General features: G+C 43.1%; 3 protein-coding genes across 13 annotated transcripts in view; 1 reads left to right on the forward strand and 2 right to left on the reverse strand.

Annotated features, from left to right (window-relative positions):
- The window catches only part of MRPS31 (mitochondrial ribosomal protein S31), a 20,337-nt gene extending 5,725 nt beyond the window's left edge, over window positions 1-14,612 (reverse strand). The window contains exons 1-5 of the mRNA XM_052670866.1: window positions 14,419-14,612; window positions 12,432-12,704; window positions 11,597-11,755; window positions 6,430-6,570; window positions 2,608-2,681 (exon numbers count right to left, since the gene is read on the reverse strand). Coding sequence (XP_052526826.1) covers window positions 2,608-2,681; window positions 6,430-6,570; window positions 11,597-11,755; window positions 12,432-12,704; window positions 14,419-14,612 — 841 coding nt within the window. The remainder of the gene's footprint in view (window positions 1-2,607; window positions 2,682-6,429; window positions 6,571-11,596; window positions 11,756-12,431; window positions 12,705-14,418) is intronic.
- A 4,384-nt stretch (window positions 14,613-18,996) lies between these two features.
- Window positions 18,997-34,974, forward strand: SLC25A15 (solute carrier family 25 member 15). 2 transcript variants are annotated; one of them, XM_052670879.1, is made up of 8 exons: window positions 18,997-19,140; window positions 19,597-19,704; window positions 21,582-21,711; window positions 25,248-25,506; window positions 32,172-32,309; window positions 32,623-32,792; window positions 33,762-33,920; window positions 34,802-34,974. In XM_052670879.1, the coding sequence occupies exons 3-8, from the start codon at window positions 21,657-21,659 to the stop codon at window positions 34,924-34,926; spliced, it is 906 nt and encodes a 301-aa protein (XP_052526839.1). In that variant the 5' UTR covers window positions 18,997-19,140; window positions 19,597-19,704; window positions 21,582-21,656; the 3' UTR covers window positions 34,927-34,974. The 2 variants fall into 2 exon arrangements, with proteins under 2 accessions (XP_052526839.1, XP_052526840.1); XM_052670880.1 differs by lacking the exon at window positions 18,997-19,140 and adding an exon at window positions 19,147-19,296.
- A 3,158-nt stretch (window positions 34,975-38,132) lies between these two features.
- LOC128074765 (phosphatidylinositol 3,4,5-trisphosphate 3-phosphatase TPTE2-like) lies at window positions 38,133-55,365 on the reverse strand. Of its 10 annotated transcripts, none has more exons than XM_052670851.1 (19): window positions 55,208-55,365; window positions 54,492-54,557; window positions 52,214-52,291; window positions 50,717-50,764; window positions 49,899-50,060; window positions 49,513-49,632; window positions 47,683-47,782; window positions 46,831-46,894; window positions 46,307-46,371; window positions 45,731-45,791; window positions 45,430-45,511; window positions 45,260-45,348; window positions 43,990-44,051; window positions 43,030-43,110; window positions 42,153-42,258; window positions 41,455-41,552; window positions 41,036-41,131; window positions 40,510-40,580; window positions 38,133-38,397 (listed from the first exon to the last, which is right to left on the reverse strand). In XM_052670851.1, the coding sequence occupies exons 1-19, from the start codon at window positions 55,348-55,350 to the stop codon at window positions 38,295-38,297; spliced, it is 1,695 nt and encodes a 564-aa protein (XP_052526811.1). In that variant the 5' UTR covers window positions 55,351-55,365; the 3' UTR covers window positions 38,133-38,294. The 10 variants fall into 10 exon arrangements, with proteins under 10 accessions (XP_052526811.1, XP_052526810.1, XP_052526813.1 ...); XM_052670850.1 differs by having other exon boundaries at window positions 54,492-54,560; XM_052670853.1 differs by having other exon boundaries at window positions 55,231-55,298.
- Window positions 55,366-56,070: the final 705 nt, after the last annotated feature.

A 56,070-nucleotide genomic window follows, 5' to 3' on the forward strand; every position in this document is an offset into this window, starting at 1 on the left:
CATGAACTGGTTCTTCCTCCTGTGGTTATCAATTCACCCTGAACTTCCTGGGACAGAAATTTTGGTGTGAATTCAAATGTTACACTTGACGTAGATTATGGTCAACCAGCTACTATATTACTACTCATAATTTTGAAACTAAGATACAATTTAATCTTTGGCTCAATGACTTACAATTCGAATTTAAAAGAGTCTCCCCCACCTTTTTAGGAAATAAAAGTGCAAACAGCATTTTATTCTGTGATTTACATGCTGAAAAGTGTTTTTAATTTTGCATTAAATCAGAAGATACTTTTTCAAATTATATAATTATATATCTGCAAATTTTCCTGCTAAGAACTATATTCCCCAGCTGCCCACCTTGATCTGAGGGTTAGAGGTAGTAAGAAGCAGATAAAAGACAACACATAAAAATAGTGCTGTAAGTATTATCCACATCTTAAAGAATGCCTTCTAATTATGCCTTCTAATTATGTGCTAACACATCTTCTAATAGAAGTCATATTTTCAAGCTTACAATAAAGATTACATATTTTCACCTCTGTGCAACTGTAAATAATGCTGATATTCTATGCTCTGATTTTTTTTTCCCAATTTGCTTTAAGGTTAATGGTTGTGTTTCAAAATAAATACTCAATACTTCACACAGGACTTGCTTCTCTGTCACCTATAAATAATAATTTAACTCATGATCTCCACCAGCATGAGCCAAGAAAGTGAAAATGCAAGCCAATGGAACAAGATATCAAGTAGCACCTTGGTATTTCCTAAGGCTTAGACTTTTAATTTTTGATTTATGATCATTAAGCTTAGTCAGTAAACCATTTCACAAGCCTTCTCTCTTAGAAGGTACTACAAATTTTCTCAAGGCAACCTGGAATCAAAGAAGAAAATGCCATCTAAGCTGAAAGAACCTTATTTCTTTATATCTGATACAAATGTGGTAACGCCCACTTGCTGTCTTACACCACTTTTGGCAAAACTTATACATCCTAATTTCATATTTGGTGTGACTACCATTTTTGCCACCACGTCTCTACTGTGCCATCCAAGAAATACGTAACTAAAAGCTGATCGTTTCACCTCAAGTGTTGCAACTCAAACATTCAACAAAACTTGAACATCCTTTTGGTTAAGATAGCTTAACCAAACAAAAAAAAACCATCTTGCAGCATGCACTGTGGCTACACACAAAAAACTGATGGACTTTGAAGCCAACTGCCTTAAAAATAGCAAATTCAATTCTATTTTAAAAAGCACCTTTCATAATTCAACATAGAGATAGCTGCATTCAGAAAGCTCACAGTTGCTTGAATCTATGCAAAGAGCACTGTCTGACATTTGACTGGAGAAAATAAACTCACTATTTTATCCCTGGAGTTTCAAGTGTTTAAAAAAAAAAAAAAAAAAAAAGTAGAAAACTACTACTGGTCTTGAAACAAAAAGAAATCAGTACCATTTTCTAAGTTGCCAGAGAGGAATCATCTTTCTTCTACAGATGCTACCTTTATGTAGAGTTTTAAGTCATTACACTGCAATATCCCATTTTTCCAAAGCAGCTCAGGAGAGCTTAGTGATATCAGTACACTAAGGATTAGTGCTAGGAATGGAGTTTCACTGTTCAGAAAGCAAAAGCAAGTGAGACTACTTTAAATGGCTTGCCCATATTCACACACCCTCAGTCTGTAGTAAAGCTAAGTCATAATTCAATACTAGTCTTCTTGTGTGAAATTCATCCTGTTTACATTGAAACTGAGGCTCTTCTTCAGTTTCTTCATTGAAACTGAGCAGAACTGTGCCCTTCAGTGAATACAGAGGTGGATCATATCTGATCATATCCATTCCTCTCCATTCCTCCACTTTTTGAGTTTAACTTGGTGTGTATTTTTAATGTACACACATGAAGAATGAGCTACAGCAGGTAAAGCAAAGCATCTGTCAGGCACTACAGGATCTTTCAACACAAAGCAGCAGATGAAAGAAGCCCCCAGAGGAACAAAACATTCTATATAAACTATAAGACTATAGTTTGTTTCCACTGTGCTCTGGCCTAGCTATCTGTAGAGCAAACTTTGTGCTCTGAGATCACAGCTTTGAGTTTCTGTGTCATTAAATGAATGCAAGACGTCTTTGAAATAAACAAATCCACCAGCAGAATCCACAAAACCATTCTCCCAAGTGGTTTAGTACTGTCAAAAGGAGCCCAATCTAGTGACAAAAAGTCCGTTTTAGCCATCAAATCATAGAACCACAGAATGGCTTGGGTTAGAAGGGACCCTGAGGATCATCACGTTCCAACTCCCCTACCAAGGGCCACCAACCTCCAGATCTGGTACTGAACTCTGGAGGTCTGGTACTAAACCAGGCTGCCCAAGTTCAGTAACAGGCCATTCCAACTAGTACAGAAAATACTAACCCATGATACAGCATGCTAAAAAGTAGAGTAATGTTAAAATTATTATTTTTCTTTTTACAGATCCAAAAGCAGGAAGTGAACAGGTCAGAGTCTCCTTCACAACACCGAATCCTAGATATTCTAAAAATTCACAACTTGGCTCCACTGGGTGCTTTTTTTTTTTTTTTTTTAATCACTGAATTTCCACTAACCTGTTTTCAGCGCTTTTTCCGTTTCTGCAGAAGCCTTGGTGAATATATTAAGCCTTTTTCCTGCTTTAAGACTTCTATAAACAAAAAAGAAAAGTGATATTTGGTATTTCACAACACTTCACAATATTGCCAGATAAAAAAAATGTAAAAGCACAAAATATTCTCATGAACTAACAGATCTCTGGAGAAAAAAAATGAGATAGTGACTCTCACAAAATCCTCAGGCTTTTAACAGAGTGTTTATGACTGAATTATTACTCTGTAACAGAGCTTCCCAAAACACTTTGGCGTAAAAGAATGAGCATAAATCAAATATTATATTTGCAATCATTTTTTACTGAAATATTTAGGAATTGAATGCAGTTCAACAGTATCAAACTACAGTACTCAGTAACTTCACAAAGTTGTAACTAAAAAGAGAATTTGGTGATTGTTTTTTTTTTAATGTAAATATTATTACACAATTTGGGAAGAGAAAAGGTAACAGTTTAAACAAACAATTCCTGCTTTCTGACATAAATAGCCTTTTTGGAACATCACACAGCCACCTCCTGTGCCATATGGCAAACATATAAAGCATATCTGTATGATATATTTTAAACAGCATCACCCTGGTGCTCTCCCTTCTGAGCATGAAAATATTTTATTCCATCTATTTTTAAACAGGTAAGAGCCTATGCTAAAAAAAAATATATAAGTTCCAAGAGCTCAATGACCAATCCAAATAAATTTTCATATAAACAGAAACTAAGGAAAACCAATGCCTTTACTGTAGAGCACACTGAACCTTAGGACAAATGATTCTGTTGATCACGCAGCTGTCCTCGGTTTCGTAGGCTCCCACCGAAATCTAACAGTTCCCACATAACGTTAATATGTATCCACAGCTGCCCTGGCAACATCTGCTTTTCTTGACCTTAGAATTTCACCTCTTTGGTTTTACTGCAGATTTCTAATGCCAACAACTACTTCTGCAAACCTGCTCTTGTCATATCACATTTTACTGATGTAACCACCCTGGATCCACTTCAGCACGGAGCAATCTAATTACAAAGCCTTAAAAGAATGTTGATTTAGGATTATATTTTCCTACCTGTGTGTTAACTCCCCAAAACATTGGCTGAAGACAGAAGAATGACTTGGAAGAACAAGATGACTAGTTCAAATTACTAGTTCAAATTACTACAAAGCAAATCAGCCATGTCACTTAAATCTCCTAACCCAGTAAGTCTATTCTTCCTAATCCATTCTTTGCATATTATCAAACAACAAGTACACCTGTTAGACATTCAGGGATGCAGAAGGAAACCTACGACTGAAACTGGAGACAGTTACAGATACGTTAAAAATTATTTCAAGGTATTGTTCCTCAAGTTTTAAAGCACGTAAAATTTCATCACACAAAGAAGGCGAGAAGGGCTTCTCACATACCCTGCCGAGAAGGACCTGGGGTTCCTGATGGATGAAAAAACGAACATGAGCCAGCAGTGAGCTCTTGCAGCTTGGAAAGCAAATGTTATCCTGGGCTCTATCAGAAGAGGGGTGGCCAGCAGGGACGGGGAGGTGATTGTCCCCCTCTACTCTGCCCTCATGAGGTCCCATCTGGAGTACTGTGTCCAGGTCTGGGCACCCAATACAAGACAGATAGGGAGCTGTTGGAGAGGGTCCAGAGGAGGGCCCAAGATGATCAGAGGGTGGGAGCACCTCCCCTGCAAAGACAGGCTGAGGGAGCTGAGCTTTGTTCAGCCTGCAGAAGAGAAGGCTGCAGGGTGACCTCATTGCAGCCTGCCAGTACTTAAAAAGGATCCTACAAACAAGAGGGGAGTCAACTCTTTGAAAGGGTAGATAACAGCAGGACGAGGGGAAATGGTTTTAAGTTGAGGGAGGGAAGATTTAGGTTGGAGTCAGAGGGAAATTCTTTTTTACAGAGAGTAGTGAGATGCTGGAACAGGCTGCCCAGAGAGGCTGTGGATGCCCCGTCCCTGGAGGTGTTCAAGGCCAGATTGGATGAGGCCCTGGGCAGCCTGGAGGTTGGTGGCCCTGCATGTGGCACGGGGATTGGATGATCCTTGAGGTCCCTCCCAACATGGGCTGTTCTGTGTGATTCTGTGATACCATAAGTTTAGTAAACATTCTTCAAATTTGCTTTACTTACTGTATATTAATAAATAAAAAAAACATACACCATGTGAGCACGTAATAGCTCAGGTTTTTGGTATATTCTTATAGCTCACATTATTTCCATTCTTAAACTTTGAAAAACTTCTAATCCAACACCTTAAGACAAGTATTCCATCCAATTACCTAAGAATCATAGCCTAATAACAAAATCACTATCATCTGACTACCAACTCATCCGATAATTACCCCCAGATTAAAGATATCTTTTAAGCTATTATTCAGCAAGTGATAACGAAGGTTGTTTCCTCACTCTGTAGGCTGACAGCTCGTAGCTGAATGAAAATTCCAAGAGAAAAACAGCAGAGCTGTGAAGGGCTTGGTCTAGAACCTCATTCCACTTCTCTTCAGCTCCCAACACAAGAACTCTTGCACTTTTACATGCTTTTTATCAAGTAAGGCAAACACTGCTTGCCGGTCTTAAAACAAGTCCCAAGAGATAATTCCCTAACCTTAATGGCTTGGCACCTCAAGAAAATAGAAGTTACATAGGAACATTTCAACTAGCATGCCAAGTTATTCTCATGACTGGCTATAGAATCTTCTCCGAGGTTTTTGCATTATCTACATGGCTTAGTGCTTACGTTCCGCTTTGTTCCTTGTGGAAGTCAGAACTCTGTTTACAAAATACTCAAATAGATGTCTCAGCCAAAGAGGGCAGAACAATGTACACCTACTCAGCTACAACTTTATGCTCATGTTCTTAGTTCTCCATGTTTTTTCTCCAGCATTATCCACCTTTGCTCCCTTCCAATATCTGAAAGGTGCTTACAGCGAGAGCGGGGCTGGTCTGTTTTCAAGGGGAAATGGCCTCAAGTTGTGCCAGGGTAAGCTTAGGTTGGATATCAGAAACACTTCTTCACAGAAAGGGCTGTTAAGCACTGGAATAGGCTGCCCAGGGAGGTGGTTGAGTCACCATCCCTGGATGTGTTTAAAAAACATTTGGATGTGGTGCTCAGGGACATGATTTAGCAGAAGGTTGTTAGAGTTAGGGTAGGATGGTCAGGTTGTGGTTGGACTCAATGATCTTTAAGGTCTTTCCCCACCTGAGTGATTCCATGATTCTATGATTCTAAACACAAATGAATTCCTCAACTTCCAGATCTCCAAGAAAGTGAGGTTAATTTGCAAGGCCATGACTAAAGAAGTTAATCTTACTAAAAACAGAACTGCCACAGAAAGAATATGCTGAAAAGAAATGCAATCATGAGTTACGATGGGAAAATAAAAAAGAATGCAGGCACGGACTGAGAGATAGACTGGCCAGGTAAAAGAGCAGCAAGAGCTTACAGAGTAACCTGAAATCATCATGTAAATTGAGAAGTTCACTCTATAGACAATTACCATGTCATGGGCAATAAAGAAATTATCCACAGAATGACTTGCCAGTTGCAACATGGTAGTAAACACTGAAAACAAACAAAACAACAGCAACAACAAAAAAAAAAACACAGCTCTAAAAAAATATCTTTAAAACACAAACAGCTCATATCCAATCTGAACCTTCCTTCCTTGAGCTTAAAACCACTCCCCATTGTCCTGTCATTGCCTACCTGAGTAAAAAGTTGATTCCCCTATGTTACCCATTAGTAATTTTTCACACGTTCCTCCTCTGAGAGATGGAAAGTAACACTACAAAAGTACCTTCCGGAGTCAAAGGAGAGAGATCTTCCAGGCTTGATTCTTTGACCATCTTCATCCATCTCCAAGGAGATGCGACTGGATATCCTCACACCCCTCTGAGCTGGGGATTGCCTCTTAACCGCCATTTCCGAAATAACATTGCTGAAATTAAAAATGTAAACATGAAAACTTCAACAAACTGACAGGGAAAAGAAGCTTATCACATTTATTAAGCAGAAAGTCTACTCTCCATTGGTTTAAAAGCCTCTGTAAGACAGAGCTAATACATTCCTCACAAAATGCACCTATTTTTAAGTCATCCTAATATCGAGCATTACTTTTTAAACCATCTACATATAGAATGTAAGAACTGAAAGCGGTATTTTAGCCTACAATTAATACTTTCTTGGAAATTATCTCATTTCCAACTACAAGAAAACTACCATTTCATAATCTGCATATCTGTTTTCACAGAGTGTACTAGGTACATTTTGCTCAAGTACATGAGAACGTTCTCAAGATACAAGGAATCTGCTGAAGCAGGGAGGTAAAAAAAAAAACTGGAGAGGAATCAACTCTGCCCAGGGACAGAGCTGCGCTGTTACACACTGAAAGGAAGCTTGCTTTCACACATCAGCTGACATGGGTCAATCATGCCACCCTAATAAGTAGGTCACCTTTCCTGATCCACTGCAATCTGCTGCATTGCATAATCACATTACAGCACTTGCAAACCTCATCTTCCTTTGTAATCCTGCAGCCAAGATCATATACGAAGAACAAGCACTCTTATCTTTGCCAGTGCAGTTTGTAGTTTATAGTGAACATAAAGGCTAAAACATGCAACATACCTGCCCCTATCAAATAAGTCCCTTAACTGCTATGGCTGTTGGTTGGGAAAGACCAAGGAGATCATTCCTCACAGCTATCCCTTTCTCCCAACTGCTTCCAATAACGTGCAGGCAGCCAAAATTGCAGTGCTCAAGTTTTAATACATAAAGCCTAAGTACAAAAAATACTGCTCATTCACTGCCCCTTGCTGGTTTTGTTACCTTAAGTTAAAAGAGATTTTATTAACAAGAAATACTTTTAGGAAATTATAAAATCTAACTGCCACAGCAACGCAGTGGGATTTTATCTTCAGTCTCAGGTGAGGTTTTAAATTTTAGACCAAGAGTAGCATAGCACTTCAAGTACCTACTCTTAAGGCATCAGGCAAAAAAGGGTTGAAATCTTCTTTTTCTTTAAGGTTAAAGTGAACTATCTCAGGTTACCTGTGTATCTCACACTACAAATTGTTCTGTGAAATGCCTAGAGGTATCAGTGGGCTAGAGACCCAACACACTTCTGAGGGTCAAGCAAATATAGTTCCTAAGGTCACACACGGCCGAGGCCAACTGCTCAGTTTGGCTGTGGTATTCCCCATGCTACAGGGGGGATGAGGCATCCTCCAAGAAGCTCTCCTCGTGACAGAGGTTGATTTAGTGGCATTTTTGCACAGTGGCTCATACTTCCTTCTGCACAGACTATGCCACCAAACTATTTAGCACATGCAGTCAACGATCTCATGTTTCTGATCAGAAAGTCCTAATGTCACCCCTTTGCTGGTACATGAACATTACTGGCTGCAGTGCTCGTCACTCCGTAACTAATGATGCCCCTTTATTCCCTAAAAATAAATCTACAAAGATGTTTTTAATCACTGCCTATAATGAAAAACGTCAGATAACAAATTCATACTCCAACCCGAGTATGTACAGTGGTTAGATATTACATGATAAAACCTCACGTTCCAGCATGAGGTTAAGAATCTAAATTCCCAGTTACCTCTGCCTTCCAGAGATGAGAAGAAATTGAGCTTTTATAATCAACACAGATTCTCCATCTTTCCTGACTGCCATTAATTATAACACCAAAAACAAAGACTCAGGAAGCTTAACATCTGTTTTAGCCTTAAGTTCCAATTACTTATTTTCTTTAACCAGAACAGGAGCTGAAATTTCAACTTGTATTGCCACTGGTTTTATTTTGGTACAGTGCTGTTGTAATTTCCATTGAGTGAAACTTCATTCCACACCAAGAAAAATAAATTCCTGTATCATTAATATTTTCCCCTTCTTGTGAACACGCTGTCCTCACACGTTTACACAACAAGACAACGAGAGCTGTGTAACACTGACCTCTGGAGGTTAGGACACACACAAACCAAAAGATCCAGAAAATACACATCTCATACCCTCAAAAATCTCAATTGTCTCCCAGTTTTTCCACAACTGGGCATTATGTGGTTCCTTCCAGTACCTAAACATCCTACAAACAGGAGGGGAGTCAACTCTTAACAAAGGTAGATAACAGCAGGACGAGGGGAAATGGTTTTAAGTTGAGGGAGGGAAGATTTAGATTGGATGTCAGGGGGAAGTTTTTTTATACAGAGAGTGGTGAGGTGCTGGCACAGGCTGCCCAGAGAGGTTGTGGATGCCCCATCCCTGGAGGTGTTCAAGGCCAGGTTGGATGGGGCCCTGGGCAGCCTGGTCTGGTATTAAATGGGGAGGTTGGTGGCCCTGCCTGTGGCAGGAGGGCTGGAACTTGATGATCCTTGAGGTCCCTTCCAACCCAAGCTATTCAATGGCTCTATGACATCACTTGTGAAGGTATCTCATCTTAAAAATTGTTTTAAATAAAAGAGGAATTTTTTTATTTTTTTATTTTTTAATTTGTCAGTATGCTGAATGCAAAACCTTATCCTTTGATTCAGACATGATTATTTGATATTGATTTTTATTTGGGAAAAACAAAGAAACACTTTCTGATACACTAAAAGGACTCCAGTGTTGTATGTGGATTGAGGCACTTTTGCGGAATGAACTCCTGCCCAAGAGGCATGAATGAAATCAACTGGACCTTTCAAATCAACCTTTTTAAAACTGACCAGATAGCTAAAAGTAACAAATGAGTCTCAGATTCTAACCACAAAAGGTTAGAATCAGTCATGACAATCAGCAAGTTACTGATCTTTCTACACAACTCATCTACTGCTGGTTTCAGACTGTTAGCTAACTATAAACAGAACCTTTCGTGTTTCCATGTGGAAAAAAAGTAATTCACCAAGCTGCCATCACGAGTAGAAGAAACTGCCAACCCAAAGCATAGCAAGCTCATCATGACCTTCCTAACCAACTAAAAACGCCCTATCCACATTTTTCTAACCTGAACAATTTATCCACAGGCACACTGAAGGGTAAATGTACGATCACATCTTAACGTATCCATCAACTACACAGAACAATGCAGGAACTTTGGCTGTTAAATGCTCGTAGAATTTAAACTCTCTTTCAGCAGGAGAAAAAGAAAAAAAAAAGAAAAGTCTCTCTGCTTAGACTGCAGCTTCCTTAGACACCTTCTTTTTTCCACAGCAGTCACAGCTGGTATGTGCTTCAGGACAAGCATAGCGACTGGTGAGGACAGAGAGCCATTGTTGCCAGTAGGCAAAACAACCAAATTTAGAGTGCATGCCTCAATAAATAGGCACAGGTGCACTTGAGGTTAACCACTGCATTTATTAGCTTGGTCAGTAATAGCATGACCCTCCAACATCTTATCAGGAATTAATACTCTAATTACATTTAAATTGGTAAACTCACAGCCTAAGCCACTATTAATACATTTCTCTATCCTGCTCGTCTAAAATCCCTTGCAATAGAAATGGAATGACCCCACTGGTTATTATCAGTTTAACAAATACATTCTTTACACAAAACATTCCTCATTTATTCTTCATAATTAGGAAATGTCTCAGCTTTTTGTAACACTGCCCAGAAAACAAGCCAAAAAAAGAGCAGAAACACACTGATTTTACTTAAAACACTCAGATTTCTGATCTCATTTTGGCTCCAAAAGCCCATGGAGATAACTTCTATCAAATTCTCAAGATTGCTTTCACTCAGCCTCAGGAGAGGTCGTGAAAACATCATACACACAACTTTTGGAGGTGCTTGTATACATTACCCAAAACCAATACGTCCACCTATACAACATGGACTTCAAACACTTGAAGAGAATTCCATTCTGCTCTCCACAACTAGCAATCTAGGTAGAAAATCCTGAATTCAGGCTGAAAGGAAATCTTGCCAAGTTTCTGCCCTTTCCTTCCGTAACCTCTAGAGTACACATTTTGTTTATCAAAGTTGTTCACTGAGCACTGTGCTTTCCAAATACACAACCTATTTGCAAACAGTTGTCGCATTCTCCCTTAGTTCTCCCTCACTAAAAAGGCAGCCATCTGTGGCAAACATTGTTAGTTTCTTGGGTGCTGTTTGCAGTCCAGTGAGAAACACACGAAGTACAAACAAATCTTTTACAGATCCCTATAGCAACCTACAAATAATAGTACAAGGGCCAAACTTGAATCCTGGTTTGGGATAAATTCATTTCCCCAGAATAAATTCAAACTAAAACGATCAGCTCGTATCCCACCCTGCAAAAAGCCATAAAGATTTCATATTCCTCTTTTGCTGAAGATCCAGTTTTCTGTTTAGTTCAACATTTCACCCGGATTTAATGCCTCATTTTCTGAGCAGTTGTATGAATACAAGCCAAACAGATAAAAAAAGACAACAGAAAGCCTATTTAGCTGTCATCCCAAAGAAGTGTAATACACACACAACCATTCAAGTTTCCAAACAAATGTTTCTCATCTGTTTGAAAGCCACACTGGAAACGGACCAGAGCCAAGTGATGAGTTTCTTGGGTTGACTGGAAAGTTTGGAAAGGAAGGGTGGGGCTATAAATAGAGCTGCACTAGTACAGTCCAGTTCTTCAAACCTGTCATGAAAACTCACTGGTCCAGACAGAATGTCTGAAACGTCCACAAGTCCCTCCATTGTGTGAAAATTTCGGAAGCTGAAAAAAAAAAGCCCACTGGCTTTGCTAACCTATCCAAGAAAATAATGATCCTGGGCAGGAAAACAATTCCGTTTCTGCAAAAACATTTTAGAATGAGGATGCCAAAACTTAGGAGGTTTGGTATAACCAGACCAATGATATCTCCATTACTCATTAATTCCATGGATAATAGGTCCAAATTTATCTCCTAGGGCCATCTCTCCAAAAGAGAATCTAGTAACCTTCACGATGACACTGCAAAATTAGAATTTCAAGTATTATTGAAAATAACATTCAGTATACGGACCGTATGTTAATAGTTCCTCCCCTTCTCTGTTTATCTGTGGTCTCTTCATGTCTTCTAAGTTGTGCAAGTAATTCTGATTCTGCCTGTTCCTTGCTGCGTGGGAAAGAAGATGCAACGGCAGATGCAGCCTGCACCAGTTCTGGATTTAAAGGTTTGCTTCTGTAAGAGATACAATAGGGAAATATATATTTAAAAAAAAAAAAAAAAAAAAGCCATAATATATTAAAACTGTCATTTCTGTATCGTCATTTTATATCTTCCCATCTCAGGGATCACCGCTGCAAATAATCCCAAAGGGGCCGTAGGTAAACAGAGGGAAGGTCTGATTTGTCTTACATTTCATTGATCTACTGCCAAATGAGACTGACAGGCTGCTCTTCTCAGCCTGGGGAAAACGGCAGCTATGCCAACTGTCCGAAGTTAAATGCTGATGACCACAAGCAGCACTGACCTGCAGTGGGGGGGTTATTGTGGAGGGGTTCCATGCACAAAATCATGTTGCTCTCCTTATTTTGTTCTTCCTTTTTCCTCATCACATTTTATCTAAACAATATTTCCTTCCTCCCTCCCATTAAAGAAACTTTCCACAGACAAATTCTAGTGCTTTCAAGAGCCTCAGCACAGAAGAAGGCAGGATACTGTAAGAAGCACACATCTTTTGTCCAGATTCTCTCATGTGATTTACTGAAACCCACATTTGTATACCACATTCTCTTACAAGATTCTTTTCCATATTTGGTAACAGCATTTGACACTTTATTTTGTCCTAGAAAATGATTTTTAAAAAAATGGTGGGGGAAAAAAACCTGTTCAAAGTGCACACGTTATACTTTACCGCTGAACGTCTTCTGCAGTATTCTGAAATGTGCCACTTTCACTGTCCAGGCCTTCCTGCTTGTTAGTGGCTTGCTTTTTCATCTCCTGTTCTTTTAATTCTTGAAATTTCCTCTTGGTGGTCACTTCTACTTTCATATCACCAATAATTTTTAGCAATTTTTGCTTTGGTGTTTCTGCTGCACCCTCCTTTGATGCCGCTTTGATGGTGGTGTCTGTGGAAGCAGTAGATTCATCTTTTGTAGTAGAGAGCACACTACTAGTGCTGAAGAGTCTGCTAAATAACACAGAAAATTGAGGAAAAAAAAAAAATAGAAGTTATTAATACACTCCAAGGCTGAAAAAAAAAACCCAAAACCATTACTTACAACTCTCTAGGCTTAATCGTGTGCAAACAAATCGTGTCTATGTTAAGTACATACGAAACATATTTTTTTGTTCTTTGAGAAAGACCAAGGCACTATTTTCAGCTCTTAGCAATTTATAGTTCCTTCAGCACAAAAAGCATGTAAATGATTTTATTCCTTTCACAAGTAAACTGTGCTTAACCTCTGAACAAAGTGTTGAGTATCTCTACATTAGGCTGCAGACAGAGTTCGTGGTTTCTACCTTCTACTACTGGTGTTGGCTTTATTCAGTGCTACAGATTGTGACCTTATAAAAATGAATTTGAATGAATCACTTGCAGTTTTGTAAGCCTAAATTAAAATAATAATAAAATCACAGGCCTGTTAAAAAAAAGCCAGAACAAAACAAAATTTAAAAAAAAAAAGCATGCCAATTACAAAAAGCAACTCATACCTAATACCTGCATTTATTACTACTAAAGTTTTTATTTATTTCTGAATTTATTGCCCCTAACTCCCACCCCTCAGAAAAAGAGATCTGACAACATCCGTCTGTATATACACTGTATTTTCACTTTGTTTTGCATCTGCAGGACTGCTAAGGTTCACATTAAACCTAGGATCTGCAGCACAGCAGCCAAGCATTTATGCAGCTGTAGTAGGAAATGCGTCACAGAATCATTTAAATTGGAAATGACCTTTTTAAGGCCATGTGGTCCAACTGCCCTGCAATGAACAGGAACACCTACAGCTCCATCAGGTCCTTAGAGCCCCATCCAGCCTGACCTTGGATGCCTCCAGGGATGGTGCATCCACCACCTTTCTGGGCAACCTGTGCCACTGCATCACCACCCTTATTGTAAAAAACCTCTTCCTTCCATCTGATCTAAATCTCCCCTCTTTTAGTTTGAAACCATTCCCCCTTATCCTGTCACAGCACGCCCTGCTAAGAGTCTGCCCCCTTCCTTCTTACAGCCCCCTTTATATAATGAAAGGCTGCCCTCAGGTCACCTCGCAGCCTTCTCTTCTCCATGCTGAACAGCCCCAGCTCTCTCAGCCTGTGCTGGTAGGAGAGGTGTTTCATCCCTGGGATCATTTTTGTGGCCCTCCCCTGGGACACACTCCAAGAGGTCCACGTCTCTCCTGTACCGAGGTCTCCATTCCATTATTACTTCAGTCACTCTGCACTTAGTAAATTACCCACAACAAACGATTAACGTTAAACCTTAAACGCTGATAGGAACAGGAAGATTCTCACAAAGCTTCAGAGCCGCATTACAGGACAACAGGCGCCCTGCTGTTTTACACGGGGCTGCTCCCACAGATCTTTCTCCAAACGCGTTTTCCATTAACCCAGGCTGCATGCTCTTCACAACTATTTATCCATTCGGAGATCTCTGCCTACAGCACTGGAACAAGCTCAGGCACCAAGACTGCGAAGCCCTCAATACACGGAGCCAGCGGCACCCCGCTTCTCTCCTTCTCTCCCGCCCGCCCGAGCGCCGCGGGTAGCAGCCCGTAACCGGGCACAGGCCCATGGCCGCAAGCCGACTGCCTTCACCGCAAGGCCCAGCTCAAGGCAGCAGCGCGGGCAGGCCGCGCGCCCGCGATAACGCTGAGGCGACTCCCACTCCCCGGTACCTGTGAGGCCGCCCGCAGCGCCGCGCTGCCCCGGCGAGGAGGAGGAGGCGGCCGGAGCCGCGGAAGCGACCCCACATGCCGCCCTCAGCGCGGCGCTCGCAGCCGCGTCGTCCGTTCAGCGCCGCCGGCCGGGAACGGGAGCTGCGCCGAGCGTTCCGCGCCACGGCGTTCCGCCCGGCCCCGCTGCCGTGCATGGGCGGGGTGACGTCGGGGTTGTGGTCTTGGGGCCCCAGCAGAGCTTCGAAGGGTGTAAACCTCCACGTTACGTAGTTTTTCCCGTAGGGTTGGACTCCTGGTGGGCTACGGGCACATAAAGCTTAGGAATTACCTCGGGATGAGCCCGCCCTCCCTTGCAGCACCTACCTCTAGTTGGGTTTCGTGGAGAAAAAGTGGCTCCTTTATGTCAAGTTTGTGTCTCTATCAGATAGCTCGCATTACTTCCACCCCTGGGCAGTCATTAAGTTGGCTCTGGATCCACCAACCGTGCCACAACGGAAAGTGGCCACCAGTGCTGCTGTTAAGTATGTATTTCTTGATTGTTTTGCCAGCAGCTGATTTAAATTCCAAAAAGCAGGTTGTGGCTGCACCATCTCTGGAGGTGTTCGAGGCCAGCTCGGATGGGGCCCTGGGCAGCTGGGTGGCACTGCTCATGTCAGCAGGTTGGAACTCAATGATTTTAAGGTCCCTTCCAACCTAAGCCATTCTATGGTTCTTTAATAACGGCTTTGGGGTGCCCAGCTCAGGGATGGACACATGCAGTAGATCTGACTTGAGGCCTTCTGCTGTTGCTGAGAAAAGATCCAGCTCTGAGCACAAATGCTAACAAGAATCCTGATCTGACTGAAAAGGATCAGAGGAGCTTCAGAGGTACCAGAAACTAAAAGAAAATATTGGGTCTGGCCTACATCTCAAAGAAACCAAACTGAAAAAGAAAACCCAACGAACTGGGAGCTGCTGTTGTTGGCCAGTTTCCTCAAACTGTCTGACTGTTGGCAGTACTCACTTGTACGTATGCTTTTTGTCCTCTTAAGTGTTGCTGTGTTTGTTCTTTTTTTTCCCTATTGTATGGAATAGCAAATTCCAGGTGACTTTTTCACCTTGGTATACAGAAGCCCTGTATTTCCACTACACCTCTCTTAACTGATTTACTGTGGCTTGATGGTATCTTTCTTGCTGCATGTTTTAGGCAAGAACCATTCCATGTGCAAGTTGTCTGGGGAAAAAAAATTGTCTAAAACTCTTTCCTTTCTTCCTTCAAAATTTAGAGATGTAGAAGAGAAGCAGAATAACTGGAAAAACTGTGGATGGCTACTAAAGGCAGATGATGAGTACTAGTAGAGGCATGAGAAACGTTATGCATTTTATGGTTAATATCAATATTAAGCAAACTAAGAAACCTGATTTATTGTGTGGCCAATGTATAGAAAATAAAATATGGAAAGACAGTTCTCTCACTGAAGATAAATGTTCCTCTGAAGACCTACTTGTACATTATTATTGGAACAGGCTGCCCAGGAAGGTGGTGGAGTCACCATCTCTGGAGGTGTTCAAGAAATGTGTAGATGTGGTATTGAGGGGCAGGATTTAGTGGGCATGGTGGAATGGTGGTCTAGATGATCTTCTAGGCTTAATGAGTCCATGGTTCTACAATCCTATGATTGGAATCAGCAGTAATTTCACCCTAAATTTAGTAACATGACAGCAGTGTCTGTGTCATCAAATCTAATCCAAACTATTTTGGTGGTTTTCAGCTGCCCATTTACACAGTTCTGCATTATGTCCTGTTTACCCACCATTTACCCACATGTTCACTGTTGCTTTAGAGTCACCACAAGCAGATCCTGAATGATAAAATGCTGACTGCAGCCAGGTCCTCTACTCACAATGATCCTCTATAGCAACAATATGTACATTTTCCCCCATACTTGTGTTATTCCCCCAGCACAGTGCTTCCAGATAAACTTGTAGTGAGTCAGTCTCCATGCTTACTAGAAATATGCCTCAGTCCAGGCAGCTCTGCAGTTCCCAAGGTGACAGGACTGCCTATGCTAATAATTAATTTGGTGCACCAGAAATGGACTTACAGACTGAAATGTCTGATACTGAGAATCCTCACCTCTGTGCCAGGAAGTCTATTTTGCTTTAGGTTCGGTCTAATCCAGCAGACCAAACATCCCTCCTAAATACATGGTACAAAGTTGTTCCCAGACTTTCACTTCAACGATTGCAACCTCAACTGGAAAGGCCAACTCTGTTCTTTTACTTGCAGCATTCCTTCAGTATTAAGATTGCCATCACCTGTATAAGGCCTGAGATGCAGAAACAATCTTACTTTTGCTCCTTGTGCAACCTCCATGTGGCATTGTATGGCTTGATCTACCTCTACATGTAACTGGGTGAATTTTGGTGGTCTCACTTATGCAGCTTCTGCTGCTGTTCCACGAGGACACTTTAGAAAAGCTGATGTTCATCTTCTTGGATGAACTAAGGAAAGGCAAACTGGTTTCTAGGGAATAAATGATCTGCCTGTGGTTGACTGGAGATGGGCCCACGAGCTGGGACACTGGGATCCTGCAGAATGGAAATGAGTGCATTTTGCAAGGAAACCCTCGCAGAAGTTATCGTTGGGCTTTATAAAAAGGAGTGCAAGTAACACAGAGAACCACATGGTGGCAATGTGCTCCTTGCAGCGCTGCATTTCACAGCTCTAAACTTTCCCACGCAACATCTCCAGTACTTTATACCTTTCATGCTGTATCTCAAACACATCCCACCAGGACTAGGGGTCTGAACAATCATAAAGTCACAGAATGGCTCAGGATGGAAGGGACCTAAAGCACACTCAGTCCCAACCCATGCCATGGGCAGTGCCACCCAGCAGCTCAGGCTGTCCAAGGCCCCATCCTATCTGGCCTTGAGTGCCAGCTGTGGGGCACCCACAGCTTCTCTGTGTAGCTGTGCCAGGGCCTCACCACCTCTGAGTAAAAAATGTATTCCTAACATCTAATCTAAGTCTCCCTTCTTTAGTCTAAAGCCATTCTCCCTTGTCCTATCATTACCAGACCACACAAAAAGTCAGTCCTCCTGCTTGCAAGCTCCCTTTAAGTATTTGGAAGGCCACAATGGGGTCTTTCCCAGAATAATCATCCTGAAACACCCAAGATCTGATGATGGAGCTGACAAACTGCAACTGCAGGCAACATGTATTTCTAATGGCAAATTAGTCACTGTCCCCACTGCGGTGGGCATTAGATATTTCTCACCAATTGGATCTCCCAACAGCACTTCAGTTCTACTAAAAAGTCAACACAGCTGAAAATTCCTAGCAATTAAACAGTAATCTGTTACAGATCATTTGAGATGCACAATTAACCTGCTGTCACTAAATGGTTACCAAAGACCCAGCTATTATTTCTACTCTCAAGTAAAAAATTCACAATTTGGTAAGTCTGCTCTTCTTTAATAATTGCCACATTTTGAAGATTAGCCCCAAGTCATTTTCTTTGCTTTGGGCTCTCAAAACGGGAGCAGTTTTATCGAGGAGAAAACACTGTATCTAAGATGGAAGGTCTGTATGTCTCAAGGCATGAAAATACACGTGGGCTATACTGTGTCCTGTTGTTTTCAGCTTGGCACAGCTTTGGAAGAGCCTGATCGTAGGCATTTCAATTAATTCTCAACCAAAAGGAGGAAAAGGAGCTTTGCATGGTTTCAGTAGAAGGAAGTGATGTTAGTCCTCCCCATGTTGCTTGAACCATTATATTCTACCTCAAATTGCCAAAAATTTAGAAGCAATAAAGGGACATCTTAGGAGGAGTCATTTGACCTGCAGCAAACTGCTGATGGATGTCTGTCCATATTCAATATGCCACTGGCTTGCATGTGCAAGTATAGCCAGAGCTGTCAGCAAACTTCAGAACAGGAGCACCTTTCAGCTTGTATTTCCACAATAATATGTGTATTAATTAACACATGTGAAGCGTATGGGGAATTTTGTATTTTAGCAAAGAGGTAACAGCCGTTTGTTTTTTTTTTTTTCCATTAACTGTTATACAAACAAATGGCCACATGATAATTTCCCTTCTCCCGTGCTGTTTCAATAATAAGCATGCCAAAAACTGCAATCAAGCAGGAAAGTAAACACGTCCTGTTCAAGCACGTGCCTGTTGTGGTTCCCAGGGAAATAACTCTGTCTTATCTCTGGTAATTAATTCCTACCTCAGTGCCATTTTATTTTTTTTTTTAAGGCAGATGGAATAAAGCTGACAGAAGATGAGTGGAGGATGACGCTCCGCGTGACCCAAATTGCAGGATGCTGCGTGGCGGTGCGCACACACCAGGAGCACAGCTCCACAAGGCCGCTTCCCTCCATCCTTCCCCACCACGTGGAGCCACGCGGCGTCCCGCAGCTCCCGGAACCGGGAGACGGCACGAGGGACGATGCTCCGGGACCCGCAACCTCCCCTGTGGGAGGCGCCCCCCGCCGTGCGCGCTCTCCCCGGCGACCCCAAGGCCCCGTCCCCAGGCTCCACCGGTGCGTGAATCAGAGCCGCGAGCAAACGCAGCCACCGCCGCACGACAGAGGGCGCGGGGAAGGCCGCCGGGGACACCGCGTCCCGCCCACCGCCCGCCCGGCCCGTGCCTTCCCGGGGCCGCGGGGGGGCCACGCCGCCTTACCCCGTCGCCTAAATAAGGGCGGCGGCGGGGCGGTTGGGCGCTGCGGTGAGTGGCGGCGACTGGGGGGGCGGGCCGGCCTTGTCCGCTTCCCAGAGCTTGAGGCGGGAGGCGAAGGCGCGGAGCCGAGCGAGTCCTGGGCGGCAGCCGGCTCCCCGCGGCCTGCGGCGCCGGGCGGACCCGGGGCTCGGCTTGGAGCGGCGGGTGCGGGCTTCCTCCGTTCCTCCTTCGGTTCCTCCCCTCGTCTCGAGCGCGCCGGAGGTGGCCGTTCACGCGCACCCTTCTACGCCGGTTGGCTGGCGATGAGCAGCCGCCGCAGCCTGCCGGGACTGAGTCCGGCGTGTCCCGCTGCACGTGGGGCCGCTCTGACCTTGGCAGCGGCGTCCCGATGTCACCTTCTGCCCTCGGAACTCCTCCGGGCTGGGCGTGGGGAGGTGACGCGTGTGGGGTTGGGGTGAAGGCCCTGCGGACCTGTTGAGCTCGCTGATGCTTCTGTGTTTGCAGGTCCGAGCTCAGGGTTTGCTGTAGAAGTGGCAGAACGGTCGTTAATTCGGCATGTCCACGAGCAGTTTGTAATAGGGTCGTGTAATCACAAAGAAGACGCAGGAGTAGGTACGTGCATGTGTGATAACTGCAGTTTTGACTACTCTCAAGTCTTTTGAAAGTGGCAGTGTGCTCTTAGGGCTCGTACAACTTTCATACTCTCACCTCTCTCTTTGTTCTTCCTTTTTCTGCCAAGCATTCTGTGGCATGTGCTGCTCTGGTGAGTGGCACAAGCTGATAGCGCTCAGCATGATGCCTAATGCTGAAGGCACGTGGTGGTTGCTGTTTGGTAATTCCCTTCATTCAGAGGCTGCCTCACTAATCTGCCTTTCTGCACTTTCTCCAAGTGAGAAGCAATGCTGTGGAGTGCTGTATGAACGCTAATGAGGTGTGAGGAATAATGAGTGCAGCTAGATCCTAGAGCCTCTGCTTTGTAATGAACACCAAGTTTATTGTGTGATCAGAAGTGAAACAGTTCACACAGAATGGCCCAGGTTGGAAGGGACCTCAAGGATCACGAAGCTCCAATCCCCTGCTGAATGCAGGGCCGCCAACCTGCACATTTAATACCAGACCAGGCTGCCCAGGGCCCCATCCAACCTGGCCTTGAGCACTTCCAGGGACAGGGCATCCACGACCTCTCTGGGCAGCCTGTGTCAGCACTAATCTGTAACCATACTGAAATATTGGTGTCATTTATTACAAAATCAGGGTTTGTTTTGGTTGCTTTGGTTGTTTTTTTTTTTTTAACCCTTTTTTTGTGGATTCACACAGTGCATCTAAACAGGTGAAATATGCGAATTCACTGAGTGACAGTATTTGCCCTACTTCTTTCTTAAGCGCCATGAATAACAAGTACGTTCAGAGACAGATTTTCTTAAAGCCTTGTTTGTACTTGAATGCCCATGCTTGTAACAAGGAGGATGTAAAAAGATGTTTTGTACAGTGTCTTTTCTAAGTTTTGGAAGGTGACTTACAGGAAGTTGTATTTTCACTTTATATTTCTCTGGAATATGGTTTGGGTAACAACAGGCTTCAAAAGAAGCACCACAGTGGGTAGAAGAATAGAAAATACTGTTTACTCTGTGTGAAGACAAGCTCACCAGTCAATGAGGCACTGATTCATGTGTGTGCTGATTCGGAAACAGTGGGAGCTCTTTGGCTCACTGTTCTTACTCCAAATTACTTCAAATGAGCAGGCTTGTCTTAACAGCTCACCCAGCGAAATTACCTTGCTGCAAGCTTGAAAACTGAATTCTTTTGAATGTTTTCTTTGAAACTGTTGCCTTTGTATTTCTACTTTCCAGCTGCCTTCCTGAGAGATGAGCTATAGTTCTTATTTTACTTCATAATATATAGTTGTGTAAGAACTTGCACTGGGAACATGTCAGCTGGACCAGCTGGATGCAATTCTAGATATTCGTATTCAGTTTTCCACTTGTATCTTCTGAAAGCCACACAGAAATACTTGATGTGCGTGTATCTGTGTGATCATGCATATAGTTTTTGAGCTGCTGTTCACTGTAAGTAGAACAGTTTTGCAGTCTATTTTGCTTTATAGCCAGGGAGCCAAGACAAGTAGTTATTCCTGCTGGTTGGCATTGGACAGCTGATGGAGACGCTGCTTCTGTAATCAGTAGAAAGGTAATAGTCAACAGTATTCCCCGGAGCTACTCTTTCTCTTTATGTGAGAGGTCCAAGAGTTCTAGAAACTGGAGAGCAGAAATAAGCTGAAGCTGAGTGACGATACTCCGGAGGGTTTGCCTAATATGGCACAAGTAATCAGAACACAGGTTTGCTACGTTTTGGTTTAGCTCTGGGGACGGGCATTCTCTGTTCCCAACTGCCATGAAACAAGCTGAGTGGAAACGAAAGCATTCATGTCATATTCTTGCTTGTCAATTATTGTTGTGAACTGGGTGTGCTTCGTCTCACTTTTACCTTAGGGGGAAAATATCTTGACACCTTCCAGGAATCTGGAGACTTTTCACTCTGCAATAATCAATAAACAAGTGTGAAGCATGAGGATCAACTCTGCTCTTCAGGCTGCTATTGATCTCACAGCAGGAGCTGCAGGTAATGCTGAAGGACAGTTTTAATACCTTTGATAAGTTCTTAAGCAGTTTCCCACTGCTTAGAGAAGTGAGGGAGGGTGGGTGGAAAAACTCACCTTCTGTATTTTAAGGATATGGAAGTAAAACAGCTGACCTTGGCTGGCAGAAGTTGCATTGTCTCTGATGTTACTGTGCTGGTGATGTCCGTGGACTCATTTGTGGTGGAAGGGGCCTCTAAAGGTCATCTTGTCCAAATCCCTAGCAATGAACAGGGACATCCACAGGTGCATCCATGGCTGAGGGATGAACATTTTTTAAATCACCAGGGAAAGCAGTCTTTCACATTCTAAGTCTTTGAGATTCTATGTCTCTGGGTGACATAGAAAGAGCTATGTAACAAAGCTTTTGTTTTTGGAGCAGGCTGAGTTACAGAGACACTAGTTTCTTGTAGAAGCTTATGTGATACCCAGGACTGATTAAATATTGGGATAGAATAGTTAATTTGATAATGTTCATAGGGAAAAGGCTGCAGGAGTTTATGTAAAGTGCTGTTATAACTGGTTTCAACAAATTCATCTTTTTTTGGCCATACTTTATCTATTGCAGTCATTCCTTTTATGACAGTGTTAATGGTGTTAAGTGTAGTTGTTAGAGGTCATCTGCCAGAGTGGAGTAAACCTCAGTCCACTGAGAAGGCAAAGAGTGACTTACAATAAGAGTTCAGTGTACCACCTTCATAAAGCATTTGACCTTCCAATACATTTTGCCAGTGCTTTGTTAGTCTTTGCACAATGCTAAGGCAAGGTAACGCTCTGTTTCACTGTGAGGGAAGACTGTTTTTACTATTATTGCTTTATTGCCTCAAATATCTATTTCTCTTAATCTGTTCACTCTGTGTTCTATATTTTTGTTGTTTCAGGGTTTGCTTATTTTTGCTTTTGTAGGGAATGAGGGTGGAGGTGTCTTTTTAAAGAGTAGCTGACAGCTGCTTTATTTTCCATGGTAGCAACTTGTTATCTGTGCAGTTCTTGACAGTTTTTCTGATGTTCCTTGGTTCTTAACCAGGTGATGCGATTGCTTTTCTTCCCAGGACTTCAGCTAGAGAATACTGTTCTTAATTAACATCCAGGGCAGTGGAGAATGCTGACTTCTTGAGTTGAAGCCTTGTTTGTCTCTTCTTGTCTACTACAAGAGCTGAAAGCTAGCGTTAGCTGAGCAATCTATTTGCCTGGTGGTACTCTCATACAGGCAAAATGCATGCGCCTGGGGTTTGCCCATTTTGTTCTTTTTTGTTGTTGTTGCTTTGATATATTTGTTTTGGGGTTTTTTCCCCAACAGAGATAAGAGAGTCTTAAAATTTTCAATGTCATTCATTCTTATGGTATTGTTCTCCTTCTTTCAGTTTTTGTTTTTTTTTTTCAATATGATTTCAGAGTTCTTAAATAATTGTTCTTGTTCTTTGGTTTTCTTTGCTGCTTTTGTTGTAATAGATGGTTCTGCCTGAGTGTTTGTTTGCCACATTCTTTGCACATACTTGCTCAGTATTGCCTGTGTTCACTGGCTGTGCCTGTTACTGTTATACGTGTCTTTGCTCCCTTTAGCAAGTGTATTTAACAAGGCAAACAGCTTGTTCCTGAGCAAATGCATTACCTGATTTTACCTTCCTCTACAAATAATTTTAACTAGCTGATAAGTAGGGCTGTTCTGAGGCAAGTAAATTGTGAGCAGTAATAAATCAGTCATTTATGTGCCTGTGAGTCATAGTCCTTTGGCTAGGATCTGAGCTGCCTCTAATCACTTCTTTAAAGCAGGACTCTTCTCACCATGCTGCTGTTACTCTTAGGACCACACTTGCCTAAGCTTTCAAGCAGGATATTTGCAAGTTTGTTTTTACAGACATTCTGCTGCTGACTGGAAGAAATTTTTTTCCTTAATATTTGAGATATTAACCAGGACTTTTTGCCTTGAGGTTCCAAAGTTCATTGCTGTACTTGATTGGGCTTCTCATGCCTTTTCCGAAGATGCTGTAAGAAGAGCACTTTCTCTTTTTAGAACAACCATTCAGTCAGCTCCCAATTTTCCAGCTTTGGATTCTCAAAGCCATTGCTGATTATCTTGGTCTTCTTCCAACAGCCATTATTTTATGACCTGTATATTTTAGGTCTACCCTTACACAGGAACCTAACACTTGTCCTGGAGATACCTTTCTTGGCTTTCCTGCAAGTGGCATTTGCTGAGCCTTTCCAGAGTTCTCATCATCTGAGGCTTACATAGCTGTTACTTGGTTATCCCTCCCAGAGCAGACAGCTCTTCATACTTCCCTGTGTAACTTACTCTGAAACTTGCAGTGATCCATGTGGTTGAGAATCAGGTTTTGTGAGAGCTGGGTTCCTGAATTCTTAGAGGCCCAAAACGCCTTTTTGCAGAGGAACAGCAATAAGTGTGTTTACAAAGAGTAAAATGGGTTGAGAATAACCCTGGTTAAACAACCATTTGCTTACACTTTGTCTCTCAGAAGAAAAATAACTGCTTACATGCACACACTTGTTTTTACTTCAGTGTCTTGAGCTGGATTTACAGATAAATATTTCAGTTCAGCAATAAAGAAAAAAAACACCATCTGCCCTCTTTAGGGCACGTTCGTGTCAATGGTACTATATAGAAAGGTCAGGTTCTGTTGTAGGATGTCCCTTCTTTTTGAAAGCAAAGCCCTGTAACAGACACCTTTCATGTGCTTCCTGTTAGCTGTCAGCTCCCGACAGGTTGCTACCAATGTACTCCTGTAATTCTTATCAATAAGTTATGTGTAACTTTTTCTGTAGACTACTGAATTGAATTGAGTTTCACAGAAGAATATTATAGTGAGGGCAAAGTGGTTATTGACAACACTGATGGAAGTATCTCACAAGTTTGTACAAGGGTATTGACCTTGCAATTCAGTTTGGAAAAGATAACAGCATAGGAAACTTTGCCCTCTTGCCCTTTTTAACTTCTCCTGGATGCACTGTTCCAGTATATATGAATACAAGTAAAGAAACTTCATCTCAAGTTTTGAAGGGGAGCACCTAAAACTTTGGTTCTCTATTTATAATGTGTCATCAGTTTTTAGCAGTCTCAGCAGTGCTCCTCTTGTCCTAGAGGAATCTGCCTCTCCTGATTACAAATCATTCAGTTTTGTTGTTGCTGGAACACAGTATCAGATTCTGATCCACTGTATTAATAAGTGAAAACATTGCTTTTTAACTTATCACAAATGCCTTGATTGCCAAAGAATAGCTCTAATTCAGTACTCCTTTATAGAACTGATCAATGTTGATGCTTGCTTTTATTACAGTAGAGACATTCTTACTGAGAATCAAGCTATTAGTGTTTTTATGCATGATTTTTTGTCCTCAGGTGACTAAGTTCACCACTGACAATAGATGCTATTGTGCTGAATTTAGTGCAGTTGTCTTTTCCTGCAGAGAACTGATTCGTCTTTGCTTTCTGCATGACTTTTCTAGCCAAGTTTGTGTGCAGATCCTTCAGTCACCCTCTTAACTTCCACTGCTTGCTTAGGTGGGACAGCCTGCGTGGTGACTGGCCAGCCCTTCGACACAGCAAAGGTGAAGATGCAGACGTTCCCTGACATGTACAAAGGAATTGTTGACTGTTTTGTGAAAACCTACAAACAAGTGGGATTTCGAGGCTTCTACAAGGGGACCACACCTGCTCTGGTAGCCAACGTTGCGGAGAACTCTGTTCTTTTCATGTGCTACGGGTTCTGCCAACAAATTGTGCGGAAAATTGTTGGAGTAGACAGGAAAACAAAGCTCAGGTTAGTAACAGCAGTCTGTTTTGTATTTAAAATGAACTTGGGTGGGGAAAAATTACAGAACTGCTACTTGCAGACATTTTCTGGGTGCAACTGGTATCCCAGGTATCTTTCTGCCAATAATGCAGCGTAGTGTGTTTTGAAATGTAGGTCTTCATGCTAGGATATGGTGTCTTACTATGTCAGAGCCATCTCATGGCTGAAGCTGACTGGTTTAGATGTTCACAACTCAGCTGAAATGCTCAAGACCTGGAGCACTTTACCAAAGAACTGAGCATTGCAACTTATAATTCCCAAGCTGTTCTGATTGTACAGGGGAGATAATGGTTCCTCTTATAGGGAAACATACTGAGGGGAAAGAATGCTCTGTTATTGAATGGTTTTATTGAATGCTATTTTTTTTTCTCAAGTTTCAAAGGCTTCAACATAATATTGATTAGACCAGAGGATCCTTTAAGCACAATGTGTTGTCTACAGTAATGGCAATAAGTGGTTGCCTAATGGATGAGAAAGAAGAGAGAAAATATTTAATGCTTCCTCTGAGTCCTGTCAGTTTGTGTTCTTAGTTCAGAAGATTTCTTGATCCCGATGTGATTTTTAATCAGTGACTTTGGATCTCTTTCAAAGCACTTATTCAGTCTCCCCTTGAGTTCTTATAAGGTCCTGCCCCAGGTGGTAATTATTAATTCTGTAACTGGAAGAGATGGGGAGCAGCTGGTGCTCAGCCACCTCCTCCGGATCATTTGGATCTCATAGATACCTGTCTGCATTTTCTAGATTTCTATTTCTCTGTGCCTCTCCTCTCACCCAAGTCTCTTTGTAGGTAGAAGCCTTCCTGGTGAGTGAACAATCAAAGCTGTTCCTTTAGCTGTCCTAGCTGCCTTTCTCTGAAACTACTGTAGTGCCAAAGCATCTGGGTTTTAAGCTCATGAGACCAGAGCTGTGCAGAAAATTCACAGTGTGAACAAGCTGTGGATTTATGCACTGGCCTAATGATGATAATCTCCTTCTAGCTTGGATGGCTTTTCTCCAGTTGTCTCAATTCCAGCAGTCTGTGTGCCTCACTCTTCAGCATCCCTCAAGCTATGTTTTCAGTTCAGCAATGAGAATAAGTGCACCTTCTCCATCTGTGTGCTGCCCCACTGTGTATAAGAGACTACTTACAGTTTTCCTAGCTCAATTTATTCCAAGATGCAAGGCTGAGCCTCATTCAGCTTTTTTTAATAGCTTTATTCTGACTCATGTCAATTGGCATCTGCAGAAGTAGCTGGGGGAGGTCATGATTTTGTTTTAGATCTGATATGACATGGACAACTACCTGAGTGAAGCCTCCCCCAGCTGTCTAAAGGTGGTGTTACATCTGGTGTTCCCTGCTGCCCGTGTTAAGTTGTGCTATGTCTTAATACTAAGGCCTGATAGGAGCAAATATGAGATGCTGAAACATATCTAATGTGTTGCCACCAGTCCTCATTTTGGAAGAGCCAAGAAGAATTTGTAGTATGCCATTGGGATGGGGGGATAGAAGCTGAGGTGGATGTCTTTCAAATGAGACAAATAAACAACTACAACTCCTCCACTGTCTTTGCTGTTTAAAAAATGCTGTGCTGTCTTACCTTGAAACAGAAAACTTATAAAGGCACAAACTGAGGTGAACCTGACCTTACAGTTACCAAAGCAGTTGCTACCTTAGTTTGGTTTTGTTTTTGTTTAGATTTTTGGTAGTATGTCCAAATGGCTTGGAAGTAAGCTTTCCTCCCTCTGTTCAGGAATACCCTGGTCAAAACACTCTCAAGGACAATTGCAAAATGACACTTTCTCCAGTTGAAGAAATACGTGCCACTGATACACAAGTCAAAAAGAAAACAAATAAAATGCTGAATTCCAGTTCTCTTTTGGTATCCATTAAGCCCAACCAAACTGATCTCATCCCATGCTAAAGTCTAAACTGAGGCACCTATTATTCTTGTTCACCTCAGTTTGACTTTCTCAGTACGTGACAAGTCATCTTAAGTAGATGACTTTCTTTGCAAAACAAGGAAAAAAAAACATTAGTAGAAGAAGCAGCAGTGTTAAAGAGTGGACAGTTCTTGTTCCCATGCTGTGTATTCAAAACTTTCCAGAAAAAATAATTACTCGAGTTGAAAGTAAACTTGAACAGGATTGAAGGTTTATCACTTGTGCCTTGAGACTTTCTATGTTCAAGACCAAAGCCTACACAGCAGGCCTCACTGACCTGTTGTATGTAGAATTAAATGTCAGGATAGGTAGAAGTGGAAGAGATCTGAATTATGGTGAAGTCTTGTTCTAGCTCTTCACATGTATCAGAACTCTCTTTAAGTCTGACAATGTCTAGGGTTTTTTTCCCCTTGAAAGAGGGGAAACTACTTTAGCATGCAGTTAGGAGGCACCTCTTCCATGTTTCCATATCCTGACTCTTCATTGTATAACTCTATTGTCTTATTTTAGCTCCTCAATGAATACAGGGCTCAGCCACAGTTTGTTTTTACTCTGCCTTGCTCTGTCTTTTAGTGGATTTCTTCTCAGGTCCCTGTTATATCAAACTGTGTGTGCTGCAGGAGGATTATGTGACCAGAGTTGTCATTCCGTATTTACTGCATATTACTTAATTGCTTCTCTGCAAAATTGACTTCTTCCAGTCTGATTGTTCTTGTCACTGCCATATCTGAAGCTTTATCTTATGTTGTGATTTAGGTTTCACAATGCTTCTGTGGGCTGAGAAGTTGCAGCTGTAATCTCTGATACTGTGGGTGTTTAAAACCACGCACAGGGCAGATGTCTCCTTTGCATGGAAAGAGGTTCTGTGCAGCAGCAATGCCAGTCCTTGCTGTACTGCTCCCCAGATTCTGAAAGAAGGGAGAAGCCCTGCTTTTTTTTCTGCACTGTTGTCCAAAAAATTCTTTAATATCCTTGTCAGTGGTATTGACAGTGGGGTTGAGTGCACCCTCAGCAAGTCTGTGGATGGCACCAAGCTGTGGGGTGTGGTAGACAGCAGCAGAGAGACAAGATGCCATCCAGAGGGACCTAGACAGGCTCCAGCAATGGGCTCAGGAGAACAACCTCATGAGGTTCAATGAATTCAAGTGCAGCATCTTGCAACTGGGTCAAGGCAACATCCATTAACAGTACAAGCTTGGGGATGAGAGGATTGAGCACAGCCCTGCTGAGAAGGACCTGAGGGTACTGGTGGATGGGAAGCAGGACATGAGCCAGCAGTGTGCCCTCACAGCCCAGAAAGCCAACTGTGTCCTGAGCTGCATCAAAAGCAGTGTGGTCAGCAGGATGAGGGAGCAGTCCTACCCTTCTGCTCTGCTCTGTGAGACCTCACCTGGAGTACTGCATCCAGATGTGGAGTCCTCAGTGCAGCAGAGACATGAACCTGTTAGAGTGTGTCCTGGGGAGGGCCAAAAAATTATCCAAGAGATGGAACACCTCTCCTACAAGGGCAGGCTGAGGGAGCTGGGTCTGTTCCAACTGGAGAAGAGAAGGCTCTGGGGAGACCTGAGAGCAGCCTTTTGGTCACTAAAGGGGAGCTAGGGAAAAGAAGGAGACAGACGCTTTATCAGGATCTGTGGTGACAGAACAAGGGCTTCAAGCTCAGAGAGGGTAGATATTGGTTGGATATAAGGAAAAAGTCCTTTACAGTGAGGGTGGTGAGGCAGTGGAACAGGTTACCCAGAGATGTGGTGGCTGCCTCGTCCCTGGAGACTTTCAGGTGTAGGCTGGATCAACCTGATGGAGCTGTGGTATCCCTGTTCCCTGCAGGGGAGTTGGACTAGGTGACCTTTAAAGATCCCTTTTAACTCTAAAGATTCTCTGGTTCTATCTAGCATACCTTTGCAGGAGCCTGTTCAGATGTATTGTAAAGCAGTGCAATCCTGAAGTGCCAGCCTCTGATTCCTGGCAGCTCACCAGTGTTCTTTGCAGTATGGTTAAAATCACCAAGTCCCAAACATGTAATGCCGTGAGTTCACAGCTTGCAGTGCTGTCTTATTCAACAGCATGGTTTATGTTTGTCTGCACTGTGTCCAATTCACGTGGCTGCATTTGTGGCAGCATGTCTATTGTGGTCCACTCTGCCTTAGTTTCAGACTTGTAGCATCTCCCACCAAAATCCTTTATTGTTACTGGCAAGGTGAATTTGAGTACAGGGTGTCATGGTTTTATGTTTTTTGGTTTTTTTTGGGTTTCAGTATTCCATATCAAAACATCATGTAGTGTACGGGGCATTGAAGTGTCACTGCCCCAATCCCAGGTACCTATCCCTGTACATTACAGCAGTCACGGGATCTGGCCCTTCTGGGTCGGGTGGGGGAGCGCTCTCTTGCTGCCTTGCAGTGGGTGCTGGAGGTGCTTTCCTGGCTGTTCCAAGCTTTTCAGGTTTGACTCAGTCCCAGGAACTCTCTCTCTCATCTTGTCTGATTTATTAGTCTCAATTTCAATTAAATTGTATATATTGTGTTATCTTGTATTCCAGTATCGTAGTAAAATAAGTTTTCCTCCTTAGATTGCTGCCGCTGCTCTTTTCCTCCCTTCTTTTCTTCCCATTTTGTGGGACTGGGGTGGGGGAAGGGCAGAGGTCTGTCGCCCCTGTCACGGATGTAGATTGATCTGGTCAACTCCGTGATAGATTTTGGTGGAGAATGCGAGCATTAGCTAAAAGCATTTTAGCTTTTAGTACGAATCTCTCTCTGCTCTTAGAGAGCTTCGTTAAGGAGCATTATCAGTACTTCAGGTTTCCGTGCTGGAAAACCTGACCTTGTGTCATGGTTTTATGTTTTTCCTTTTGCCTTTCGCCATGATGGTGGTTCTGAGGAGGGCCCCTCGCCTGGATCTTCCTCCACCTCCTCCTCCTCTTCTTCTCTTTTTCGTTCAAGACACAAAGACACTCGTTTCCATTTCTTGCCCTCCATAGGAGCAACTGGTATTGTTACTGGTGTCTCCTGTGATTGATTAGATTTGACTTGGAGATTTTCCCTTTTGGCTTGAACCTCAGCTCGGAAACTCTCTCTCTCCAGAATGGTATTATATAGGGCACGGTAAGCACAAGCCAAACCCCAAATAAGTTGTACCTCCTTAGATTTATGTAAGCAGCATTGTCCCTGACTCAAATACTGGCTTAGTTTCTCAGGATCCCACAGGTGTTCAAGAGTAAAATCCCATGACGTTGCGGGTCCCCATGCTTCTAAGACCTTTCCTAAGCCTCTCCATATCCCCTGCCAGTCATCATTCTCTGGTTTTGGAGGAGACTCCTTCCCCTTATTACGAGTGCGTTGGAATATAATCAGGGAAATTAATAACATGCACACCAACATGAGTATTAATTCAAGATTGGAAAAATGTGTGATAAACTGAGAAGAAAGCCTGGAGACTGGTCTGAACATCGTGTTGTTTGTAAGATCAGCTATTCCATTTGGGACGTAGTTGTTTGTAAAATTAGCCATTCTGTCTGTGATGTAAATGTCAAATTACAAATCATACCACATTGCATGTAGGTATAATACAGGTGTCTCCATCAGTGCCCTTAGGCAGTTATATACGAACACAATTCCACAACAAGTGGATAATCAATGTGATTGATTATTGGCCAGTAGGTTGTGAGTAACACCATTGCTTTTAATCCTTTACACAGCGCCCCCACGATAAAAAATGGGTTCATCGCTGCTGCCTGCTAAAAAGGGGTTAATGAATTGAAGCTAACAAGAGGAGGGGAAAAAAAAAGAAAAGAAAAAGGCACTATCCAGACTAAGCAGTGCTCAAAGATTACAAACATCCCAGAACGCTGGCAGTATGCCTAGTCTTTTGAGGTGTCACGGAGTTGACCAGATCAATCTACATCCATGACAGGGGGCTGTAGGCCTCTGCCCTTCCCCCCCACCCCAGTCTCACAAAATGGGAAGAAGGGAGGAAAAGAGCAGCGGCAGCAATCTAAGGAGGAAAACTTATTTTACTATGATACTGGAATACAAGATAACACAATATATACAATTTAATTGAAATTGAGACTAATAAATCAGACAAGATGAGAGAGAGAGAGTTCCCGGGACCGAGTCAAACCTGAAAAGCTTGGAACAGCCAGGAAAGCACCTCCAGCACCCACTGCCAGGCAGCAAGAGAGCGCCCCCCCCCACCCGGAAGGGCCAGATCCCGTGACTGCTGTAATGTACAGGGATAGGTAGCTGGGATTGGGGCAGTGACACTTGAATGCCCCGTACACTACATGATGTTTTGATGTGGAATACTGAAACCCCAAAACAAAAAACATAGAACCATGACACAGGGATACCTACCTAAGGCAGTTATTGCTCATATTCTCTTTGCAGCAGTAACAAGTCCCCAGATCTATGCAGCTCATAGGAATTCTTGTAAAAGCCAAGGGGAAGGTTTGATTGTGTTAATTCCTCTGCTGTTGCTACATCAAAAAAGGGTAAAGGTTGCACTATATCTTTTGAGGTGTCAAAAGGTTGTATTCAAGGTGGATATGAAAATTTGTTATCTATCTCCATATTTCACACTACCATTCTCCTCTATTGGACCTCCTTCCCCAGGGTTGTCCTTCAGTCTGTCAGTAACATTTAGGATGCACATTTGGATGCTGCCTGTCAGTACACGGCTGTGCACTCAGAGCTTTGTGCCTTCCTCTCTTGCAGTGACCTACAGAACGCTGCCGCGGGCTCCTTCGCCTCTGCCTTTGCTGCACTTGCCCTGTGCCCCACAGAGCTGGTGAAGTGCCGGCTGCAGGCCATGCACGAAATGCAGTTGTCGGGGAAGATAACGCAGGGACAGAAGTAAGTGTTGCTCACGTTCAGTGCCTCTGAGTCCTCTGTGTGTATTTATCCTCTGTCCTCTGTCTCGGCAGTGCCACCCTGGTAACACGCTGTTAGCCAGAGAAGAGCTGTGATGGGAGGGTCATGGCCCATGCTTGGAGACCCCACAGGCACTGGTAAAGATGGTGCCAAGGAGAGACTGTAGGCAGAACCCAGTTCTGAGTTCTACGTGGGCCCTGTTCTCTGCACACTCGTCTAACACTTAATCGTTTCTTGTCCGTAATCTTGTTATTGAGTCACTGAGCATCACTAACTGGATCAATCTCTCCCTCAGTACAGTTTGGGCAGTAGTGAAGAGCGTTATCCAGAGGGACGGCCCCCTCGGATTCTACCGCGGCCTGTCGAGCACCTTGCTGCGGGAAGTCCCCGGCTATTTCTTCTTCTTTGGGGGGTATGAACTGAGCCGGACGTTCTTTGCCTCTGGGAGATCGAAAGATGAATTGGGTACGGTGCCCTTTTCAGGTGGATTCCAGCGTGCTGTCACGGGGTTCGTAAGGGAGAGGGTGAATCTGCGAGGGATGATGCACAGCAGATATAAAACAAAGGGAACCGGATATACGGAATACAGAGATCTGCACTTTGTGCATAAACAGTAATCAATTACTGAAATCATCCTCTTCTAATGGTGCAGGATGCACTGTAAATGGAAAACATGTGCAGTAACGTAACAGTAATATTTACACCACTGTGTAACATCTCTGAACTGTTTCTTCTCAGTGGCTGTTTGGAATGAGATTTGAAGTCTTCTGCAGCACTGCATTGTTCAAATAAATGTATGCTGACCTGTAGAGGTCATTAAAGTGACAGTAAGAGAACATATTAAAAATCAGACATTAAGAAAGGAGATGCCAACAGAGAATAGACATTGTTTGTCTCCTCAAAGACTGAACAATAATACTTTGTCTTGCTGGGAGGCTCTACTTCAGCTGTGTGTATTCTAAACCCTGTTGTTGCAAAATATTCATTAAAATGTGATCTGAAACACAAAGTGACTTTGCATCATGAACAATGATTGATCACATAATAATTTCACTGTGCCAAGTAAAACTCTGTAAGGTGATCAGCGTCACTATGTGGTGTTTCTCTTAACTGTTTCATAATTAACACTAGAAAGCGATTAAAGGTGTGAAGGGAGTGGAGTTAATTTGGTTAATAGTCAAAACAGAGCTCTGAGCTGTGCTTTCTTAGCATGGCCAATGAACTATAAAGCATTCCTTTGTAACCTTTGAGCTTCTGGCTAGACCTGCAATATAGCAGTGGCTTAAAATTAACTTAGAGCTTTCTGAGGAAGCACAAACTGCTCTTCTTTTGTGAGATCCTCTGTGTTCTCTTTGACTTCTGTAGTTGAAATAATGTAATGTGTATGTTGCAAATGTTTTGTGGTGTGCCTAAAAGCTCGCTTCTTAACCCTAGGTCCCATTCCTTTGCTGCTCAGCGGAGGTTTTGGAGGCAGCTGTCTGTGGATTGCTGTGTATCCTGTGGACTGTGTCAAATCTAGAATTCAGGTTCTGTCAATGACTGGAAAGCAAGCGGGCTTCATGGGAACATTTGTAACTGTTGTGAGAACTGAAGGTAAGTGTGCAGGAGATGGAGAGAAGCTGTAGGGCTACGTTTTCAAACCTATTCAGCACCAAAAGCAGCTTAATAAACCTTGTCCATTGATAATGTGTTAGAGACTTTCATTAACAGTTTCTAGCAGAACTATTGTTGCTTCTCCTAGTTTGAGAATCTTGGATTCTAGAAGTTGAGACCTACTTCATTCTGCTCTGCTTGTTGAGTCAGGAAGCAATTCCCTTAAAGCTAACAAAAGCTGATTAAGCATTAAAATCAGACAAGTAAATTTCATTACTTATGCATAAAACCTGAAGGAAGCAGTTAAAGAAGTGTGCTGAAATTACCTCTAGAGGTTGATTTATGACTGACTGCAGGCTGTTTGATAAATCAGTCTGATCTGGACTGGCAACTTGGAGCTTCTACCTAAGCATGTCCTCTGTGGAAAAAGCCTGGAGCAGGCACTCCAGAAGTGGTGTAAGAACATAAATGGCAGTAGATGCGATTCCTGACCCTGATACTGAGGAAGATAGTCAGCAGAGCAGGGGTATTTTGTGGCTCAGGGGTAGTCCTGCCCTTCTTTCTGCCAGCTATGGTACTGCTGCTAGGAACTGCATCCTCTAGTGACAAAGGTAGCCTTCTGAAGACTCCATCATGCCTGAGATGTGTCTCATGCAAGCAACAAAAGTTAAAAAGCTAAGCTCCTGTTAGTAATGTAAGATGCTCCTGTATCAGTATCCAGCAGCTCTCTAGTCAACTGCTACAGCAAGGGCTTCAGTTGTGTGTGGCTGTGTGTACATGTGCAGAACCGTAACTTAAGTGCCCTTGAAAGGTGAAAGCAAAGGAGTTGATGATAAAAGGCATTATAATGAATTGCTAACCAGCTGTAATTTCATTTCCAGGTGTACTTGCCTTGTATTCTGGACTAAAGCCAACTATGATCCGTGCATTCCTGGCCAATGGGGCACTGTTCCTTGCCTATGAGTACAGTCGGAAACTTATGATGAAACAGATAGATTCTTACTGATACCTTCTAGCAAACAGATCAACCCTTTAAATAAACAATCAAAAAGGACTCATCATGATCTGAGAGCATTACCAGATCACTGACCTGATTTTAGGAACTCAATTCCAGTTTAGGATTTGTAATCTTTTAAATTCAAGTGATTTTTATGGAGAGGTGTATGTGCTTCTTGAATTGAGCTGGCAGGACTGTCTCCATCTTGCAGATTCTGCACATCATAAACGCCTGCCTGTAATGGTGCTAAAAAGACACATTGGTTTTTAATGTTACAGACAGAACAGGCTGTGATTTGTTTAAGAGGAGCATTGCTTTAGAGCCTGGGCTGTGACTGCTACATTTCCCATTTCTTGCTAGCAGTATCTGATTCCAAGTAATTCCAATCTTGTCTAATCTTACTGAGTGTGGCTGTCATTTTCTAGCTCCCTTCCACCCTATGACTGTCTATGATCATTGCAGCTGGTTCCTGACTTTGTACTCTGACACACTGATGGCCTTACAGAAGCTAGAAGCTTTCACCCCCTGCTTTTACAGTCCTATGATCTAGAGCTGAGGTAGGGTTGCATTTGAGATAAAATATGAAGTTTCTGGGTGTAAGGAGACAAGGCAGCATTTGTGACAATTGTTTGCTGCAGGCAGTGCTAAAGTATTATAAATGTCACTGAACTAAACTAACATAGGAGGGCTACTGGAAACAGCTGCTTGTTCAAAGCATGGAGTTGTAATGTGCGAGCTCAAGATTAGGTCACCTTGATGTAGATGAGCCTGTGCTGGAAGGAGAGGAAGCTGAAGAGGAAGAAAAAACCAGAGCCAAGTTCTTGAAGACAGCTGATACCATGGGCTTCAATTTACGTCAACTGGAGTCCTGCCACATGTGCCACTTGCTGCAGCTCTTCAGTTAAGTGGAAAGCACTTGTCTCTGGCCATTCACATCACCCTCAGGACTGAAGGACACATATGCTTTCTCCTGGCATTTGCTTAAATATGCAACTTCAGGCCAGTTTAGTGTTACCCAAAATGAGATTGTAGCACCTACTTTTCTAGTTGCTTCCTTCCTTTTCTTTAAGAAAGCAGCCTACTGCCAAGCCTGGACGAAGACAAAGCAAATCCCAGTACAGTGCAGTTCACAAATCAAACCTGGAGGTGTTGAGAGAGATGTTACCTATGTGATGGAGTGACATACTCACCCTTTGGACACAGCCACCTTTTTGGCGAGCAGCACTTTGACACATCACATAGAAATTAGCACCTAGAACATGCCAGTAAGTGGCAGTTTCATGCTACAGCCCCAGAAAGAGGAAAAAGCTGTAGACACAGAGAAAAACATCTCACTGCCTCTTGTGATGGAGTCCAAGTGGACTCCTTCTCTGGTGGAAGGTGATTACTGCAGGTCTACAGACCCTTTTTGTTTCTTCAGCCTTCAGGAGCAGCACAAACCACTCTCAGCTGAGGAGCAGTTACAAACAGTGCATGGCTGAAGAGGCTGTAGTGTCTATTGCACAACTTTACCTCGACTCACTGGTACCTGTGGCAGTAACACTGCACAGAGTCAGTTCTTTGAAAAGGAGCTTGTGGCAAAGGCTTGAATAATTCAGGTACAAGGGTTGGATTTCAGGAGTCTTAAGCTTCCTGCTTTCTGAAGTTGTTTATCCAAGAGAAATAATATCAAATATCATTATTATTACAATTGCATACAAAGATAACAGAATCCATACCAGGGGAATACTGAAATCTATGTCTTAGATTTGTCTTTGCTTTCATTGTATAAAGCTCAGTTGCAATATCTAATTACTAATTAAAAAAAAAAAAAAGGCTTCAAGAGAAGCAGGAGTTTCAGAACCACTGACAGCAGGAAGTTGGTGACATGAACAGAGAGTTTACCTTTCAGGGTTGAACCAAGCAGTAACTTCTACGGCTGCAATTAAGCTGCACACGTGTATGGGTTGTTCAGCTGAGAACTTCATAATGTTGTTACAGGAATTCATAGCAATAAAGTTTGATTCAACTGAGTAGCAGGCTTTGCCCTTCAGTAACACTCAGCTTGTCAGCTTGTGTTATTTTCCTACCAGTAGCTCAGTACAGGGAAACTTGGGTCACATAAGACCCCCGGAAGCAAAGGATGAGTGTCCACTATGCTGAAGCCAGAGGTTACTGCTCTAGGAAGTTCAGAAACTACTGCTAGCAGTCTTTGGATCCCTGAAATGAGATGCAGCACAGCACTTGTACTTATTTTGTTACTTGTTCCTGCTTATAATATGGAAGTGCATACTTCAGCTGGACAAAATCCTCTGACTTCTTGCTGTGAGAGCCTTCACAAGCAGGACAGAGAACCTTAAGTGCCCTGCAGCTGATTAGAAAGGACAGTTTAGGTGAATGCTATCTCACTGCCAGAGCTGAGCTAAAAGGAACTCAGTCATCAGATGCTTCCAGCTGCAATAAAACAGCATTGGATTCCAGCTCCTAGTAAGCTCGGTCTGCACTGGAGGGCCCTGCCTGCTGCCTTACTCGGCCGCCCTCTAGCGAGGGAACTTTGGCCTCACGCCTTTATAAGGGGGAAATTTCGTTGCCATCAGACCAGTAGCAGAGCATTAACTCCACCGTCATCCCTTCACAAGCTCCAGTAACATCTCACTACATACTTCCACGTGTAGTAACTAAGAGACCCAGGCCCACAGCATCCTGTTTATGGAAGTGCTAAGCATTTGTAGAATGCACCTTCAAAATAAGTTCAGAGCTCTGTACTTGAACCACAGTGCTCAGAAAAGCTGCTGCTGCCAACTAGATGGGAGCTTCAACACCACTCTTATTAAATACCAGGCTATCATTCAGCAACAGCCAGACTCAGGTCTGTATACGTACCTCAGAGCATGCCACAACCATCAGCTGAGCATTTGGAAGGTATGGGATCTCTGCTTACTTCATTATGGGTATTAACTAAGGTAAGCACCCACCTGCCAGTGGCAGGTTATTATTCCCCCTCCCCTCAATATTACCTTAGTTCTGCTGACCTGGTGCTGGGGGAAGTGTCTCAGTCTACTCCAACAGTGCCCTGTAGACTGCTGTTCTCCACCAGCAACAAGTGAACACTGTTGGTTAGTGCTCACAGCTTAGAGTAGGGATTACCTGCATGTAAACATATCTAGGCTCCAGCAGATCTATCAGCACATTCACATAAATCACAGTTACATGACATTAAATACTTCAGAGATGTATTGCTCTGCACAACAGAACTTCAGGTCAGTTTATTTGAGAAGCTGTATCTACATAGAAATACATTAAGTACATCAGAGTGAGACCGCTTCACTACACTGAAGCAGCAAGGCATCATCAGGACAGGAGATGAGTTAAAGTATTTTCCTTCTTTCAGCTTTCCCTTACAGCTCAGTAAAGTTCATCTCTACAGCAAACGTCTCACTGTAGACTTTCCATGTTTTTGACTTGTGAGGGTTATCCAGCTCGTTCCTGGGAAGGTACAGTCTGAAAGATAAAACCCAATAGTATTTCTTAGGGCCTGAGGAATGCTTTTCCATTAAGATTGTGGAGAAGGCTTGAAGCTTGGCTCAAGAGTATTAACTACAGGCCTAGATCTTAAATTCAGACAGACATTTAAGTAATGGGGATGAAATAGGCATGGGGATTTGGACATGAAATAGCTCACAAATACACAGCCAACCTGATGATTTGTGGTCTATTCCACCCAGGACACAACCATCACAGTAAAATTAGTGTTATGTCCAGCTCAAGGCCTTTCAAGGGAATAGACACCTGTTTAATGACTGACCTCATGGCACACGCTTAATTCAGTATTCAGTCAAGCTCAGCCACCATGTTCTCCCCACCCCTTCTCCTTTAATGCTTACCAAATTCATTTCTAGCAATCACCAGATAGCACCTGCACTTCACCTTTTGTTATAACACTGCTGCAGAGCTACATGACCACAGGCACACATTCCTCCTGCTGCTAGATTTGTGTAAATGACTATCTCAGTTCCAGCAGTGTGCCCTTGTGGCCAAGAGGGCCAATGGCATCCTGGGGTGCATTAAAAAGAGTGTGGCCAGCAGGTTGAGGGAGGTGATCCTCCCCCTCTACTCTGCCCTGGTAAGGCCTCATCTGGAGTACTGCGTCCAGTTCTGGGCTTCCCAGTACAAAAAAAGACAAGGATCTGTTGGAAAGAGACCAGCAGAGGGCCACAAAGATGGTGAAGGGCCTGGAGCATCTCTGCTATGAGGAAAGGCTGAGTGAACTGGGTCTGTTCAGCCTTGAGAAAAGAAGACTGAGAGGGGACCTGATCCAGGTCTATAAATATCTGAGGTGTGGGGGGCAGAGTGGCGAGGACGGACTCTTTTCAGTGGTGAGTGGAGACAGGACAAGGGGAAACGGCTGGAAACTGCAGCATAGGAAGTTACACACAAATGTGCACAAGAACTTCTTTACAGTGAGGTGACGGAGCACTGGAACAGGCTGCCCAGGGAGGTGGTGGAGTCTCCTTCTCTGGAGATGTTCAAGACCTGCCTGGATGCCTACCTGTGTGACCTGCTGTAGGGAACTGCTTTGGCAGGGGGTTGGACTCGGTGATCTCTGGAGGACCCTTCCAACCCCTACAATTCTGTGATTCAGTTCAAGTGCAAGGTGCATTGCTGCATAGCAAATTAGGATTAGTGTTATAACTCATGGCTCCTCAGACTGACAGGATAAATTCAGTAAGGTTTGTTCTTTCACAGTTGTGGAAAGAATTATACCTGACACTTTTAAGTTCATTGTTCTGCTATCTAAACCTACCTATTTTAGTAGACAGGCCAGAAGGAGCTGAAGTCTCTTTACTTCTCTATCACTCCCCTAGCAAGGCAGACAAGCCCGGCCTTTGCTGGCAGGAGCTCCCCCAGGAATTCTGGTCTCAACAACAAGCCCACAAAAGTTTTTAAACTTTTAACAAAAGCATGAGAACTAACAAGTTAAAAGCTTTTTTAGGATCCAAAACACTGATATCTAACTTTTAACATTTGCCTCTTAGCTGCTAAATTCAAGTTCCAGCCTCAGTCAGTTGTGCTATTGACATTTGAATAGTTAACCACCTTGAACAAAAAGGTATTATTAACAATAGAATGCTGGGAAACAAACCAATGGATTAAGATAATTGACAGGACAAGGGGAATGATTTTAAACTAAAGAGAGGAGAGATTCAGATTAGATATTACGAAGAAATTCTTTACTCAGAGGGTGGTAAAGCACTAGCACAGGCTACCCAGAGAAGCTGTGAGTGCCCCATCCCTGGAGGGTCTCAAGACTGGGTTTGGGGTTCTGGGCAGCCTGAACTGCTGGGTGAAAACCCTGTCCACAGCAGGAGGTTAGAATGGCTTGGAAGGGATCTTAAAGCCCATCTAGTTCTACGATTCTATGTTTAATCCACTTAGCACAGTACAAGTGTGTGCCAAGTACCTGCTCAAAAGTTAGAACTGGAAATCAGAAGGCCATACAGAAGCTAAAGACTGGCTTGATTAGCACTCTATTTCAGCTCTCAGCACTGTGTTCAGTAACTGCCAGCTCTGTTCATACACCAGCTTCTGAAGGCAGCCACTGTGATCGCTTACCTGTTATTTTCAATAAAGGAAGTGTTGAACCAGAAGAAAAATGGGCAGTTATCATAGCCTTTTGGAAGATCCTGGAAGTAAATACTTCATTTAAGGAACAGTTTTTGCAGACACAAGTACTCATTTGTCCTCAGTTTGACTTACAAAACTGGTGTGCTAGAATCAGTACATTTAACAAGACATATCACACCCAGATCACATTTTTCATTCAATTTGTTCCCAGCCACCCAAGCTTAACATAAGATCCATATCAGAAGCAGCAGGCGCTCAACTAAGATGCTTCAGTTGCTCTGTATGAACAGCCACCCCATCTGTACAAGCTACTGCAGTAACACTTGCTATGTTGTCACTGCACTGTAGCAGCTCTTGTTTGGCTCATTAGGGTCCATTCCTACACAAAAGTAAGCAGGGGGGGGAGAAAAATAAAAACAAAACAAAATCAGGCTTTGCCCCACAGAGCCAGCTGGCATTTGCATTGCTGCCCTGCCTCAAATTGAAATGAGGATCTTAGTGCTGTTGTACTTACAGAGTTAGATTCAAATCTGACTTTCACATCACCACTTATGACAGGGCTGTCTTCCAAGCCAATGACTACAGAGTCACTTTCAGAATCAAAGAAGAGCTAGGTAACAGAGCAAAATATGACATTTATGAAAACCTACCACACAGACAGAAGGTCAACTGATGACAACAAAAGCTACAAATCATCACGTATAAATACAATAGCAGTGCTAGAATATTAGCCAAACATTTAAGCTTCCCAGGTCAGAGCGAGCCATTACGTACATTCAAGTGTCTTCTAGGAAAGCTTTTTGTACCTTACACTATTCTTCCTAAGGCTTGGCAAAGCTGCATCTTTTTGAAGTTCATACTGTCTATTTATTTAGATAGTTTTATGTCCAGTATCCAGCTTCTGTGACTCAGCTGACAGTTTCATGCTCTCACCTTGCAGTTTCCTTGAGTGGCACACACACATTCCAACACAACTTGCTTTTTCATTATTACCTGCACCTTCATATCAGTTCCATTGCCTTTCCCAACTCCTAGGAAGAAAGAAGTTGCATTACACTGGAGCAAAACATCTGCTGAAAACTACGCAGAAATCAAAACCAAGTACATCAATCTTATTCAAAACTGCCTTGCTACAGACTTCAGAGAACTCAAACCCTGAAAGTAGCTTGAGCTGCAGAGTCTGAGCTTGATTTTGAAGCACCAGTGAATCCTACTAGTGGAGCAGGAACGTGTAGTTCTATCACTGAACAAGAACAGCAGTTCAGGCCCCCTAGAAAAAAAATAACACCAAACTTCTGGTACTAGTTACCAGTTCATACAGAAACTTCTGTATATCATGCTGAGAAACTGCAGCTCCAGATGTTGAGTTGGATCCACTAATCCTACTTGCTAATTGATTACTTATCCAAAACAGCAGCTTGCACGTAAAGCACCGTTTGACCACATACCCAGGAAGTGACAAAACAAGGTAACTGCACTTCAGATTTTGTTTTCAAATCTGTGCCACTGAAATTCAAGTCACAGTATGTCTGCATTCCTACCACAGGCTTAATAAGAGTCAGAACAGAGATCAGCTGCCTGTGCTAAGAAACCATCACCAGATAGAAAGGCCCAAATTCAAAAGTTCTTACCATGTATAGAGTGGATTTTGAGGTTTTTTATTTTGAGTTGTCTCTCTGGTGGGAGTTTGAAGTTATACTTGTTTTTCAGGATCTCATAATACCCAACATACCTACTCTGTAATGCAAAAAACCCAGACACATTATGCAGTTTCTGTATCCCACACAGACTAATTCCAGGTAGAAGGATTAAGTTGGTCTGCACTGAGTTCTTCTCTCAAGTCCAAGGCTTAAAAGAAACTAAGCCATTTGCTTTTTCCTTCCACAATTGAAGCATGTTGTTGTTAAAGCTCTAAACAAGCTTTACATCTATCTCTAAACAGTATTTATACTTAGTGTTTTAAGAAGAAATCTCTAGAGATCAGCAAAAAGCATGGAACTTTGTGCTTAGACATTTTACCCCTTAAAAAGCTCTAGGAAGCTTTTACTTTGAAAAAGCACCAACTGGAGGAGTAATTACCCTTCCATTCTATTTTATACCAGCAACTAGAGTACCTCTGCCAACAGCTTCATCTCACAGTACACAGTGAATCAGGATCTGTGGAGATGTTCTAAATCTAATCAGGAATGGTCCTGGGCAGCCTGCTCTGGCTCACCTTACTTAAACAGTGGGGCTGGATTAGATGGTCTCCTCATCTTAGAAGGCTGGGAGCCCAGATACCATAATCACATTTAATACTGCACTCAGAAGCAGCATAAGAAACGGGCTGTAATAAGGGCATATAAGAAAGATGCAATGCAACCCTACTAGTTGATAGTCCAATCCCTAAAGAAAAGAGTACAGTAGTAGGAACCTACATCTCTGAAGCTGCTCCATCTCTGCCACCTTGTTTAAGTGCTCATAAGGCTAGGGTTAACTTGGCTCATTACAAAACCTGCTCAAACTTACCTGGGATGGAGTTTCAACTCCTTGAAATTTGGTACTTGTAGTTCTGTCAGTTCTTCTTTCCCCAAAGTAGTCCAAACTCTCCTATATAGGAAGATTTCAAGAGTGAAAAATACCTCACCACCATTCCCCTCCCTGAGGCTAACACAAAGCAGAGTTAAACTAATCAATCCCAAAGGAATACAGAAGAAGATACACAAGTTTCTCTGTTACCTTCTAGCTAGACTGTAGCTGACTTCCTAACGAGTAGCTTTAAGTCCACCATTCAGAAAGCAAGCTGGTAAAACTCTTTGAAAGAGGAAAGCAACATGCTTAAGCAATTGTAGAACCATACACGTTTCTCAAGTTACCCGTGGCAAACAAAAGCTGAACATTGGTTTGTGGAGATCTACACTAAATTCAGAAAAGCAAGAGGCCAAGCTGATACATGCTCCACACAGATCACCTACAGCAGACCTGAGCCTTCTGCAACCCAGGTTTCTGAGTCTGCAGCAGAGATTTGGCAAAGCAAAGCAGAAGAACATGGCTGCTCTGACTGCAGACTTGCTGATCTCCTTTCCCCCAGGACGTTCAGGAAGGCTTCTTGCTGTAACACTGGCAATCAAAATAAAACCACAAGCAGTTCTTGATGCCTTGCACACCTTGGAAGGAGGGCAGGGAACACAACTACACAAGGCTACTTAAACAGAGACTGGCTTTAGTAGTGGATGCAAGGAAGCCACCTACAGTTTTGAAGAAGTTGCTTAAGATCCTAGTTTCTAAAGAAATGCTTTAGAGGCCACTCTCCCTGATCAGGAATAATCTCAAACAAAAAGTTCACACAGCTGTAAGACTTTCTTTTTTTTTTTTTGAATACAGACTCATAATATTCTTAGTTTATATCAATGCATTTCACTAAGAAAGCAGATTCTAACGAGGGTATTCTGACTACTGAAAGAAGCAGAAATAAAAGCTAGTTTTTACCTTTGCACTCTCAAATTGGTCACTGTGTATAAGCCAGGTACAGACCATTGTTCCAGTTCTACCTGTATTAGAAGTAAGAGAAACTGAGTTATATGAGCTCAAAGATTTGAGAATTAGTTTTGTGAAAATTAATTCCTAACTTAGAATAGGGGTAACAGGAAATAAGTGGCACACAGGTAATCAAGAATCTGTATTTCTGAGAAGAATAAAACACTGTGGTTTGTTACCTTGCTTACTGAAAGCAGTCCCTGTAATTCTTTATGGTATTACTTAAGATATTTAATTGGTCAGTAACTGCATCCTCTATTTAGCAGTGGAGAGAGTCAAGCACATCTTACCAAGTCCTTACACACTACAGCACCAGCCAGTGCCAGCTGAAGTCTCACAAGGTAACTTCTCCACTCCACCTTTCCCCCCTCAGCCCTACTAAAGCAGCACCAGGACTACTAGCACACAGTCTCCAGTACAATCTCGGTCTCAAATTCGTGCCTGAAGCCACATCATCCCTCCCTACCCTTGTTCTTCAAGCTGGTTTTGGCTTGCAGGTAGGTTCAGCTTTCAGTTTCATTAAGCCTTCTAAGCTAAGTTTTCAGCTGTGGAGAAAAAGTTTTTTGTAGACATCTGGCTCAAGTGAACCAGAATTTGTAGTCACCTGATGCTACATCTAAAAAATGTGACAGAAGTTTTCAGGGCTTGTTCACACAGCCACTAATGCACTTCAACAGCTCCTGCACTACTTCAGATTACACACAGCACCCACAGGTCACCTTATGCAGGAGCTCACACAAAAACTTGTCCCCACAAATCTACCACGTACTCTTTCTCAATGCCTTGTGTGCCTTAAGGATCCAGCAATACTTTGGACAACCCCCCACAGAAATTCAGCAGCTCAAAGTATGTTGCAGTGCAAAATACTCAGTATGGATCACTGGCTGGCACAAAGCTAAAGCAGCAGCTTCACAGTTGTAGCAGCAACATTAGTAGCTCCCTGTCCTCAGTCCCTCCTACCAGGAGGGCCAGGACAGCAGGAACTTACAGAGGAATTCAGGTTACCTCTTTCCATAAAATAGCAGCTGATTTCTTAAAACTATTTCAGAACACGTGTGCAACACTAAACAGCATCACACTGTTGCCAGTCACAGTGCCTGTAGAATCTGACGAATTAAACCATAGAATAGATGGGTTCAGAGTACCAGACTATCCTTAAGTCATGTTTTAACAAAGAATGTGCAATTTGGGGCATACACAGGCTGTATACAAGAAGCCTTACCCTTGCCTCCTTTACAGTGAATTGCTATGATATTCTTCTCATCTTGACTCATCCATTCACTGACACTGGCAGTGAATTTCAGCATGTCCCTAGATGAGAAGAAAATTAGTGCAGACAAAGCAAAAGCATGAAAAGTTATACTGGTGCAAGCACTCATTAACAAGACTCACTGTAATGCTGGAACATTGTGGTCATCAATAAAGATCCTTTCTACCCTGTAGTGGAAGTACTTAGGGTCATAGCCTTTTTCACCTACAAAGTAAGAGCTGGTGTTACACCAGGAAGAGCAACAAAAGCTTGCAACAATGAAAGTAGCTTGTGATAAAGACTGCTGGTCTGAGCATAAAATAGTGTTTAAGTCCTTTTGATGCATTTTAAGTTCCTGAAGATCTGATAGCATCAACACCACACTTTGAAGTGATACTTTTCTTTTGAGCAGTCTTTCAATCATCAGCAACAAAACATACTTACTGCAGAGATTGTAGACTTTATAGTGGTCTGCATGCTTGGTGTCCAAAAACCTTGCAACTTCCTGAAGTAACAAGAAACAAGTTCAAAGTAATTAGTGCTCTTGTCCTTGACCAAGAAGCCTTTTCATCAACCCAGTAGTTCAAATTCCTGTCTCAATTCTGAGACAGCATGACTGTGATTCAATTCCTTACTCTACATATTTACGTAAAGGTATCAGACAGCACAGCTCTACATGAACAATAAGCTCTTAAACATTGTCATGATTACATAGCTCATATTATTCACACTACCACTAGCCTGTGAGAGAATTGATTTGGTTCACTGAAAGATTCCTCAAGAGGTGAGACATCAGAACATCAGTCTGTCCACATTACAAGATGCATCTTATTAGGCTGAGACTAAAACACAGCAATGCAGCACAGGGGAGATCACTATTAAATCATTCTGACCAGCCAAGCTCAGGACTAGGATTCGATAGTGTAATCCACACACAAGTTAGTTCACATGCAAGTTCCAGTTCACCTAGAAGTGAAACAGCATTTAGAAATACTAAACCTGGCAATGAGAGATTCTTACCTCTATAGGATTCCTATAGAAAGACTGCTTCCCAGAAGATGGAAAAGACATTGCAATAACACGATCTGTGGAGAAAACAGCAATCAGAAGTAACAACATGGAGGCAGCCCCCCTCCTCCCTCCCCATGTCCAAGAACAATTTGACTGAGATCATTACGAAATAATTGATTCCTACCCTATGAGCACACTATTTAGGAAAAGCACCTAATCATTTCCTAGAGTTTTTTCCCCCCACTCCCACAATTAGCACAGCTAGAGCAGGCTAATAGACCTTTCTGAAGGATTAGTTACCAGTAAATGCCAGCCACCATGGACAAAACCCCTCCAGTGAGTTAGTCAGTAGTTACATAGCTTCCCTAGGCCTCAGAACTGCTATCCTAGCAGTTCTACCTATAGCACAACTACCTATAGCACATACAAGCTCTCTCCCAGAAGGCTAACCCTTGAAAGCAGTAGTTACTTCAGTGTTAGTAGCCAATTTCATGCTGTGAAGTTTCATTTGTTGTGATAGGATTTCTACCAACCAGTAACATAAGTGAGATCCAGATCAAAGCCATCTTTCATGTAACGCCTTTTGTTTTCAGAGACCTGTGAAAATGGAGCAGTTGCTCAAGAGAATGACACAGATCAACAAGTGTTGTCTATTACTAGGAAAAAAATAAACCCTGACTCTGAAGCCAAGTCATGTTTCAGAACCTCATTTTATTTTTGCAGAGTTCACAGCATTACCTGAGAACGAGTTTGATTGTGTTACTTGAATGATCTCCTATTATCTAAAATAATTTTTGCCTTGATGTACAGAAGTGAAAAACACTGAAGATTCTCCACAAGCTGCACATGAATGGGTCTTTGCTACTTCAGTGTTTGGGAACTGAATGAAAGGAGGAGAATGATTAGGGCAGAATATTTAGGTATTTACTGCTGTGTAAAGGGTTGAACTCTAAGCTTCAGATTTCACTTTAGTACCCTGATGAAAGTAAGAGGCATCTAAAACAGACAGGGCTTTAATGCAGCTAACAGATGAGCTGCTTTGTTTTCCACCAACCTCTCCTCAGCCAAGGAGGAACCTGCAGTCCATGAACCACGCAAGCCAGCAATGACCAAGACACACCACAGTGTCACAGTCACTGATATTCTGGCTCTGTAGGTCAAGGAGCTTCTTGCTCAACTAGAGGCAAGAATTGCTAGTTCTACTGCAGTCAAAGGCAGAACTGCAATACCCCACCAAGGACACAGAACAGGCACGTTGCTTCTGCTGTATTATCTGTTTCAGATCAATATGCTGCAGACAGATTTGTTGCTTGCTGTTTTTTTTGACAGTTGCCTAGAGAAAGGAATAGTAACAGCTGCCTAGATATACTACTAGGCCAGCTTACCATTCTTCTGGTTACCACTTCAAGTTGTTTCTTCTGTGAAGCCAGGCGAAATATTCTTATTAAGATGACAATTCTCAGAACTCGAAGGAGAGTGACCATTCTAGATGAAAGAGATGAATTGTAAAAAGAAGTGTTGAGCCTAAACGTAAAGCTCAAAATTATTCAAAAGCTGTTTCAGAGAATATTAAAAAAAAAAAAAAAAAGCTTTGTTTCATGTAAAAAAACCAACGCCTGAAGTACCACACTTTTATTGTTGATGGTGCTAGTGATGCATATTCTGAAGTAGTAACAGAACTAGAAAGTCCCAGAGTCTATTCTAGGAACTTTCTCAGCTATCTCCACCCAGCAAGTAACAAATTCCCTTAACACTGCTAATTATCCCTTGATACTGAAGTGTACACTTAAGTGGAACCAGCCACCTGACAAACAAGCTGAAAAGAAGTTAAATAAGCTAGACATGCTTCAACAAGAAACATTTTCTTTAATCAGTCAACAATTTGACAAATTTGAGAAACTTTGAACTCCCTCTGAACTTTGGATCAGGCAAGATGCTTATGTGAGTAACTACAGAAACAGGGGGAGTTGCTTCAGCATACCCTTAGGGACAAGGGCAAACAAGCACTCATTTCTTAAGGAGGTACAGAGCACACATTTTTAAGGAGTACATACATGTTTCAGGTCCTGTTATACCTAAGGTAAGAACTTCAGTAGATACCCACAGTTCTCCACCAACGTAGAGCTTGTGGAAGTCAACCACACACAGAGTTGTCCCAGAAGCTTGCTAAGTTTCAATTTCTCCCCAGCTCCTTCCTACTTCAAGATAACTCTGCTATTGTTTCAGAGGAATTCCCTTGAACTAGAAGCCAGACAAGGACATGAACTAATACTAGACTGAAGACACTAGAGCCCCCTCCTCTGCTTGAACCACAGCTTACATAAAGAGTTTGCCCTCTGCCCTTTTCAAAGGCAGCTAGTTAAGCAGTAGTTTGCAAGTAGATACCCAACTCAGACATCCTTTTATTGGTCAAGAGACACTTGCTCCAATCCACACTATCTAGATCAGGTTCTAAATAGACACCCCTTGATGAAAGGATGTGATGTTGCCTCTCTGGACTGCCACTGAAATCTAACTTGTACGACAAGTTGTCACCCACAGAGAGCACTCGACAAATCTCCAAACAGCCTGAACAGATTTTAAGACTGCTGTTCATATCCTTCAGAACCATGAGGAAAGAAAGGCAACAAAAGCTCAGGTAAGCTGCTGGGAATTAGTTTGATTGTGTGGCTGCAACTGGAGGATTAGGTGGGAAGACTCAAAATTGTCTCAAAATTTGATATTTGGCCACGTCTACGGCATCTGAGCAGGACTGAAGAGCTTTTAACAGAAGAAGTCTTATGGAGAGCCTCAGGAGTTGCATGGGTGAGATAGCAGGTCCCAGCTGAATATCCCAGCAGGATTTTTTGTGTTGCACTAGGCAGTGCAAAAACTGAGCTTGTCCTACAAGCTCCATCAAATCAGAATACAAGGTACTTGCACACCAACCCACACCACCACAGAACAGCACAGAAACACCCCTCTGCCCCCCACCATTCGCTTTTAGTTACAACAGTAGGTGTTTAGATCATATCTGCCTTTGAGACAGGGTCAAGCTACAACACAACTGTAAGCCTAAAGAATAAGACGACTTTCCTTTGAATTCTGTACTGTGAAATACTATCACAGCTATATCTGTCATCTAGCAGACACTCACCTAGCCTAGATATGCCAAGAACATTCTTTACTGCCCATCATGGAAAGCTCACACTTAACAGCTGTCATACCATTCTTACCTTGGCATCTGATCTGTGGCAGCAAGGTCAGAGAAGGAGTAGGTCATATTAATTAGCAGAGTGCCCACTACTATGAGTGCATCTAAAGTATTCAGTTTGGAGCGGAAATAGTTCCTGAAGCTGAAAAAAAAAAAAAAGAAAAGCTTTTCTTCTTAGAAATCTAGGCACAAAAGACCCACTATGAGAGCAGTCACAGCAAAACCAGTGCCATTTCCAAGCACTTCAAAGCATTCTACAGATTAGCCTATGAAATAATAACAGCCAGTGAGCACAGCCAAGAGAAGATGAGGCTCTTCTCCATAAGAAGTCAACCTGCCTATCGTTCCAAGCTTGAAGCATTGCTCTTACTGCTTGAGGTCTTGCCACACCATTTGCTTGTGTCTTACCCTTCAACAAACACTCTCATGAGAACATCAACGAGGAAGAAGAGTGCTATAGCCAGGGAAACACCTTCAAGAATCTCTCTAATGCCTCTTTTCTTCTCACTGATGGCCAGATCCACAATCACAACTACGATGTCCACAATGATAAGCACAACCCCAAATACTCTGTGAGGGAAAAAAATATACAAGTTAATTTTAGAAACAGCAAATAATTAGTGGAATACACAAACTGGAGATTACAAATCTAGGTTTTTATTTTAAGCTTATACAGAGATTGAGTCCTGCTTGTGTTACAGCTGAAAGATTCAAATTGCATTTTTTAAGTGACCTGCACAAAATATACCATCCACGTGGAACTGTACATTTTTAGACTCAACAGTAGTTATTAATCAATAATCCCATATCTATCCATGTATGATGCCAATCTGAGTGCTTTAAGGCACAGAAGCACCAGTGCTGCTTTCCAGCTTACTCACTTTCCCTCCCACGTGTAAGGAAGAGCAGTCCCTCAGAAATAAGCATATTTAATGGTTCACCCTCTTGTAGCACCTAGACTGTATACAGCAGACCAGATGTCACAGGCTTTTATACAACATTAAGAACCCTTATGTCAACAAATGACAGTAACACTTACAACTCCAGCTTCCCATTCTCTTTGGAGAACACAGACATCTGTGTAAGACATCCTTCTCAAAGAAACCTCCCCTTTGCTGGAGGGAATAGATTCAGTACTTCCCAGAGAGAGGCTCAAGTCTCAGAGTTCCTACAATAAAAAGAACTACTTCTATCCTTCCCACATCATTACAAGCATAATCTTTTACCTGAATCCAAATGACATCACAAACGGGGAAATTTTTCTCCTAATGGTACTGCAAGAAAAGAGAATCAGCATCAAGACAAGTGACAATTTGCTACTGATTAAGCCAGAGTACCACTGTTACTGAAGTTCATTTTTTTATTTTCAGAACTGTGTCATTGATATAAGAGTATTCAGCTGCATTCTTGAAGCAAATACATTAAGGCAGTGTTTGGAAAAAAAAAATCTTCCATCACTCAAACAAGAGGTATTTTATCAGCTACATCCTTAAAAAAAACAGTACTATTCTGTCAGTATTGTTCACATATTTGTCCTGTTATGTATGGTTACTGTACTTCCCCATCACCATCCACACCATTGGAGACACCCTGTTAGAGGAAACGTTCACCAACTCAGTGATTTATATTGCACCTCAATCTCATCTAAACTACTCGTTTCCTTTAGGGCAGTTTGAGCACTACATTTCACTTGGTGACAGACCTTAACTCCATTATCCAGTTTAAGACAAGGCTGAGTATCTTTGAAGTGAAGAGGAAGCATTTTGATGGGCGCACTGAGTTAGTCCATACTCCTCATTATTAAGTTTAAAGTTCAAAATATGAACAAGTAAACAGCTACACCTTTGAGACAGAAAGGTGCTGCATCCTTAACTTGGATGGGAAAACTGAGTACTGTAACTACAGTAACAAGCTTTATTTCCAAGGCAATGTAGCATACAGAAGATTCTCCTTGCACTGATGTATGTCCAGGATGCAAGGAAAACAATGCAATGACTACATTATTTTGTGACTTTGTCTTTGTCCAGCTAACCCTATGATATACGTATAGTATGTACAGGAAGACTTCAGCTTCCACAGCCCAAGGACAAGCACCTTTATTGGATGCACTATAAAGGTACTCTACTCTGGCCTGCCAACATCTTTGATCAGTTAAAAGCACAAGAGTTGCTTGCATATTTAGTTTAAGCCTTTATGAAATGCACTTCTAAGCACCTTGACCTGAATTCATACAATTTAGGACAATGGGAGAGGAACTGAGATAACAGGCTTAATCTTACTGTTCTTACTGATCACTAGCAGGTTCAGACAGTTCATTCTTGATGATGCTTACCATTTGCTCCAGATACTCATTCACCTGATTTTCTCACCAGCATTTCCTCAGTGCTCTCCCAAGCCAATTCTTTTGGGAGAACACATATGCAGTGCAGTATGAACTACCTATTTTCCACTCTGTGACAGATTTGTTGTTAATTGGTGAACTGAGCTTTCATCTCCATAGGTATTAAGAAGCTTTGTGAACTTGCATGCAGTTATACATTAGAGCAAATCTTGGTATCAAATGACATACATCTTCAAGGTATCAAGATAAGATCAGTGCACTGGTATCAAAATAATTAAGGCTTATCATTAACTTCAGCACACCACCTGCCTTCTCATTTTGGCTCAGGCATTCTCACTTTTGGGGGGGGTAAAAAAAGGCACTTAGTCTCTCATTAGCTTACTTGGAACAGCTGTCCTGTTCATTATCCTCATCACGACCATCATCAATCTTTATCGTGGGCTCATTTGCTTTTGGAGAGCTGGCAAAGGAACAGCACAAAAAAAAAAAATAATAATCACATACCAGTACAGATGTCAACTTTGTATATTGCTACCTTTCATTATTTCAGATAAAGTAGCATTAACTACTGTCAGCTGAGCAGCAAGGAGCAACCTGGGCAAGAGCACAGTAGTAGTACCAGGGGAAGAAAGACTTGCCATATGTTGGCACAACAGAAGCCTTTGGTTTGTATTGACCTAGTTCCACTTAACTATCCACCTACCAAAGTTCTCTTTTGGGGAAGGAAGGGAAGATATTTTATTAAGTAATAAGACAAAGGACTTTGAAGTAAAGCATCCAAAAGTCTGTCAAGAACTTGAGACAAGTCCAGACTCTGGAAGTGCTGGAAACATGCATATGCAAAAGAGTGGGGGAAAAAAAAACCCAAAACTTCAATCTTACTACAGTAAAGTACTTGTTCATAGAATGCTTGCTAGGAGAAGCCTTAGCACAGCAATGTTTTTGTGCTGAGCAGGATACCAGACCGGAAACTGGAAGACCAGGGCAGCAGCGGCTGCTGAAAACTTGTGCAGTTGCTGCTCACCAGAACTTCCTCAGAAGAGTCTCCTTAAATCAGGATTTTGTTTAGCCACCTAAATGCTTCAAATACCACAAGATGACTTCATAGAAAGTCAAATGTAATAGTCAAATCCAACGATTTGCATTTTTAACCTACTGTGCAGAAATAGTGTATTGCATAAGAGCACAGCCATAGTGTTTGCTGCGGCTCTGTCTCTGGCATCATTGCTACTCACACAGAAGCAACCATATGCACAGTATTTTCCAGCTCCAGTATCTCCAGGCACTGGCAAGCTTGCTCTGTTCCCAGAACTAAGGCTCTGGAGGTATGTGACCATTCAGCTCTGTTTCCCAGCTGTTCTCACAGGACATTCATTTCAGAGTTATCTGCTTAGCGTGGGCCGAAACATTTATAAGGATGTGTTACTGCTACTATAGCACTGAAGCTGCAGATCACTTGCTTGTACTTGTATACAAGTGAAGGGAACTTAAAGCCAGCTTTTTATCCTCTACTCTGAGAGAAATAAGATAAGAATGAGCTACAACAGTGTGTTGGGCTAACATAAGAAGAAAATAGAAGCCAACTCCAAGGACACTATTTATACTGTGCTCTCACACAGTAATTCAGATCTGAATAAAGCTCCCCTAGCAGATAGTTTTACTTTACATCTAACTGTTGCCCAAACTAGAAAAAGCTTTCTGCTACAAGATCCTACATCTAGTCTTCAAACACAAGGAAGAAGACAAGAAAATGAAGGCATACTACAACCTATTTCCTGCCTATGTACTGTCTAAAGAGTACACAAGTTTTTCTAACTGAATCACAGAATGGCCAGGGTTGGAAGGGACCTCAAGGATCATGAAGTTCCAACCTTCCTGCCACATGCAGGGCCACCAACCTCCCCATTCAATGCTAGATCCAGCTGCCCAGGACTCCATCCAACCTGGCCTTGAACACCTCCAGGGATGTGGCATCAACAACCTCTCTGGGCAGCCTATTCCAGCATCTCACCTCTCTCTGTATAGAATTTCCCCGTGACATCCAACCTAAATCTCCCTCTCTCAACTTAAAACCATTTCCCCTTGTCCTGCAGTTATCTACCCTTTCGAAGAGTTGATTCCCCTCCCCACTATAGGCTCCCTTTAGGTACTGAAATGCTGCAATGAGGTCACCCTGTAGCCTTCTTTTCTCCAGGTTGAACAAGCCCAGCTCCCTCAGCCTGTCTTCACAGGGGAATGACAACTTCAACTGCTCACAGTTAGAGCGAACATCAGACTGGAAGACTGTAAGGAGAGCAGAGCAATGCACTAACTACAGATCAGCTTGACAGTGGCTCCCAAAAGCTAGAAGAAAGCAGACTTACTGCCCTCAACTTAGCACACCAGGGCAGGTTAGTTGTACTTCCTCATTACAGTTCTCAACCACTTGTAAGAAGCCCAGCACAAAAGCACATTCCTATCAGAGATATCACTCCTCAAGAAGCACTGTTCTCAGGGTGGAAGAAAAAAGAAAAAAGAGAGACCGTGTATGAAGTGCTTGAAGTTTATACAACGTATCTCCTCTTTGTTACGTTCAACTAAGTAAGGAATGCTAGGCAGAAGGCTGCATGCAGTACACTGCAGCTCTGAACTCGTGCACCAGTGCAGTTCATTCCACTCACCTCGAAGCTTCAGTGAGCTCTGACCCCTGTTCATACCTCACAGTCGTCATTGTGGTTTTTCTTGCTCTGCTGGCATTAAGAGAAGCACATGCAGTTAGATAGCAGTACAAGCAGCATTCACATTTTTGCCTATAGTAGCTCTATGCGCTATGAGAGGGCAGGCCTGTGCTCCCTTCTCAAGCCCCTTCCCTCACAGGAGAGGACAGAGGAGCCACCGCTCTACGCCACAACCCAGCACATCCAGCACGCACAAGAGACGACAGCTTTGTTATCTCGGCACCATCCTTTCCCCGCTTCCAGCCCGTCCCCTGCTCCGGCTGGCAAAGCCAGGAACCCGGGTAGCAGCGCAGCGTGACGCCCACACCTCACCCCCGGCTGCCGCACCCAGCTCGTCCGATCCCGGGCTGCGAAGCCCCGCCCGGCACAGCCTCACCCGCCGGACTGAGGAGAGAGGCGGCTCCGAGGCGGGCTGCGGGCCGGCCCCGCTCAGCCCCCTACACTCTCCGCCCAGCAGAGCCCCGCGGGCCGAACCCCGGTCGTCGCCAGTCACGGCCCCGGCCACCTCCGGCGGTGCCGGCCCGGGAACTTCCCCGAGCGCCCTCACCTCGGCTCGGCCACCCTCCTCCGAGCTCAAAGTCGAGCCCGGACACCCGCCCCCGGCGCCCCGCGAGCTCAGCGGAAAACTGCGTTAAACTTCCTGAGGACAGCCTGCCCACCTCCCGAGCGAAGCCCCGCTCACCCGCCGAGCCGAAGCGGAACCGCGAGGCGGGAAAGCGCTGCGGCCCACAGCCCGGGACGCGGTTAAAAGGGCCGCGGGGCCGCACCTGGGCTGGGCCGAGCCGGGCCCGACTGCTGCCATGGCGACGGCCTCGCTCCTCCGCCCGCCTCTGCCGTCCGCTACGGCCGGGAGCACCTCCTGTACGAGAAAGGCTGCGAGCCCTAGGGCTGCTCAGCCTGGGGAAGAGAAGGCTGAGCGGGTATGCTGTCCAGCTGGATGTGGCTCTGGGCAGCCCGGTCTGGTGGTTGGCAATCCTGACTGTGGCAGGGGGGCTGAAACTAGATGATCATTAAGGTCCTTCTCAACCCAAGCCTTTCTGTGATTCTGTGATCTTACCAATGCTTATGATCTTACCAGTGCTTATGCACTGGGTGGGAGTCAAGTGGATGAGACCAGGCTCATTTCAGAAGTGCTCAGTGACAGAACAAGGGGTAACGGGCACAGTCAGACGGACAGAGCACTGAACAGCCTGCCCAAAGAGGTTGTGGAGTCACATTCACAGAATCACAGAATCACAGAATGGCCCGGGTTGGAAGGGATCTTAAGGATCACGGATCTCCAACTCCCTGCCAATGCAGGGCCACCAACCTCCCCATTTAATACTAGACCAGGCTGCCCAGGGCCCCATCCAACCTGGCCTTCAACAAATGGGGCATCCACAACCTCTCTGCACAGCCTGTTCCAGCACCTCACCACTCTGTAAAGAATTTCCCCTGACATCCAACCTAAATCTTCTCTCTCTCAACTTAAAACTATTTCCCCTAGTCCTGCATTTATCAACCCTTTCAAAGAGTTGATTCC

Source organism: Tympanuchus pallidicinctus, unplaced genomic scaffold (assembly GCF_026119805.1).
Source record: "Tympanuchus pallidicinctus isolate F22 unplaced genomic scaffold, pur_lepc_1.0 scaffold11, whole genome shotgun sequence".
In the NCBI taxonomy this organism is placed as follows: domain Eukaryota; kingdom Metazoa; phylum Chordata; class Aves; order Galliformes; family Phasianidae; genus Tympanuchus; species Tympanuchus pallidicinctus.

Coding starts and splice junctions, on each gene's coding strand:
- SLC25A15 (XM_052670879.1), top strand. CDS start 21,657: ATGAGGATCAACTCTGCTCTTCAGGCTGCTATTGATCTCACAGCAGGA. Junction 32,310..32,622: donor AAGATAACGCAGGGACAGAA/GTAAGTGTTGCT, acceptor TCTCTCCCTCAG/TACAGTTTGGGCAGTAGTGA. Junction 33,921..34,801: donor AACTGTTGTGAGAACTGAAG/GTAAGTGTGCAG, acceptor TTTCATTTCCAG/GTGTACTTGCCTTGTATTCT.
- LOC128074765 (XM_052670850.1), bottom strand. CDS start 55,350: ATGGCAGCAGTCGGGCCCGGCTCGGCCCAGCCCAGGTGCGGCCCCGCG. Junction 46,895..47,682: donor AAGTGGTAACCAGAAGAATG/GTAAGCTGGCCT, acceptor CCATTTTCACAG/GTCTCTGAAAACAAAAGGCG. Junction 45,349..45,429: donor CACAATGTTCCAGCATTACA/GTGAGTCTTGTT, acceptor CTTCTCATCTAG/GGACATGCTGAAATTCACTG.